The sequence below is a fragment of the Drosophila obscura genome, unplaced genomic scaffold (genome assembly GCF_018151105.1).
Source record: "Drosophila obscura isolate BZ-5 IFL unplaced genomic scaffold, ASM1815110v1 contig_179, whole genome shotgun sequence".
Lineage (NCBI taxonomy): Eukaryota > Metazoa > Arthropoda > Insecta > Diptera > Drosophilidae > Drosophila > Drosophila obscura.
Genome location: NW_024542766.1, coordinates 4,795,632 through 4,866,959, shown reverse-complemented (window position 1 = coordinate 4,866,959; position 71,328 = coordinate 4,795,632). Strand labels below are relative to the sequence as shown.

The 71,328-nt window shown below is 41.4% G+C and overlaps 7 protein-coding genes across 7 annotated transcripts; 4 read left to right on the top strand and 3 right to left on the bottom strand.

Moving 5' to 3' along the window:
- Positions 1-848: 848 nt before the first annotated feature.
- On the bottom strand, positions 849-1,532 carry LOC111064672. The gene is made up of 3 exons (XM_022352422.2): positions 1,385-1,532; positions 1,102-1,330; positions 849-1,035 (listed from the first exon to the last, which is right to left on the bottom strand). Exons 1-3 carry the CDS (start codon positions 1,520-1,522, stop codon positions 899-901), a joined length of 504 nt encoding a protein of 167 aa, XP_022208114.2. The 5' UTR covers positions 1,523-1,532; the 3' UTR covers positions 849-898.
- Positions 1,533-25,889: 24,357 nt separating this feature from the next.
- Positions 25,890-28,505, bottom strand: LOC111064665. Its single transcript, XM_022352415.2, has one exon. It carries the CDS (start codon positions 28,434-28,436, stop codon positions 25,968-25,970), a length of 2,469 nt encoding a protein of 822 aa, XP_022208107.2. The 5' UTR covers positions 28,437-28,505; the 3' UTR covers positions 25,890-25,967.
- Positions 28,506-30,908: 2,403 nt separating this feature from the next.
- LOC111064671 lies at positions 30,909-31,898 on the top strand. Its single transcript, XM_022352421.2, has one exon. The coding sequence runs from the start codon at positions 31,019-31,021 to the stop codon at positions 31,802-31,804; it is 786 nt and encodes a 261-aa protein (XP_022208113.2). The 5' UTR covers positions 30,909-31,018; the 3' UTR covers positions 31,805-31,898.
- Positions 31,899-34,473: 2,575 nt separating this feature from the next.
- Positions 34,474-36,474, top strand: LOC111064668. Its single transcript, XM_022352417.2, has one exon. The coding sequence runs from the start codon at positions 34,554-34,556 to the stop codon at positions 36,435-36,437; it is 1,884 nt and encodes a 627-aa protein (XP_022208109.2). The 5' UTR covers positions 34,474-34,553; the 3' UTR covers positions 36,438-36,474.
- A 4,768-nt stretch (positions 36,475-41,242) lies between these two features.
- Positions 41,243-42,158, bottom strand: LOC111064698. The gene is made up of 4 exons (XM_022352453.2): positions 42,052-42,158; positions 41,796-41,990; positions 41,587-41,745; positions 41,243-41,521 (listed from the first exon to the last, which is right to left on the bottom strand). The coding sequence occupies exons 1-4, from the start codon at positions 42,094-42,096 to the stop codon at positions 41,243-41,245; spliced, it is 678 nt and encodes a 225-aa protein (XP_022208145.2). The 5' UTR covers positions 42,097-42,158.
- Positions 42,159-43,472: 1,314 nt separating this feature from the next.
- LOC111064669 lies at positions 43,473-44,607 on the top strand. The gene has a single exon (XM_022352418.2). It carries the CDS (start codon positions 43,481-43,483, stop codon positions 44,537-44,539), a length of 1,059 nt encoding a protein of 352 aa, XP_022208110.2. The 5' UTR covers positions 43,473-43,480; the 3' UTR covers positions 44,540-44,607.
- A 25,271-nt stretch (positions 44,608-69,878) lies between these two features.
- On the top strand, positions 69,879-71,104 carry LOC111064670 (mitochondrial import inner membrane translocase subunit TIM50-A). Its single transcript, XM_022352420.2, has one exon. The coding sequence runs from the start codon at positions 69,935-69,937 to the stop codon at positions 70,976-70,978; it is 1,044 nt and encodes a 347-aa protein (XP_022208112.2). The 5' UTR covers positions 69,879-69,934; the 3' UTR covers positions 70,979-71,104.
- The last annotated feature ends 224 nt before the right edge of the window (positions 71,105-71,328 follow it).

Here is a 71,328-nt window from a genome sequence, read left to right as displayed (position 1 = left end):
TTGCCTAATTTTGTGACTTGAGTGATGGGCACACTGGAAATGTGCTTCGAGGGTTGATGCCACTGCCGCTGCCACTCCGGCTACTGCTACGGCTCCTGTGGCAGCAGTTCCTTCCTTCAAATCGTTGTTGTCGTTCAGCTTGATAAACGCTCGCTTGCCGCCGTTTGGCATTTTAAAATTGTCGCCAAAAAACATCCACCCAAAAGACCCATCCACCCGCGCTCTCTCTCTCTCACTCCCTCCCTCTAGGGCTGCCAGCAAGTGGCTTCATTTGCTGGCTGTGGCAAATATTTTACCGTCCTTGCGCAACATCCACCCCACCCACCCCACCCGTGTGGCATTGTCACCATCAACAGTGCTGCCGCTCGCGGCAAATTATGGGACAATATTTTAGGCTAATGTTAATGTTTTCCCAAAAATTTTCTCATTGTAGAGAGGTCCTGCTTCTTGCCTCTGGGCCACCCCGGTCGCAGTCCTGGCCCCCTCCACCCAACCCAAATCCGTTAAATTATTGAGCTCTGAAGGTACTTTTCAATGCGGTTCGCTGGCTCCTGGCTCCTGGCTCATGGGTCTGCTCCGCGCTACTACAGTGAGCTACAGCTACAGAGTTTCGGGTTAAATGAGCAGCGCAACACTTTTATTTTTTACTCGCTCAGGTTCTGTTGTTAAATGTTTCGGAAACGGCAGCCAAGGAAACCCCCCAGAAACGGAAAGAAAAGCCTTCTCGCGGAATGAATTAGCTCCCCCCACCCCAAGGCAAAAGGGCAGGCAGTTCCTCTTCTGTTAAGAAAGATCCTGGTAAATTATTGTGATGCATAATGAATTATTTCATAGGATAAATGTCCACAAAAAGTACACTCCAAGAAGTGTTTTATATTTGGATATAAAATTGGTTTTGCTAGCACTTAAAAAACTGAATTTTAGTTAAATTTTGATAAAACTTAAATTGTGGAAATTTCTGTAGACACTTTTTGCTTTTATTGATAATCGAATCCATTGGATTTTTCTCCACCGTCAAGATTATGGATTGATTATCTAAAAAAGGCAATAAATAATAAATAAATTAAGTATTACTTTTTATTTTATTTTAAAATCACTTACAAAACACTTGAAAATCCTGTTCGTTTTTCTGCACATAACAAAACACCAAAACCGCATAATGATTATAGTCCGAACAGAGTAAGAATGGCACTGGCAGCAGTGGAAAATAATTCAACGGAGTATGGACTAGATTTTCCAGCGACAAATACACATAACTATCCTTGGCAGGACACACGGCATTCATGTAGATCGGTGGATAGGTATACTGACGATGCCAGTGTTTGGGCAGCTATTTATAGGGTTTTCAATTTGGTTTTATTTCTATGAATTTTTCTATGCTTACGCGCCATATATCTGGATTTTTGTTGGGCAAAGGTTCCAAACAGCCATCGTACATGGCCTGGCGCCAGTTCTTGGCAGTTCGGCCTTGCGTGTGGCATAATATTGTGAGAATTTCAAAGCAAATTAAAGACTTTCTCATGATCTACTTGGTTTTTATTGGAGTGTCTCTGGGCTACTGAATGTTTAAGCTGGACATTTGCAGCTTTGGTCATAGTTTTATCGGCGATAAAAAACATATGTTTTGTTGCTGGGAAAAAAATGCACCAAGAACAGATGTAGGTTTAGTTTCGCATTTGTAATAATTTTAATGGTACGCGTCATGCAGCAGTGCCACTCTGTCTCAGCTCTGCCAGCTGGCCCATCGAATCCCCATCAAAGTCTGGCTTTCATAAGCAGCCGCAGCCACACAAAATTTGTATCTCAAACTGCAGCTAGAAATCGCAGTCCGCGCCCACACCCACACACATCAGTCTTCAGGTCTGCTGTCTGTAAGAGATAAAGAAAACCACAAAGAAAAGCACCCGAAAAAAAAGCGAAAGAAAGTAGGAGAAATGCCAAAGGAAAACCTCTAAATCTTACGTTACCTCTACCTCAATTGGGTGGCCAGGGGCAGGGCCCCCTGTTGCCATTTATTTCTACCCAGACCCAGCCCTTTGCTAGTACGTTCGCTCGTTCGGTGCGCCTTGTCTCTAGAACCATAAAACACTTTAATAGTTCTCTTATGCCAACCCTCAAGACGACCTCATACCCCAAAAATATATACGAATACGAGTACTTGTACAATAAATCCCCTGCACTACCACACACACAAAAAAACCGAAGGATACTCCAGTGAATGACGTTTACCAATAATTATGGTCGTTCTTTTAGTGTCACTTCTTCTGCGTTATTTTGGCTTCTCTGCTATGCAATCTTTCTTTCGCCATTGACTCTTTCTACATTTTTTCTCTTCTTTTCTCATGAACAATTACTGATGTTTAGCAATACTGTCCTTGTTAACACTGACAGACGTTTACCAATACTTAATTTCTCATTTCAAAATTCTTCTTCGCGATGTTCTTTTTCTTTTCGTACCAAGCATTTTATGATTTCTTTCCAACACTGAATGACGCTTACCAACACTGCTTTTATTTTTTGGCTCTTCTTTTTGCTCTCTGAAATCTCTTTTTCTTTATATTAATTATTTTTCTTCTATCGTATTTTTTCTACAACTTAAATTTCTCTTATCAGAACGTTTACCAACACTTTCTTTCTGTCTCCCTCTCTTCTTCACTATGTCTTCCCTTCAATCGCCTACGAGTCACCCAATATAAAATGATGGCCACGCTATCACTCGTAAATGGCGCCCAATGTGGCGCCCCCCTCAAACTCCAGGCCATCCAGCCACTTGCCACCCGACTGCTGCCCCACGTGCAGCAGCCTCTGGCTTTTCGACTCAATTGTTTCCTTCGCTTTCTCTTTCGCTCACTCGCCCCCTCCTCTCTTTCATTCTTTCTTTGGCTTGTCCTTAATTTAAGGCCAGACAACTCGTTGAACTTTTTTAATGATTTCTGTTTTTTGGGCCTTGGGGACTAATTCTTTGGATTCCCAAGCAATGGGAGTGGTGGAGGGTGCGGCGGCGCCATATGCCTGCGAGACGCAACAAATTAACCCCATTTCACCTGCAGGAGCAGAGCAACCCTTAACCCTTTACAGCATCTTAACCGCTTCAACACTTTGATTTGATTTTGTTTCTTCTTTCTTTTTTTTTTTTGTATATTTTTTTTTGGAGGGGAGGCGGCACACGATTCGCGTTAATCAATTGCCACAGGAAAGCCCTGCCCTGCCCCCTACCCCTTCCCTTTGCGCGCGGATCTGCGCGCAAATTTGTGCGCGTGGCATGCCCCAGCATCACCCACTACCCCTCGACCTTGTCACGTGACACCTGCAACCTTTTGCGCGTCGATTTCCGTTTCCGTTTCGCCGCCGCCGACGTAAAAGTTTTTGGTTTTTGGCTGTTTCGTCGTGGGTGCCGTGCCGGCGTGGGTGGATTCCTTCCACTTCTCTGCCTCTTGGCACATAACAATTTTTGATGCCTTTTGATCTTGGCCCATGGACTTGGCGGGTTTTTAATTTAAATCCTGCTCCTGTCAGCGGTAATACGACAAAAAATATCATCCACCATGCCAGCTACCAGCACGCCAGCCACCCGCCACCAGCCACCCGCCATCGCCATTGCCATGTTTGATGTTTAATTTTATTAAAAGGATTTTTCTTTTTGTTGATTTTTGTTGTTTTGGTTTCGGTGTTTTGTCAGAATCCAATTAAAATTAACCGCCGGCAATTGTTTGTCAAAAATATTTAAGACACGCGCAAAAACAAAAAGCCAAACAAACAAACAAATAAACAAATAAACAGACAGGAAAAACATCCACGAAACAGCAGCAGCAGCAGATATCCAACAACAGGTGCAAGGTGTGTGTTTGCTCCGCATGAAAAATGCAAGGGAAAATCATGGATTTGGCTGGTGGAAAACTATTTATCATGCAATGCTGTTTGATTGGAACAATTGGAACAGTTTATGGAAACATTAATGGCTGCAGTAGGGCAGTGTGGAAAATTATGCCGAACTCATTTAAAAATTTGCTTTAATTTTTTGGGGTATCTATTTCCGATCTATTCCGATATATTCAGAACTGTGTTAAGGTTTAGTCAGCTGTTGGCAAAGACAAGGCCGAGTAATTTCCTAGTTTTTTCCGCAGTTATTTTACTAATTCTTATCCACAAACTCTGATGAAACTTTACCTAACAAAATGCCTCAAGCAAAAGCCATTCCAATGACCTTCCAAAAACAAACGCCACAATAGAAATTTCCTTTAAATTAGTCAAGGCCTTAGAGCAAGGGTCACATCAACATCACTTTCACTTCGGTAGCGGCACAGGAAAACTCTGCACAAAGATTGTGCTGTCCATTGTCTTGACGGGAAAGTGTCAAGGCGGCGGCCGACTTAGCGTTTGAGTGATTTACGAGGGAAAGCGTAAAGGCAGGCCTAGACAAACGGATCACAAAAGGAAAGAACTCTAAACAGTAGGGCCCCGGTTGCCTTTTTTGATGGGCGACAGGCAGAGCAGGCAGAGGCCCAGCGGGTCAATGCTGGGCACTGCAATGAAAGTGAAATTCTGCAGCTCATAAATCAGTTGGTTCGTTCGTTCTCGTTTGACTCGGTGGATCTGTTTTGTTCTGTCCATCGGATACGTCATGCAAATGTGCAACTGTTGTGCCAACACACGTTTCACAGCGTGGCAGCATCAGGAGTGAGAGAGGGAGAGAGGGAGAGAGGGAAATATTTTGACATTGATGCAGTTGCCGGGAAAAATCAGCAGCCAACATTACGTCTCTAGGCCGCTTTTTGTGCACTTTGGTAGTGGAGGAAATGCATCTCTGTGTAGCTGATGGATTAGTGCGGATTAACGCGAGCCGAGAGTCGAGTCTGCCTCCTGCCTGCTGCCTCCTGCCTGCTGCCTGGTGAAAGTTGTGGCAGGTAGTTTGCTGACTTTTTCTGCAGCGAGAATTAATTTGGAATTCCTTGGGTAATGCTTCCTGAAGGAGGCGTTTTGTTTACACCGATTTTAGGGCAACTTAAAATGTTCTTAAGTGAAGGTTAAGTATGGGCATTATTTTTGTTAAAGGAAGGTCAAACTTTGTGGGTGGAACAGGGGCAATTATGGCAATTAGTAGCGTGCAAATTTGTGACTTTATTTTTAGGACAGATTAGAAAAAGAAATAGTGAAAAATATAATTCTGACAGAAAGTGCTGCAAACATTTTTGGTGCTAAAGAAAATTGTTATTAAACCTTAGATATAATTTTTGTCGGCATAATCCTCAGTATTTCCGTGCCAAAATATTGCCCCAAAATTCGCTGCTGCATGTCTTACAGTTGCATATCTTCAGCTGCAACCCACAAGCCCCCAACAACACACACCCCGATTTACCATAGAACTATGCAAATCAAAGACTGCCCCCCCCAACACAAAAGAATGGAACACTCAATCAATGGATGGAAAATCGCTGTGGAAAATCCTTTATGGAGTGCAAAATGTATGCATAAAAAAGTAGTTTGATTTTGCACAGCCATATAATTTTCCGCTCAGCTTTTTCCACAATAATTTACTTTATGGGCCGATTTAAGATTTGAAATTCAAGCGGCAGTCAGGCAGGCAATCGCTTGACCAATGGCTGCCAATGCCATAAACAAAACGTTGACTGAGTTTTTTGCCTGCTGGCCACAAGCAAAAACAACAAAAAAAAAAAAGAAAACAGAGTGGCAGAAGTGGCAGGCAACAGCAAGAGGCAGCAACAGCAACAGCAGCAAACATTCTCAACATGAGCAGCTGATATTTCACATAAACGACATAAACACTGCGAGGGCAAAGCGCGAGAAGCGCGAGAAGAAGGCGATGATCGCCAGAGACTTTTTACTGTGTGTTGTGTGGAGGTGTGTAGCCAGGCAATTGCAACTGCAACGTGCAACCAGCAGCAGCAGCAGCAGCAGCAGCAATATCCCCTCCAATCTCCCCCCACCACCCCCAGCGGATGGACAACAAAGCAAAACTGGAGACGACGACGACGACGCCATCGCCATTGCCACCACATGCTGCAAGAGCAGAGAGCGGAGCGCGCTGCTGCTGTGTGCCTCTCCCTCTTGCGAGGAGCTGCAAATATATCAAATGCGATCGATCGCCAATGTCTCGGACGTAGCTACGTCCCCCCACACAGCCCGTCCATGGCACCATGGCAGCAATGTAAATCCAATTTGATCTGTGCCGAACGTAAAGCTGCGCTCTGTGGCAGTGTCTTGGCCTGGCTGTTGCACTGCCTCGCCTGATGCCTGATGGCCTCGAATAAGTGTAGGCAAAACATTCAGACGGCAGCAGCAGCAACAAAACTTTTGCCAGCCAAGAGATCACAGATCTCTGTTACGGGGGCCTGATTTCTTTTTGTTTTTTTTTTGCCTGGCGATTTGCGTTTCGTTCTTGTGTGTTTGCTGCTACCTTAACGCGCCACAAAGATTGTGGCATTGTGGCAGTGCCAGTGGCAGTGGCAGGCAGCGGGCAGCGGGCAGCAAGGCCCTTCAAAAACTTTGAACTGTGGCGCAGACGACTGCAGACTTGTGCCGGCTTTCAGTTTGTTTTGGTCATCAAAGGACGGACAACAGAGGACTGCATGCAGCATGCCACATGCAGCATGCAGCAGGCAGCATACACACATATGTGTATAGGCATTCGTGTTGTGGATCATGGGGCCAAGACTTTTACAAGTCCAAAATGGATGGCGACACTTTTTCTTGCGCTTTTGTCCATTGTCCCCCAAAGCAAACAGCACAGAAGGAGATGCAGCCCGAACGAAAGCCTCTCGAAGCAGCAGATCTCTGGACAGATATCCCTCGGAGTCGGTTGCCCTAAAAAAGGATTCCTTTTTGGGGTGTTGTCATGGAATTAGCAGGCAGGAGGCAGCACTCAGGCAGCAGGCAGCAGGCTAGGCAGCAAATGTTTCTCAATCAAAGCAAACCCTTTTTGGATACAATTTCTCCCCTTTGACAATAAGCCAAATCCCAAATTCAGTGCCAAATCTTTTCTCGAGCTTTGAAATGTCCAACGAAAAGGGAATTTTCCAACCCACATCCTTCACCAATGGGCGCAGCACCATGGGCACAGCCTCTCCGGGCAGGGAGTTCCTCAAGCAGCTGCTGGGCAAAACCATTCGAGTGGTGCTCAAGGACAAGCTGATCCTGATTGGCATCCTTAGCTGCACGGATCGTGATCGGAATCTAATACTCTCCGATTGTGCCACATTCCAGAAGGAGGATGAGGAGCCCATATCCAGGGGGGATGTGATGGTCCCTGGCGAGAAAATATCCAAAATATCGATTCCAATGCCATTGAATAAGGTGAAAAAAGAAGCGAAGAAAGAAGAGGACACAGAATCGAAGAAAGAAGAGGACACAGAAGAGAAGAAAGGAGAGGACACAGAATCGAAGAAAGAAGAGAACACAGAAGAGAAGAAAGAAGAGGAGAAAAATAAGAATGAAGAGAAACATCCTAAAGATAAAGGGTCTGAGAAGATGGAGTCTGGGGAGAAAGAATTGCAGGCGGAAGAGCAACAGGAAAAGGTGGCAGAGCTACACCTTGTGAAGGAGGAATAGAAGAAAGAGAGACAAAAAAAAGCAGTGCATTACGAGTGCAAGAAAAGGAAGAATGTAAACAAATAAAAGCAGGAAGAGAATACAGTGTTTGAGGCACAAAAAAGACCCTAACAGAAACAGAAAGATATAAAAGCAAAAGAACAGAATAAAGAGACAATGAGAATGGTAAGACGGAGCTTACAGGGGAGGAGAATAAGAAGATAAGACCCCAAAACAGAAGAAGGATTAAAACAAACAGCTCGAACCGAAAACAAAAGTAAATCTTACAGCGAAAATTGTTTAGAAATTTCAATAAACGCTTAACCTTTTCCATTTCAGCTGAATATAGGCAAATATCGATTAAAAATTAAATAAAAAATTGCACAATTTACATTAAATATGGATTAAACAGAAATTAAAATAATCAATAAATCGATTTAAAATCAAATAGATTAAAAAAATTTGTCAACAAATGCGTTTAAAATTTCAATAATTGATTAAAACCCAAGAAATATAAAACATATTATATAAGAAATATCATTCAAAATTAAATCAAAAATTGCAGAATTTAGATTAAATATGGATTAAAACAGAATTAAAATATTAATAAATCGATTTAGATTTAGTAAACATAAAAAAAATTGCCAAAAAATGTTTTAAATTTCAATAATTGATTAAAAACCTGAATAAATTTATTGAATTTGAAATATCGATTTAAAATAAACCACATTAACATAAAATCGATTAAAAATTTAACAAAAAGCTAACAAAAAAAAACCAAATTAATTTTTTTCTAATTCCCCAAAACAAAATTCCTTTCTTTAGCGCCCACTAATCACATTGTCACACACGACTCTCCCTGACAATACTTGACAATACTTTTTTGTGGCCCCTCATTTTCTGGGGGTTTTTGTTTGTTTGTGTGGTTCGCGAAAGGCTGTGAAACAAACTCATTACGCGAGAGAGCAGGCAGTCAGGCAGGCAGGCAGTCAGTCCGTCCACAAAAGACCCTGGAGCCTGGGGGCACCACAAAAAAGTGGCGCGATCTTTATCAGCGTTTTCCACCAAACTCCGAAAGCGACTGATAAAATATTTAAAAAACTTCAACGGGGATGCCTGAGCCGCAGCCAGCGTCTGACAGGACAGCAGCCAGCCACAGAGAGCCACGAAAAAACAAGAAAATAAAATAAAATAAAACTCTAGTCTCTGCCTCGTTGGCTCTGGCGAATGCGTTTTCAGGTTCAGGAATCGATCGGATCAAACAATGGGAGCTCCTGCTCTTCTTCTGGACTGCTGCTGGCTGTTGGCTGCTGGATAAAACCGAAGCTCTCGGGCAGCCATCGAGTGACAGACAGACAGAGAACACAAGCCCAAAATTCCAGAGCAAAGACTCCAATAAATTTCGTTAAATGCGCACGCGTGCGAGTAACAACGACGAACGAGGCTCCAGGGACGACGTTGCCGGCCGGGTTGTCATTGTGGATCTAGAGAGGATCGGGTGCCTCCTCTGGTGGTGGTGGCGGCTCGAACGAGAGGCAGAGGCAGCTACTAACTCAGTTACCACCAGAGGCCCAGCAATTGCGATGGACATCTCTCTCTCTCCCTTTGTCTCTCTGTCTCCGCGCTTGCGCGCTCCGCTCGTTTATTTGGTCTCAATCGATCGAATTACTCTGTTAGAGATGACAGCGTGCAAAGTACAGTCACGGCGGCTGCTAAAAAATAAAAAAAAAAAAAAAAAAAAAAAAAAAAAAAAAAAAAAAAAAAAAAAATTTAAAAAGGAAAAAGGGTAGACAAAAAATAAAAGTAGTAAGTGGAAATCGAGCGAAATTTAAGATATAAATAGCGAAAAGATTGAGCGAAGCATAAAATACAAGAGCGATAACAATTGTTAGATATGGTAAAAAGGTGCAATCGAGCAAAAATCGATCAGTTATCGATTCAAAATTAATCAATTTAAATAGAAGCCACAAATTCGTAAGAAAAATTAGAATATAATATTCAGAACGGTATTTTGAAGATGATAAAGCGAAGTAATCGATTTATAATCGATAACCAACGATAACGATCGATAATAAAAGGATCCTCTGCATCGAAAATCGTATAAATTGGATCGTTAAACGTAAATTTATTCCATTTTCTGCGTGCCATAATCGTTTCCATCGCTTTCCCCAATGTTTTTCGTGTCACGCGTGTTTTTTCTCCTCGCCAAGAAGCGATTCTTGAACCTCTATCACAAGTTGAGGGCATTCTGTAAACCCTAACAAGCTGATGAGACATGAACGCGCGCGCTTAGCAAATACCAAAATGTCATCCAGTGGAAAAATCACATTGTGCGCCATTATTTTTTTTGGAGCCTGAGCCTGGCGATCATGCAAGGAGGAGCAGCAGCATCAAGGAGCATGAGCATGAGCATCTGGAGCAGGTCCCGGCTGGAACCTTAGCTAATGCAATGCAGTGTCGTCGTGTCTCATAAGCCATAAACATAAATAAAGGCACCTACTCTACCCCAGTCAAGGCAGCAAAAGGTAGGAATGGTGGTGGCTCGCCAAAAATGTCAACAACAGCCGCAACAATGCCACGGGTGGAGCATCAGTGGACAGAGAGAGAGCATCAATATTATGGATGGACACAAGCGAAAGGGCTTACCCAAAATGATGGAACAATACGAACAGGGCTATGAGAGATGCTCCAGAAGAGGATCTGGATGCCCATACAATGGCAAGACAAAAGATAAATCTCTGACTTTTTGGGATATGCGAAACATGGCAGAATGGCAGGCAGCCAGTCACCAGAGAGGCTAACAAGGAAAATGTGTTACACTTTTGCAAATAAATCTTGAAGGAGGAAAAAGGAGACTTCTCTTTGTTGGGAAATAGATCTACATTTAAGAGGAGAGAGCTTGAAAATCTACTTCAATTGCCTCAAGACCATTAAGAAGAGCTGCAAAAAAGAGAGAAAAAAAAATCAAAGATGTTGCTTAATGTTTCACAGCCTTCACTTATCTCAAATGGAAATTCTCATTGACTTTGATCTCGTGTAACTCTATACGGTCTTCAGTCAGAGACTGGCACTGGGACTGGGATTGGGACTGCGCCTGACTGACTGTCTGTCCATCATATCATATCGGATGCCGCTAGAATGTCCATTCAATTATCAAATTAATTAGCTAAGCCTATCTTAGAGTCAAGTCCACGAAGTCCAGCGAGCAAACTAATTGCAATGAGGAAACGCTCATTCGATCTTTCGATCTGTGGCTCGTGGTGTGCATAAAATGATTGCAGTGACTGTACGGATCAAAAGTGCAATCGAAGCGACAGGCAACTGGCAAGCGAGGAGAAGGAGAAGGAGAAGAGATCTCTCTTCTCTCACGATTTTATAATCAGCGACAAAACCTGACAACTTGAGCGGCTAATGAATGATTGATGTGTGTGGCGATTGCAACCGGACATCGATCGAGAGCGTCAGAGAGAGAGAGAGAGGGAGAGAGTGGCAGAGAGGCTGAGAGTGAGAGGTAGATTGTGCTGACCTTGCATTTGCATTAATCATCATTGATTGATCACTAGAGTGCGACTAAGTACAGGCCACAGTCTTCGAGGAGCTGAGCACAGCAGCGTAGAGCTTTTTGTGGTAAGAATTTGATATCTGAATGAATGACGGCACTGACGGACTGAATGCCTGAGTGACTAATTAGCGCGACGATCCAGCAGCATCCCATCCAGCTCCATCCAGTTCTTGATTGATGGCACCGCGAAATTTAAGAACCCAAAGCAAGAGGATGAGGCTGAGAGGCGCAGCAGCATCTGCTGTCAAGTCATTGCGAAAAGGATTAGCTCTCCGATGCGATCAAATGGTGCCGACACATCAGCTTCCAGTATAAAAAAGTTGACACTGGCAAAAAGCTGCAGAGCCACAGAGCCACATCATGATGGATCAGTCATTCCATTCAGTGAGAGAGAATCTCCAAAAGAGAGCAAAGAGACGCAGAAACCCAACTCCAAAGCATATTCCATCAGCTGTCACAAAATATGTCACTGTCAGAGTCGTCGTCTGCAGAATTCTCTTCACTTTTTTTTTTTTTTGTGGATTCTCCTCTGCAGTTTCTTCTTAGGGGGTTTTTTTTTTGTTTTTGTTTTGTTTTTGGGGGCTAAAATTTGCCTGTGCTGTTGCTTGGCTGTTTTTGACAAGGGAACGCTCTGCTAATCCAATTTAATTTGAATGTCAGTTCGTCTGGAAGACAAGAGTCAAGAGTTGAGTCAAGACTCGCAAGTCGGGGAATCTCTGTAGCTCTGTAGGACCGGCACCGGAGATGAAGATTCATGGGTATTAAGGAACACTTCTTCATCATCATCATCTGATTTGCCTTTCACTCTTACTACTAATTTTATTGTTTTTCTTGTTGTATTTTTTTGTCTCTCTCTCTGTGGCGGCATTTCAAATTTGGTTTCCCACACCACACACCACCAAATGTTTGGCTTTTGGTTCGGTTCGGGACTTAATTTGGTTCACTGAATTCACCAAAAAAAAAAAAAAAGCCTCGCCTCTCGTGGAATTTTAAGGGCAAGACAGAAGCTTCCAAACAAAATTAAATTTGTATGAAATTCGATATGATATGTTGGATTTTCGAACAGTAGTTTGTTTTGGAAACGATTCGATCGGGCATTCTGGTCGTCGCTGAATCACAAAAAAAATATGAACCAAAAAGTTAATGAACGAGAAAGTTTGGGGAAGAGAAATAACGTTGAAAGATCAGTGAAGAGTGATGGAAAATCAATCACTAGAGAGAAGTAGAAATTTATGCATCAATTTCTCAAACAAAATTAGGGCTTTCAACCTTCCTGTGATTGCTCCTCTATGTGTACGTCTTCTCAAATAATTTGGGGAAAATATATGATAAGTTAAGCAAAATAGATCCGAGATTTTCCTGAGACCTTTGAGGAACTTTTTTGATCAATTGCTCTTCCAAAAGTAGAGTCTCTTTCCATCCTTTACCAACATTTTGATCTATATCTATACCTTCAAAATGGTTGATGTATTTTTGAACATTTTTCGTGGCTTTAAAGTGAGAAAGAAGACCCTAAAGCAAATGTTTCTCAACTGATAATTTTTTTTTATAATTTCCTTATGATATTTCTTGCTTTTAAGCTGAAGGCTTGCAGTGATCCTCTTAATTGTGTACACTTTAACAATATCTTTCTTGATTTCAACAGCTCAAAAATAAAAATCCCACCTATCCTAACATTCAAAGCCCCCAAAATGCCGCTCTTTTTTGATGATGTTTCTTTTTTTTAAATATATAAATTCCACTCATCATAAATCATAGAAATATTATTATCATATATATTTCTAGCACAACGTAATCCCATTTCCACATAATCACAGCGCAAAAGTTTCCCAACTTTTCAACATTTTTCTTGATGAATTCTTAGCAAACAAATGCCGTTTTATACGATTTTTACCATTCGATTTATGAGTTGTTTTAAATTCAAACATAAGCAAAAAAAATAAAAAAAAATTGTGTCGTCGCATTTATTTTTGGGGTATTATTTATGGGATGCCAGCAATCCCATGGCCCAGAGTGGCAATCAGAAAATGACGACAATGATTCGCCAGAATGAAAATCTTTTGCATCCACTCAGACAATCCATCTCTGAAGAAGTATCAGAAGTATCTAGCGCTACAGCCCACATCTACAGATACTTAAACTAATTGCCTTAGTCGTTTGTTTATGGATAGTTCTGGCTGCTAGTTTGTTTCTTTGCTGCTTTCGATAGCCATAATGAAATGTTTTTCGGTCAATTTGATAATGCTCTCTCTCTCTCTCTCTGTGCCTCTTCTATAAAACAAATTTATGACAGAAACGCGGCAATAAATATGTTAAGTTTTAGTTTTATATCGGCCCCAAAGAAAGCAGCCGCAGCAGCAGCCTCAGCAGAAAATTCAATGACGAAACGACACAGCGGCACAGCAGCAAACTGCGGCGACATATCGTCGGGGTCCCCAAAAACAAATAACGATGGAGATGGATATTTTATAAATAGTGGGTGTCTGTCGTCTCTCCATCGAACGATTCGATTGGGTCTTGATTGTGATTTACAGCAATTTGGATATTTATTTAAATTTTTCTCCAAAAACAGATGAGCAATAGGGAAGTTAGGGGCCGCCGTCGCCGCCGTCGATCTGTTTATCTGTTCGTTTTATTATGTAAAATGCCTTTCACGGGCCATCAATGGACACGGGTTGGGGGCACGGCATGAAATGCTCATCAACATTCAAATATGCGGCAATCAAACATCGGACTCATAGCGGCGTGGCGTCTATATACCTCTTTTCCTTGTCTCTTCTTTGCTCTATCTTTTTCTCCAGCCATTCCCTGCGTTCGATGTTCATTCGATGTTGCACTAATAAAGCCATTCCATGCCATTTTCCACAATTGCATGCAAAATTAATAGCAAAGAAAGCAAGAAGGAAAAAAAACGCTTTGCTCCCAAGTGTCAACAGTGGCACAACGCATCGATTTTTTTACTTGATTATTTTATTATTATTATATTATTATTATTTTATTATTTTTATATTTATATTTATATACTTATATTTATATTATATATTTTATATTTATATTTTTATACTATTTTTTCTTAGCTTCGATTTCATTCACTTTTTCAATCTCTCATTTTTTAAGCACTTTTCCTTGGGTTTCACACCACTGTTCGCTGCCAACGATGCGCACAGCTTGTTCCCATTTGTCTTTGGGGCCCGCCTGGCCTCCTGGTCGATTCTTTCGCTTTTGTTTTATGCCTCGCCCTTGCCCAGTGCCATGCCCCCATCTCGGCAACCTCTGTGCAACATTTCTTCCTACTCCTGCACACGCGTGCGACACACAAACACAGAGAGAGAGACAAACGCGGGCATCCGTCAGTTTTTAATATTTTCCATTTGTTTTTCACTTACGTTATTTATTGGCCCACTCGGCGACAGTGGCGCTCGCAGGCGTCCGTCTCCGCTCCTCCCCACCCTCTTGCTGCTTTGCGTCTCTCCCTCATTCCATAGGTTGACAAGAACTTGTCATTGACTGAGGCACAAAATTAGCATATGTTGCATGCCCCCTTCCCCGCCCCAATGGTGCGCTCCTCCGCTCCTCCTGGGGCAACAGTTTATTTGCTGTGAATATTTTGTGTGTGTGTGTGTCGCTTGGTTGCAATTAATAAAAAAAGTTGGCGCTGTTGTTGCATCTGCAACGTTGCTTGTTTGCTGTTTCATGTTGTTAATATTTTGTAAATTAATGTTCGATGCAGGAATGCGGACGTTGCAACATGTTGCACAGCCAGCCGTCTGGCTTCAAGAAGTTTTTATTGAAGTATAACATTAAATTTGGCATACAAAATTTCCCCTCTCTTTGAATGGGTGGCAAAAAGCGCCATTCAGTACATTAAATCATGGGCAATAAAATGCAGGGAGAAATATTGAAATAAAATCAAGGAAAATTCTAAGGCATAACGCAATGAAATAGGGGGGATAAGTTAGCTCAGTATATTTATAATAAATCTTCTAAAAATATTCCTCTCAAAAGTTCCCCGCATTTATTTATAAGTTTCCATAAACTAAACCAATATTTTGCATAGAAAATCCCGCACTTAATTTTCTTGTATTTTCTTATAGCATCCCGCCGGCTAAGAGATAGATCCACAATAGTCAGCTGTCTATCCCAACTAAATCCCGTGTAAACTTTCAACATTCTGACACTTGAACATGCCAAGATTTTGGCCCCAGAATTTCCCACATAACACATGTTACCATTCCATTTGAATTTTCAAGCGAGAACTACCACTAAAATAAATATAATGCCAATTTAAACATAATGATTTATTAGTTTATTTATCTTTCAAATATTTTTACTCATTTCACAAGAGAAATGCCAAAGAGTGAAGGAGGAAGAGGTACAGCAGCCCACGCGTTTGACGGATGGTTTGTCAACGAAGAGGAAAAAGATTCTTCGAACCAAAAAGAAACCAGAACCATTGGATGATGATGATGATGCTGCTGCAGCTGCTGGTTAATGCCACTGACTGTGGCATCGAATTTAATGAAGGCGCCGACAGAGATATTGACGAATCGCGAACTCAAGTGGCGCGAACTCAACAAAATGCGGAAATTCAAAGGCGTGGGCGTGCTGCATTTTCTTTTCGCTTTTCTTCTTCAGAGGGCGAAAGAGTTATGTTAATTGTTGACACGTCAATTTGAATCACGACTTACACTTGTCTCTCTCACTCTCTCTCTCTCTCTGTTGCTGTTGCGTGGCATTTAATTTATTGTTTCTCGGGTGAAAATCGCAATTATCGTTTTTTATTATGATTTAATGGCAGGCCCCGAAAAAAAGGAGAGGGAAAAGCATCAAGCATCAAGAAATGCTTTTTAAAATGTACAATATTTTCTTTTTTATAATTTTTATTAATTTTCACGCATCATCGACCAAATATTTTACGATGATGGAAGCGTTCTTTTCACTCTCGCGAGCCCCGTAATTGCTGGTGTCGCTAAGAACAACAAGTTAATTAATTTGGCTAAATGAATGTATCTTAATGGGGGTACAACATGTTTAATGGCTTTTTCGGCGCTTTTGTCACACAGAAAAAGATATCTCAAGAACCGATTGAATGGACAGTCGCACGGACGTACTAGAGAGCGGCAAAGGGAAGGAAAGACAGGGCAACGCTTGGCAAAAATACTCAATGTAAAAATATTTTACTAAAGTTAAAAAAAATATATTATCGATCATTATCTACTGTTAACGATAATTATAAAGTTTTATCGATCATTATTTAGTGTTATCGATAATAAATTATAAATTATTTTTGATAATTATAATTTCTAATCAATATTTGTGTATTGTCTATGAAAGAATTATATGTTATCGATAAATATCGATTAAAAATTATCTTTTATCTATAATTATCGATTCATTAACTGATCTTTTATCGATAATTATCGATGACTGTAATCTAATTTTCTATGAATATTTCATTCAGATCATTAATTCTTTTTTCCTCAGCTGCTTTTCTGAACAAATTTTTCGTTCATCAAATCAACTTTATGCTTCATTAATGTTGCTTGTCCTTCCCATTTGCAGAGTTAGAGCATTCCCCTTTGTGGCCAATTTAAACGTCTTTTCCCTTTCTAATTTTCGGCTCAGATACTGTCAAAATGACAACTGTCAAATAATTTCAGCTGCGAGCAAATGTTGAAACTCATTAAACAACCAAAAGCCGAAACGAAACGAAACCCCTTCCCGAAAACAAACGCTGACAATGTCCAAAACAAAAAGTTGTCTCTAATTAGAAATAAATCGGAAAATGGTTGTGCCATTCGTATGAATATTTTGATGGCAGCAATGTGCTCTCTACTCAAAATTCAAAAGGCCATTTCCATTTCCGTTTTGGCAATTTTCAAAATATCAAGTGTCAAATTTTTGCTGCAGAATGTAACTCACATTTTCCCCCTGACATGTGGCACTGGGGGGGTAACCATGGGATGGTTTTTTTGGTTGGCTTTAGTGGCGGGTGTGGTGGGTTGTACCACTGCGCTGACAATTCTTTGACACAGCTGAAAAATCTGCAAAAATTTCAACTGTCTTTTTTTTGTTTGTTTGTTTGTACGAGGAGTATGATGATTTTTTGTGGGTTTGTTTCTAAAATAGCAATTCCGTTGTTTGTCACTTCGAGGGCTTTTCATTTAGGTGCCTTTTCATGGTTTGAATTGTCATGTGTGTGTTAGTGTGTGTTTGTGTGTGTGTGTCTGTTTGAGTGGTGGGCGTGGCACGTGTAATTACGGTCGACACTTCATTGTTTAGCCACCCTAGGCACCCCTTTCCATCCCTTGGCCACGGTTCAAGGCTACTTATTGGGGGGAAGGACATGGTATTGTTGTTTTTAATTTGACATTTCATCTGGGCTTAGATTTAAATGGGAAATGCACTCTTAAATAAAGTGTTGACTTATTTGTGTGAAGATGTGGTACATAAATAAAGAGGGGAAATGCTTAAAGAGACAGTTAGATAAAGTAAGTTCAGTTTTTGGGATAACTTAAAGTTTAGATTTATGGTTTTCTGTGTACATTTTTTTCAAGAACGAAATTCAGGAAAAATCTGTGTATGGATTATAATAGATTTAAGTAAAGTTTAGCTTGCCTTTTTATCATCTATGGGGATATTTGCACAACTTATTATATTATAGGGGTTCTATTAAAGGGGTTTCTGGAATAGATATAATTTCTAGAAATATTATATGTTTTCCAAAACTTTGTTTCTGGATGCACCAAAAACAAAAAGGATTATTAGAGGTAATTTTGTCACAAGATTTGTTTCTGGAGCCGCTAAATAAATCTCAAGCTGCACTTTTCGGCACTTTTAATATGGAAGTAGGTCTGCTAGAGGTCTAGCTTTAGTTGCTAGACATACATATATACCTTGCTCAGCCCAACATTTTTCTATACTCATTCAAACGCTGCCTAACCTAACCCAATTTTATATATATTTTCGCTAAAAATTCCAAGATTCCTGTTCCTCAGAATCAACTAGAAGAAGCTTTCCAGCTGCCATTTCCACCCCTGGGTGAGAAAGGGGTTGCACATTCCAGCACACTTGTGCAGGACTTCGGGTCAACCCCGGCAAAGGACTCTGAACATCCTCGAATGCTACTCGGTTGCCGGAGGGTGGTGTAGGGAGGGCAGGCAGCTCGTCGTTGCTCGTCAAGTGTTTGGCCCCGTTGTTTGTTTTGATGGAAACAACCCACCCACCCGATGACCGCCCTTCCCCCCCACCGCTGGAAAAGTTTTTGGTCCTGTGCGCACATCACAACACACACAAACACCCACAAAAGTGTCCCCGATACTTTCTGCCCTCCCTGTGTGCCTCTCTCTCTCTTTCTGTCTCTGTCTGTTTTGCTCTATCTCTCCTTTTCTGTCTCCTCTGGTTGCTGCTTCTGCCTTGTGTCCATTATCCTTGTGGCGCATGTTTGTCTTTCATCATTTTTTTGTTTCTGTTGTTTTTTCTGTGGCGTTTCTTCTTCTTGTTATTTTTTTTTTTATGGAATTTATGTTTTTTATGCTTTGCTTTTCATCTATTTTTCTACATTTTCTGCTGACCGCAGAGCAGGGTGAGCGTGAGAGGGGAAAACTACAACGCAAGAGGACTCCAACACCAATTCCTGGGCCACTTGTGAGGCGACTACTACGATGTCCACAGCTCCCAGTCGTCCCAGTCGTCGTGTCGTCCATGTCCATGTCCTCTCGCACTCCCATTCCTTCGTTTACATTCCTGTCTATCTTCTGGCTCGCTTTGCTGTCTCCTTTCTCACTCTCTCTCGCTCTCTGTCCGTCTATCGTATGGCGGACATTTTTCTTATTTGCAATAAATTTGGTTATGAATGTTCTCTCGCTCTCCCTCTCTCTCTCACTCTGCCCCCTCGTGGCTGCTGTTGCTGCCGCTTTCTGTTACTGGGAAATTGTACATAATTTTCACAATTTTGATGTTAACTTGAAAATTTACGATACGTTATTTTGAAATGATGGTTTTTTCTTGTGTCCGGTGGTCCATTCCACTCTGGAAACACTTTTACATTCTACAGCTCCCGCTACTGCGAGTAGCTACCTATCTGTAGCTTTAGGTGTATCCCAGGGACTAGAAATAATTTTTTATAATTCGATTTCTCAGAGAAGAAACCCCCTAAATGGGTCTTAAAGCTGTCACCTAATTCGAAGTGTAGGTAAACCACAATGGAGGTATTTATTCTGCTGCTAAATATACATTTTAAAACACATATCAGGGTTGAATATTAGAGCTAGTATCCGAAACTTTCTGTAGAGGTGAATAATATTGAAAGGGGAGATCTAATGGATCTATTAAGTTAAATAGAAGTATTCTACTGTTGGGAAGAATATACAAAAATCGGAAAATAATTTTCTAAGCAATCTTTTCAATAACTTACATTTTTCCTAAGAATTGTTTCAAAATAAAAAAAAATTTTTTTGTAGAGATGTCACTGTAAAAAAGAGTAGAATGAAGTTTACTTAAGTTTAAATTATAAAATATGTTTTTAAAATGCGATTATAGTACACTTAACTGAGTTTAAGGCTTAAAGCTAAGATTAGAAGCGGCTTTAGAAGTTTTGGTAACGTTAAATAGGTAAAAACTTATTTGGAGTACATTTTAAAAGCATTATAATAAAAAATAAATCATAAGTATATGAAAAATCAACAGAAATGGAGAAGAAAAATCATTCAGATAGAATTTGGGAATCCGTTAATAGATATATTCAATATATCCAATATATATCCATAACGAAAAAAAAAATTAATTTTGATTTATTTTTATATAATTTTAGCTTTGAATTTCCAAAGTCTGCGGACATAGATTCCCATTCAAAGCTGTAGACCTTTCACTGTAGTAGCTTCCCCCCCCTCAGAAAATCAACTATGTATATTCATAATCTGCCACACAATTTCTTCAAAAATCGCTGACGTATCCACAAAAAATGTCAAAGCCCACTAAGACACGACACGCTGTCCGAATCCCAATCCCCCAATACCCAAATCTTCTAGACACACACACACACAAACACACATCCATTCCATACATTCCGTCCATTCTGTGTCAATTTATAACCATTCCCTGTTTGCCATAAATATAAATATTTATGGTTTTGCGATACAGAACACAACTTTCCGTTCGTTGCCGTGGCCGTTGCCGTTGCCGTTCGTCCCGTGCCCCGCAAATCGTTGCAAATCGACGCAAAGTGCTCCAATTTACGTCAACTTTTTTAGGAGGGGGTGGCCACAAGACGAAAAGACGAAAAGCGAAACAAGAAACGAGAAAACTGTCGCGCAATTAGGAAAAAGAAATATTGAAGTGTCTGGAAAAACAAAAAAAAAAAAAAACAAAGAGGAGTCCGGCAATGTCCTGCGAGGGATATACCCTCCGATGATGGCTCCACAAGCGAAATAAAATTAATTTATGAAAACTATTTGCGCGCAGGACGCCGCAGGACCATCCCCCCAAAAACTCACTCCACTATATGTAGCGTCCATTGTCCTGCTGCTGCTCGGATGGATAGACACGCGCTCGTCATAATTCCTGTATAATCTATGTACGATTTGAGTAAAAACAAAGGGAAAAGCCCGAGCATAAATTTCACATTTTATGTGCGCTTTTCCTCTTGGCTTGGCTTGCCGTTTTGGCTCCTTCGGTGTCCTTCGGGGTCCTTGTGCGGGCGCTGTGTCATTAGGAGAAATAAAATATGCTACTGCTACTGCGTGGAGTCCTTTTCGCTCCCTCGCTTTGGTCATGTCCTGTGCTGTGCTGTCCGGCGGAATGTCATACCCATCAACTTTATGGGCAAATAACACAAATTAAACAACAAGAAATTGGCCAAGAACTCAAGGATATCGTATGGTCATGTCCATGTCCATGTCCCATGTCTTGTCTTGTTTTGTCAATTTTTTTCTCTGTTTTTGGAGATGCAATTGTTAAGTAAAAGATTTGTTTGGCTGCTTATTTCTTGGCTACAAGACGACAAGAAGTGCTGGAAATGCTTGAAAGTTGAAAGGTTTCTCACTAAATTAAAGCAGAGCGTAAAGAAATGTTTTTTCGACTCACACATACCATTTTGAGCTTATTTCTTTGAGTATAAAGCTTTAGAAATGATTGAAATGTTTCAGGAAAATTAGTTTAAAAAATATCTTTATAATAAACTTTTGCTCTAGAAATTGAAAAAAAAAAAACGTTGCACAAACGCCAATATTTTCTCTAGCTTCTCCTTAATTTATCCAACAATTTCTGCCATGATTTCCATGAAAATTAGTTTACAAATGATCTTTGGTATAAACTTTTGGAGTTCCACAAGAAATTGAAGAAAAAAAAACGCTGCAAAAATGCCCATAATTTTCTCTAGCTTCTCCTTAATTAATCCAACAATTTCTGCCATAATTTCGCAGCTGATTTTGAGCTGCACACTTTCCCTCCAGCTTCCCTGTAGCTTCTTCTGTAGCTTCTGCTTCATTCTGCTGCCCATTTGTGCCAGCAATTCCAACAACTCATATGATATTAAATATGATTCCTAATAGGCGGCAACTGTTGCTGTCATTCCACGCAGTCCTAGCACAGTCTTGACAGTTGGGTTCACCCCACACCTTGACTGTAATTTTGTCGTGTCCACAGAAATATCAACTCAAGACCAATTATGAATAGAACAATTAATCTCTAATTATGCCTGAATATCTGTCAGGCGAATTATTAGCAAGAAATGAAATGAAAATCAACAAGAAGACAGAAGACACGAGAAGACGAGAGGGACAGGGAGAGAGATAGACCACAAAACATCTCGAAGGAGATCGCCACAGATCATATCTTTTGGGTGCCAACAGCCACAACACAGAGTCATCGTCTGCTGATGCTGCTGCTGATGCTGCTGCTGCTCCATGTGGCTGCTCTCGGGGTTGGGGCCATGTTCGCCTGTGCCGCCTGGCTGATCGGATTATGACAGGCAACGACACAACAACAACAACAGCATAAGCAGCAGCAGGCAGGCAGGCAGAAAAGATGCCTACCAACAGATGCAAACGGATGCAAGAGATGCGGTCGGTCACATCTCTGATTTGGATTAAGTGAAAATTCATTAGATAATTTGCAGAGGCCCGTGTGTGTGTGTCTGTGTGTGTGATGGGAAGATGCCATGCATACAGCCTGCTTATGGCCTTATATCCCCCCTCTCTCTCTATGTAGTCGCGGCGGCTAAGTATGCCAATTAGTTTATATTAGCAGCGATTAAAATCGAATGGCAGGATTAATGTCACGGAAGTCGCGTATGATGTGTTGATGGAATATAAGCTCATTAAATGTCAGCATTGCACTGCAAGTTTGTTGCCAATATTTCCGTTTGCCTCTGCACATCAATGCACTTTCCCACAATCGTTTTTTTTTCCCCCCAAAGATAAATACGCCTTCGGACACACCAAATAAAGATGCAAATGACTCTCACTCTCTCTCGCTCCCACTCTCTCTGTGTGTGAGACATAAAGAACAGCCCAAGTCCAGCACTCTGTAGTCCTGGAATGACAGACAGACTCAACTGCCAAACACGTAGACAAACAATGCAGCAGCCAGCCAGCAGCTAGCCAGCAGCCAGCCCGCAGAAGGATGTGCTGTGTAGCAGCTCCTGCAGGCATTGGGGGCCAGTGATCAAAGCAGACAAGTGGGGAGTCCATTAAAACACTAACGTCACGTCAAGCGGCCAATGATGAATGTTGGGCCCAAGGAGCGAACGAACGATGGACGAATGCTGGCCGCAAGGCTGCTGGGATATGGATGGATGGACGTGGCTGCTGCACAAGCAATCTGGACAAAAACGACTCGCAAAAGTGCAGGCGAAAATCGGCCAAAAAGGCGGGCAAAAAGGCAGCTCCCCAATCGTTGCAGAGAAGAAACAATTGCCAAGTGCCTGGACGGACCGGACGTTCCAGGATGTGATGGCAATTTAAGTCCGACAGTCACTCAAAATGGTGGATGGATGGGGGGGGCAGGTCACTGTGTCTATATACGAGTGGGCGTGGCATGCAACATCTCCATGTGTCTGTCTGTCTGTCTGTCTGTGTATGTCTAAGCGGAAGTGCCGGGAAGTGCGCCCCTTTTGCAGCGCCATCATGAAGTCATTCACTCAATTTATCGTTTGATGAATGTCCTGCCAGATAGTCCTCGTCCTCGTTCTCGTCCTGCCTGCTGCTGCTGCTGCTGTTGTTGCTGCTGTTTGCTGTGTGCTGTCCTGCGTTCTGGTGGCATCCCCCTACCGCTCTGGGGGGCGTTGATGTTGCAACACACACGTTTAATGGCCTTTTGAGCAGTTGATAAACGTTTCGCTCGTTTGGCGTTGATGAAATGTTGTCGTTGTCCTCCATGTCCTGGTCCTTGTTGTGTCCTGTCTCTCTCTCTCTTTCTCTTTCGTTGGCTGTTGCATGCATCATCGTTTATTTATGCCTGGCATATGGGGCATATATCCTTCTGTTTGGATCTCTGCGTTTAGTTTTTGGCCCCAAAAATTTTCTAATTGTTTTTGTTGGTGCTCGTCATGCGAGTGCCGCCCTTTTTGATTTATGAGCCCTGCTTTTGGTGCTGCGTTTTTCTTTTTCTCTTTGTTTTTGTTGGTGGCAGTTGAGTGCTGCGTTCGTTGCACAGTCCTTTCTGGCTGATGACAATGACACTATTATGATGTCAGTGGCTGACAGGCGACATACTCGTTCACATTTGACGCCGCAGAGCACGGAGGAGTGCCATAGGGTTCACTTTTGACAGCAAAAAGGATAAGCAGAGTCGCTAGAGCTTTACTGCTGACTTTTAAAAGGATGAAGGAGTAGCAAACGTTTCACATTTGACAGCAAAAATAGATAGAAGGAACCGCTATACACATTGGAGAGTAGGGTGGAGTCACTGGGGAGTCTCTACTGACTTTTCAAAGCATAAAAGAGTCGGCGGTAGTGGCTGCTTTGCTGGTGTTTTATGATCTTGTTTACGTCTAACTGCTGACATTGTTTATTCGTTGTCGCATTTCTAGAGTTTAGCTTCGAAAGATACATAGATGGAATAGATACAGATAGATAGATACATAGTTCAAATAGATATGGGACTTTAGGGATTTTATTTGGCACTCAAATGTTTACTTAAAAATAAGAAAAATTAGATATAAAAATTATATACTTGTCTAAAGATCTTCCGCTCTCTCCCAGCGTGGCTTATTCTTTCTAAATTCTGTTTTTGTGCCCTCCTATACATCTTTTCTGTGTCTCCCAGCTTTGGGAAATCCCCCTTAAATGCCACCGCAACTGTGCTTTTAAATCATTTTGATAATGATACGACGAGTCGCCTCCCCTTTTATTTTTTCGGGAAGTCATCATCGGTGTTTATTTATTTTTAGCACAAACCACAGAGCAGCGCCCCGAGCACCGAGCCCCGCGTTTCTTGTCTGTGTGTATATTTTTGTGATTTGATTTTTATGACGCGTAGTAATTTGTTGGCTCGTTAAGTTTCTTTAATAGGAGGCCTCCCTCTGCCCTGCGGTGCAACCCGTTCGCTGCTGCTGCTGCATGATCTTTTGGTGGCTGCATTGCTGGTCAATAAAATCTTTACGAAAAAATCTTTTACGACCCGCAGCCGCTGCAGCAGCAGCAGCAGCATCCAAAAGTCAGGGAAATCCTCAACCGAAAAATGTTTTTTATTGCACCAGAAACACTCAATAAAAGCGAATTATTAGTGTTGGATTGCCTTTTGTTTTTTTCCCTCCCCAGTTCTATTCTATATTTTTGTCCGCTTTTCCATGCGCTTTTTCCACTAGCTTTTGTTTTCGTCGTTTTTTTTTGCGCCCTATTGTTTTTTTCTTTTTAGGTGTAAATGCATTTTTATTACAAATTTAAAGCCCAACAGCAGTTTATGGTCTGGTTGTTTTTTTTTCGCTCGATTTGTGTTTCGAATGTAAGCCCTTGGGTTTTTTTCACACTTTTTGGAATATTCTTTTAAAAATTGTGTGATCTGTTGTTTATGGAAATACGTATTTATTGCGGGGCTTTTCCATTTCGTGAATTATGAGATTTGATTAATTGGTTTAATGGAAACATGAGAGATAGAACCAGAGAAAACGATGTGGATGCATTTGTTGCACTCAAAATATTTGTCGGAAAGGCTTTTATAGATACAAAATAAAGCTAAAGGTGTACGAAATTTAGGAAAACAAATGGATCGAAAGTATTTTTTGTATGGAAATTTAAAAATCTAAAAGTTTACATTGCATATTTTAGAACTAGGAAGTGTATTAAAAATATATACAAAATAGATATTCAAAGTATAAGGACGTATCTCAGAGATACAAAATTATCTTAGATAAAAAAGGTATTACACAAAAAGATATACAGTGAAGTTCATACAAACATAGTATGCATTTAATCAAATAAAAATAAAAGATCTAAGAAACAATAATTAAAACTTAAAACAGTTTTTATAATTAAATTAATTTTTTTTTTTAATTCTACATAAATCATAAGCTAAAAAAAGTATATACTGAATGAGTATAAAACGGGTATAAAAGTAGAGTCGCGACCCCAGAAGCGACTCACACGTTCCTTCTCGTTTAATTATAAAATATTATTAGGATATTTATAATAGGACGACCATTAATAAAGAACGATTCCGCATTGGCTGTATTCTCATGTCTTCCAAATTGTGTTTCTACGATTCATGCCCATGAATACTCCCTCGAAAAACCCTCAAAAAGGGGAGCACAACTTTATTTAAATTTAAATTTTATTTTATAATTTTTAAATATTTCACTAAAAGACTTACAAAATGGTCAACAATCGTTTCAAAAATATATGTCAATATTCTGGGCACAAGTTTAACGCAAAGTTCGATTTAACTGCGTGTGACGTGCTCTTGTTTTATGCCTGGAAACCACAGACGATCTCTTGCTTCTCTTGGCGACAATCTCCCCGAACATGGGCATCTCCGCCCTGAACGCACTATCACTGACATTCGAGTAAACAGAATGCACGGAGTTACGGGTCTTGGCGGCGACCATTTGCCTCTCCACGGACGAGCGTCGATAGCGGCGTATGGTGCCCGCTTTGGCGAGTTCGCCACCGGGACCAATTCGGTTCTGCTGTGGGTGGCGTCTCAGCCATGTCCAGGATTTTTTTTCATCAAAGGGTTCGTGTACGAGAACTGGTATCGGTGCGCCGTAGTAGTAGTGCGCTTTTCCTGATTTCCTTTTAGGCTTTGCGTTGTGTTCATGAAACTTTGTGGCCCCTTTCAGGTAGGTGGGGGATTCTTCTGTTTTTCCTTTTTTTCCAATACCTTTTTGGGTATCATCTTCCAATACCCTACCAATACCTTTCTTTCCAATACCTTTTTGGGTATCATCTTCCAGGGTTCTGTGCGTGGGCCATGGGGTCTTCCGTTTGTAGTCCAGTGGATTCTTTTGATTGCCAAAGGATGTGCCTCTAGATGGTTGATCTGCATAATGTGGTTTCGTTTGCACTGTAACGCGGTTTTTGCGTTTGTCCGAATCCATTTGAGTGGAGTATTTCCCTTCACCGTACTGCCCTTTGGATCCCTTGCCATCGGCTGTACCTTTTCCATCTATCGAGTTGCCATCGGCTGAGCCTCTTCCATCTTTCGCGCTGCCATCGGCTGCACCTTCTCCGTCTTGCTGATCGCCTTCGGTTGTACCTTTTCCGTTCTTCGAGTAGCCATCGGATTTTCCAAGCTTCTGCTGGCTATTGCCATCGCCTTTGAGCCCTTTCCGATTGCGCTTTGCTTTTCCCTTTCCTTTCTTTGCGCTCTCCGAGGAGCCCTCTGGGGCCACGTTCAATGGATTCGTAATTGCGTTATACTCATCCGATATGCGTCGCTGCAGGAACTTGTTTTTGGTAATATCTTTACTTTGTGGCGAGTCCAGGTCGAGGTCATTCACGGCCTCTATCAGCGTTTCCAAATTGTTTGAAACACGTGTTTTTTTATTCACATCATCAATCAGAGATCTAAGCTCTGTGCCGCGAGTGGAAGTCCCTAGTTTTGGCTTCTTCCTCTGGCCACCGCCACCACCACCCTCCTGATCTGCTGGCAATACCTTGCCATTCTGTGTCTCTTGTCCCTTGAGCAGTTTTCCCTTGAAGGAGCTATTCAAAGTGTCGGATAATCGTCTGTCAGAGCCAGAGAGTCCTCCATCGCTGCCTTCTTTGCCCCGGTGAGCGCCATTTGGTTTAAAGTGATCCGCGTTTTGGCCACTGGGACCTGCCTGTGGGCGCTTTAACTTCCCAGCACTCGGCCCAAGGACTTCGCTGCCTTCTTTGCCCCAGTGAGCGTCTTTTTGCTTAAAGTGATCCGCGCTTTGGCCACTGGGACCTGCAAGTGGGCGCTTTAACTTCCCAGCACTCGGCCCAAGGACTTCGCTGCCTTCTTTGCCCCGGTGAGCGCCTTTTTGTTCAAAGTGATCCGCGTTTTGGCCATTGGGACCTGCCTTTGGGCGCTTTAACTTGCCAGCACTCGGACCAAGGGCTTTTGTTGGGGTACCAATAGGCAAGGCAAAGCAATGTCTATAGTCCGGCAGTCCTGGCTCTCCTCCATCGTTGAACCACTTGGCAGGTTCGGCGATTCTGTTGAGTCTTTGGGCCAACTCCAGAGCTCTTTGATTCGATGCCTGTACTCTCACCTGGCTCCTCCTACGGGCAGCACTTCCCGGACCGATGCCAGCGCGTTTTGCTCTGCTTCTACGAGGTCGTCTTCTTTTTATGCGAGTGATAATCAGTGCCCCAAAGAGCGACCCATGTGGCCCATTATCCGCATCCGGACGTTCTCTCAATATGGATTGCAGTATTTGGATGAGAATTCTCAGCGAATCGTGATGTTTGGGGTCCCTTAGGTTGCCCTGGCTATCGAAAATGCCATTGTAGTAATCGCACGTGTCATAGTTCGACAGAGGCACCTGACACGCACTCCAGGGATGCCCCAGCGGATTGAGTACCTTGCCAAAGTTCTGCAACGTCAGGGCGTACAGAAACTCAAAGACCACATCCGCAGGACGTTCCAGGAGCTTGGCCAAAGCGTAGATAATATTTTGATTGATCAGAAACCAATGCTGCTTCTCCGTCTGATAATTGGCATTCAATTTTCCATTAATTTGCGTATCCAAGTTCCCTGCATAATTGAGAACCGCTTGGTTGTTCGTTGGAGGCACTTGCAACGCGGTTACACGACGACGACAGGCGGCGCTGGCACAGGACGCCGCCGTGGGCATGTAACGTTTGAGGCAAGTGCCCAAATCGAACATTTCGTGGGCTCTAATCAACTTGTTCGTGGTAACCATTTTGTAATTCTGTCAGTAAAGGGAATCGAAACGAATTTTCAAGGCAGCTGTCATCTCAAAATGACAGAAGTCTTCCTGGACAGGAATCTCCAAGTTCTTTTCAGCTGGATTCCAAACATGGCAATTAAAGGCAGATTTTACGTTTTATAATATTTATTTTCTATATTTTTTATTGTCTTTAATTCTGACATAGAAATTTTTAATATAATTAAAAGGGGTTTAATTGTTGACAACAAAATATTTTGCCATTGTGCGAGGGCCAAGAGAGAGAGATATTCTTTAAGAGAGGTTCCATGATATTTTTGATTTGATCCATTAACCCTAATAACAGACCCGAAATGGCACCTGAAACTGCCACCTGGCACTCCATCAGTGATTAATGCCCAGTGGCAAAACGAAGTTAAAAAATAAGCGAAAAAAAACATGTAAAAGATATGAAAAAGAAAAATTCGAGAAAAATAAAAGAATGCAAAAAAAAAAATAAAATGAAAACCAGAATAAATAAAAATATAATAACAATAAAACCTCTGCCGCTGTTTTCCACTGCATTTGTTGTATGCAACAACAATTAACACACACAAACACAAAGGCAGCGTAAAGTAAAACAAAACAAAACAAAAAAAATAAAACAAACCACTTCGATTGGGTGCACAAGTGAGATAGCACTAGCCTATATTAGTGCGAAAGAGAGAGAGTGAGCGAGGGAGAGCGAGAGAATTTTTCTTGAGCAGCAGAGAGCATCAATGAGACGCTGTATAAGGGGAAATAACGGGGCAATATGCGGAACATGGGAAATGGAACAGGCTGTCTCTGCAAAAAGGGGAAATTGTACAGCGAGAGAGAGAGAGAGAGAGAGAGAGGCACACAACAGCGGCTCTTTTGTTATGCTCTCTCCCACGCTCTCGCGATGCATGCAACTTTTGCCGGCAAATTAGCGGCAGAGACGCCAGCGCCAGCGTCGACGTCAGCGCACGACCTCCAACCTTCTCCTCCCACTCAATCAAACCACCTCTCCGCACCCCCTCAACCAGTCTGCCCCGCGTGCACTGAAAGAGTCACGGAATGGGGGGATATTTATACGGAAGTGGGCGATGAAATTACTTGATTCAATTATTTTAAATAAAATGTAGAATTTTTAATAATTTTATGATAATTTTTACCATGGAGTTCCATTTCCATGTAAAAGTTAAAACTCTTTAAAAAAATAATTTCTTCCCTTCCTTATGAAACTTTGAATCTCTTCAATTCCTCAGGAAATACCAAATATCAATATATGATTTAGGTTACCCCTAAATCCACACCACACCACAATCTACACCACTCAAACAAAAGAACCACAAAAGCGTTGCAACAACAACATCAAACGGCGGTACAACAATACACACAGGCACACACGAGATTTTGCTTTATTTACGCATAATTTCAGACAATTTATGAGCATATCGCAGCCAGCAGCAGCAGCAAGCAGCAGGCAGCAGCATCTGTGGAAAGGTATTTCGGATTGTACATAAATTTCAGAGGTTCCAGAACCCCCCCCAAAAAAGAAAAAAGATTTACCATACCAATCGAAGTTCAAAGGCCCAGAAGTCAATAAAATATTAAAAATTAGCTATGATATAAATACAAGTAATACTTGACTTGAAGGCGCCGGCCAATGCGGTGCCTGTTGCTGCTGTAGCTGCTGGCTATTTGCCACCCACAACGTGCCACAAAGGAGGCCGACACGGAAGTGTCTTTCAGTTGCAACGATTTTGGGTGCCCATAAAACCGATCGAAGATTAAAGGCGGCTGCTTCCGTGGATGGACTTCAAACGGAGACGAACCTCTGTACCCTGTACTTTCTTGTTGGTTCTCATCATAATTTTAACAATCGAATGAGTTTCTAATTTGTTTATTTGTTTGCTGTGGCGGCTACCCTTTGAACCATCCACCCCCCACCCAACACACACACCACTCTGTTGTGGCTCTATTGAACTCAGGTGTGAACTGATGGATTGTGGATCCATCCCGACAAAACGGGATATCCATCGGGTGTTAATCATCCGCGAATTATAGAAATATTTCCAGATCAAAGATGGTATCTCATTTCGTGACCTGATAAAAATCAATGATCTGTGATCTATCTATGGGGAAATTGGGAAAATGGGGAAAACCTAATGCTGGAATTTACATGCATCGTTTATACGTTCTTTGTCAGGTTGTTTTCTGGTGTGAATTTATCAAAGTAAAATCAACGAAAAATCATAAGTAATAATTATTTTACATGATGTGGCAACACTTTTAGAGTTGTGAAAATTCCTCAAGAAAACTCTGGAATTGGGTGAGAAATTAGCTTTAAATCTTTCGTATTTTTTGGATAGCTAAACCATGGAAATTCTCTTCCAAATTTACCTTAAACTTATTTTTTCTTTAAGAAAATAATTTTGCCCATCACTATACCTTTGCTTAAACGTAAATTTAATATTCCAACTAAATAAAAATCAGCACACCATTCGATATATTCTACTGGCAGCGCAACAGACTTTGAAATTTGAAAAACAATTTTAATTTTTCATTCTTAAAACTAAATAAAATCTTCAAAAATGAATCCCACAAAGGAGACAGTCAAGAAAAGTGCATCGCATGATTCATTTTTGACCGCCATCCACAAGACGGAGCAGCTGGAGGAGGTGCTGGGCGAGGTGCTCAAGGAGCCAGAAGGAGCACCCGCTGAAGCTGTCACCCCAAAGGAGGAGGAGGCGCAAGACCCCTACCAGAAGGTGGACCCCGAGCAGCAGCTAAACAAATTCTGGATTGCCATCAGCGGTTACCAATTGGATCGTGCCTTTTTGGTGTATCGCTTCTTCAATGACATCGGCAAGATCCAGTCCAAGGGCTTCACCCAAACGAATGTCATGTATCTGAAGTATCTCAGCACTGTGGACTGTCAGATTGCCTTGAGCTACGATGGCCAGAAAATTGGCTATGGCGGGGACATACGCGTCAGTGTTAAGCCTGAGAATCCCATGGCCTTGCAGGCCTTTCTGGGTGCCATAGAAGAGATGGACGATGCGGATGTTGTTGACAGTGGACCACTTATGATGTCTGATGCTGTGACTCCAACGGACTTGAAGGCTTCGTGTGTTATAGAAATGGAGGCACCCAAACAGCAGCAGCAGGAGCCGAAGCAGGGCCTCAAGCAAAAGGAAGAGCAGCAGCAAGCTACCGAGCAGCTGGAGCAGCAACAGCTGGAGCAGCCGTCGGAGCCAGAGGAGGTCAAGGTTGAGCCACCAGTGAATGTGGATGTGGGGGATGTGGCTTCTCCGAAGAAGAGCGGCTTCATACAGTGGCTAAAAGAAAAGATATCCGCAATATTTTTCTTCTATTAAATTTGAATAATTTGTTGTTGCTTGATTTCTGATGTTAAAAAATGTTTCTGTGTTATTTCGTTGATTCGTGTAATGAATAAATTGGATAAATATCTCCATGAATATATCGTTTGACTAATTATGCGTATACTTTTGTCCAATCAAATGGGGGAGAGTTACAAATCATCCAATAACAATGCCCTGCTCCACAAATGGAAAATAACTGATAAAATTATATTCAAATAGAAACAGAACAGAACAGAACAGAAAACAGGGCGACGCATTTATAGAATTTTTAATTACAATAAATCAATTGAAATAAAATGTAATTTTTCAATTTTATCAAATTGTCATTATGCGTAATTAATTCCTATGCACAAATGCATTTTAGTGTGGCGCCACCGAACCAGTTTGTGGCAAGTGCACCCAAAAATTGCACTATGTACCTACACACCCCAAAACCTTCAACCATTTTGTTGCCGCTGCTTAATTATTATATTTGTAATTTATTTGCCCCCACAGTTATATCCGAGAATGCTAAAAAGTACAATATATGCAGGGTAGGGTGTGGTGGCCATGTTGCACGGTGCTTTAATGCCACATTAATCCCGTGCCGCAAGCACAAAAACGCACTCGAAAAAGTGCGGGAAATGACAGTAACACAGCAAACAAAACGGCACAACAAAAGCAATTCAAATGCAAGCGAATGCATAGAATGCATAATTAATTTTTATTTTGATGACAACGTCAACGCAGCGTCACACCAGACAACAAACCTGCCTCAACCTCATGCCTCATGCCTCATTCCTCATGCTTCATGTGGCAGGCATACGCTCTCTGGGGCGCCCTTTGGCATGTCCATTGCAATTATTTTGGATTGGATAAATGTATATAAATATCATATACATATATATATACATATCTGTATATCTATATAGAAATCCATGTACACACTCGTATATTGGCTCTGCCATTAGGTTGTAGCTGAAAATGAGCGACACTTTGGAATCGAATGGGCAGAATAATGGGACTTTTTTTTATAGATTTTTTGGTAGAAATTTAGATTAGATAACAAAATTTATATTTTAAAATAAGTCTGTCAAAGAATGAAAATCTTAATTATTTCTGAACATAGAACATAGAAAGATAGAAATTTGTTGTAGATTTATTAAGTCTAATAAAAAACCAACGAGGTGGATAGCTCTCTTATAATAATTGTATAATATTCAAGACCTAAAACATATACCATAAATATTTTATACAAAAAAGGCAAAAATGTATTTTCCATCAAAATAATTAATTTGAAATTATATTAAAATAATTTGTTGCGTAAATATTCTTAAAATAATTTTTTCTGAAAAGTAGATTTAAAATAGAGTTTTGAAACCTGGATGCTCCCAAGAAACCTATCAATTTTTGTACACACCACGGATACCCTTTAATTTTATTGATCTCTAAAACCCCCGCTTCTTCCACTAGTCTTTTTTTTTTTTTTATTATAGACTGCATTATGCCAACCAATTTGTGTAAAATGGCGGCATGTTGACGGCCATCTAACTGCCGTTTGGTTACACTGGCAATGGGGGGACAAAAAGCACAAACTGCGTTTACCCACACTGCAGACCGCAAAAGAGGAGAAGGAGTTGGAGAAGGACCCACTGAAAGGGAGGAAGGACCAGCACACATGTCAGGTTAAACACAAATTAACCTCATTTGACAAAACAAAGCGAAATAGCGCCGCTAAAATGGATAATTTGTTAAATAAATTGCTCGATTTTTATACGAATGGGGGGAATAGAATGGGGGGTAGAAACCATTCAAATATTTGTTGGCTGCTTATTTGCATATACGCCAAGCGATAAATACAAATAAAACTGAAAATTCTTTTGTTATGCTTTTCCATAATCTATTTTTTTTTTTTCTCTTCGTTTAATCCGTTTTTATTTGTATTGTTTTTGTTTAATTTTTATGCCCTTTTAGGCGGCTGTCGCCAATTATCCAACACACATTTAGATCTCCACACCACCCCAGTCCAGCCCAACACCGCACCACACCGCATCGTTGATGGTTTCCGACTGCAAATCCTCTAAAATTATTGCATTCATTAATTTTTAAACAAAGGTGATTAGATTTTATAATTTAAATGGACAACAGGGCGGCGCATTTACATCGCGTCCATGTGCATAACGGTACAACGCTCGCTCGTTATTTATTTAGAATAAACAACAACAAAAAAGTCACAGTTTTTCCTCTTATTTATTTCCTCTACTTTTTCCACCCAATCTTTTTTCGTTTCTGCTTTAATCGTAATGTGGGATCAACAATTGTTCGACTTAATTTATTTATTATTATTTTCTAATCATTTTTGGGGGATTTTTAATTGGTTTTTTGGGTATTATTGGTATATAGTTTTAGGGAGAAATGTAATTTTTTTTTAGGTAGCTTTTCTTATGGAAATTATTAATTCAATAGCAGCATGCATTCGAAATTATGAAAATAATTCATAGGAAACAACAATAAATATATATTACAGAATTCAAATTTTTTGCCCAAAAAAGCTCCCTAAATTGCCATAGCAAAAACAGGACTGAATTTTCTTCAAAAAAAATATCCATTTTTTCTGGTTTTTTCTTCAAGAAATTTCCCAACTTTTCTTTGAATATAGTAGGCCATTATTTAAGATTTTAATTGGATAGTTTTCCTACGAATTTTCTGGCAAATACAAATTCAGTTTGCAATCAAGAGCGAACAAGTAATCAACCCACTAAAAATGTTTCCCGACTCTTTGAAAAAATGCACTCGTCGCCTCGTTTGGCTGTTTATAGGCATCTGTTTTATGGGCTACTTTAATCTGGAATATCTCACGGAACATTTCGGCAAAGAATCAGAATTGATTGTCAATCGTTTCGTAATCAACACAACTGGCTGTAAAGTGCGTTACCTGCCAAAACCAACGAAATACGTGCCATTTGTGGAGCCCATACACGTGCTGGAATGCAAAGGACCGCAGTTGATCTCAGCGCATTATGAAGACGGTAAAAACTATCTTGTAGCCAGCAATGTGGAGGAAAATTTACAGTGCAAATATTGGCTAATGGAACGTCAGGATGATCGCTCAAATAAATACCTACTGGAGAGGGAGTTCAATCTCAGTCCCGATGAAAACAAACCCATTCAGGTGGAGTCCAACCATCAAATGTATCGCATACAGTGCCGAGGTGCTGATAATTTCATCAAATACAATGATGTAATATTCTTTATGCCACCGCCGGTCGAAGAGCGTACGAAACCACCAACGACATACGATCCGACACCCGAACGCTTGTCTGTCATGATTTTGGGCATCGATTCGATGTCTCAGCTGCATTTCGATCGGAATTTTCCGCATTTAACGACCTTTCTGGAGTATGTGCCGCACACGTTTTTCCCGGGCTACAGTCGCGTCGGTATGGATGCCTATGACAATGTGGTGCCTCTACTGAGTGGCCTGCGCCCCGATGAGCTGGAGACAAAATGTCTGTCGGTGAATAAGTCGACATACGATAATTGCGGCCTACTTTGGGATGAATTCAAGACGGCTGGCTATTCCACGAGCTATGGAGAGGACACCGCTGACGGCATTTTCACGGATGGAAAATCGGGTTTCCGCAAAAAGCCTACGGACTTTTATCTGCATCCTGTCATGCTTGAAATGGATAAATACACGCGCTACAGCCTCGATGCGAATGAGCTCGTCCACTGCTCGGGTGGGCGGCAGTTTAACGATGTTCTGAATTATTTCATCGATAAATTATCGTTTTACATGAAAACTGTACCATTTTTCTCACTCTTTTGGCACTCGCAAGGCGTCAAGGACTACTATCATTATGCCTGGCGTTTGGATGTGGACTATGTGAAGCGTTTGAAGCGTCTCCAGGAGATGGATATTCTGGACCATACGGTGGTGCTGCTGATGTCCGATTATGGCCTGCGTTCTGGTAATTATCGCTTGACGTCCAGCGGCATGCGTGAGGAGTCGCGGCCGTTTCTTTTGGCCATTTATCCCGACTGGCTCCAGGCCAAATATCCATTTGCAATGGACAACTTTAAGCGAAATGCTTTCAATCTAGTGACGGCCTTCGATCTGCATGCGACCCTCAAGGATTTGATGGATTTGAATCTCCTGAGGGACTACCATGTGGAGAATCGAACGCATGTATTGCGTAACTATCCCCCCAAGAAGATGCCACGTGGCGTGAGTCTCTTTCTGCCGTTGCCCCTGAAACGGAACTGCGATGCGGCTGGCATACCGTCGCACTACTGCCCCTGCACCGATCTCACGCAAATACCCACCGATGATGGCATTGTGGTGCGCACTGCTCGCTTTCTGATTGCTTCCATCAATGGATTTATCGCTCCGCACGAGAAATGCCAGCAGTTGCGGCTCTCCAAGGTGATGCTTGCCTATTTCGTGGATCTGGGGGAGAGTTCGTTCGTCTATGAGCTACGGCTGAGGGTGCGCACCGTGCCAGGGGATGGCCTCTTTGAGGGACAGGCACGTCTCACGGATAAGTTCCATTTGACGGGTCCCATCACTCGCATAAACGAGTATCGCAGTCAGTCCTTTTGCACCAACGAAACGAGCATCAAAATGTACTGCTATTGTCCAGACTAAAGAACTTTTTCGATCAATAAAAAAAGAGATGAATCGTACGTCTGAAATACTGTAGACTTTATCTGTGTAGATCGCAGCTTGGGGACTCTGGCACAATGGCAGCAATTACAATAAAACATTTTACACGCTTCATGGCGTTTCCCGTAAGCAACAAAATTATCACCAGAACGAGTCCGAGTAGAGAGCCCATCCAAAACATGTTTTCAGATTAGAGATGGAAACGTGCAGTGCTGGTGTCGTGACACGAAGAGTAGTTACATTGGAACTTCTCTTTTTATATTATTTCTTCCCATTTATCTAAGAAATGAGTTCCAAAGGGATATTAAACATTAAACATTCAATTAGCAGTCGAATTTCCATTGACATGAAAGCTGTCAAAGCAGTCGATTTTTCCTACTGCTAACGTATTAGATTAAACATTATATTTTTACCCACATTCATTTTTAATCTATATTCATTTAAGTCCATTCTTTCATGAATAAACAATTTTTTAGTGCGATTCGTTTGTCTAAAAATCTTTGATTCATATTCATTCGACCATCTCTATGTCCCGTTCCCATTCTCTGATTTAGTTTCAGTTTCATTTCACGAATTTGACGAACTGATAAAATGTCAAATGGTTTATGACACTCTCCTCCAGCTCTTCCTTCCCCGCCGTTCCAACGTTCCGTTGCTTCGCTTGCTCCGCTAGTGCTTTGGCCTTTTTAGATCCGAATCTGTAGTCAGATTCCCCGCTCTCCCCCAGTGACCAACCACACAGTTGGCTGTTCGCTTTAGCTTTGGAGTTTATGAGCTTTGATATTTATTGTCATCAAATGGATTTTGTTCATTGAAATTTATGATATTTCATTTTGCGTTTCGTCTCGTCTCCTCTTTTGTTTGGTTTATAATTTTTGGTATTTGGGATCTATAAATATTTGTGTGTGTGTGTGTGTGTGTGTCTGTTCCGTTTGGGACTTTTTTACGATCAAAAGTTGCTTAATGTTTTGTTGGCTTTTCAATGGCACTTCCGTAATATTCCGCCTGGCTTTACATTCCATGAATGAAAATTAAATAAAAGCGAGTGGAAAATCCTTTTTCATTAATCAAATGATTAAGCCTCAAAGTCAGTCTATGGATCCTTTTGGGCTCCTGGCCATGGCCATTGCCCGCAGCGGATAATTTGCGTCAAAATGTCAGTTTATTTGAAGAGTGGCGCCACAGGACAGAGAGAGAGTGAGTGAGGGAGAGGGGAGCGGCGCCACAGAGAGAGTTGCAGATGAGCGACATGCAATTGAATTAAAATTAAAATAAATGCCACAAAGGAACAACCAACACCAAAATACGTAATAATTTGCAATTTATTTAACTGCGGACACAATCCCAAACCCACGGGAATTGGGGCCTCCTGGCTGATCCTTGTTTCAAAAAATTATAAATAAAAAAAAAAAAGAAATAATTAAAAATCATTTGGTTTGCGTGGGGGGCAACTCGCTTTCAATTAATGCAAAAATGTCCTAAATTGGACAGGATTTTCTCACCGAAATTCGTCCAGCCTCGTTGACAGGAACAAATTGAAATGCCCCTCGTGATGCATGCCACCCCCCCGCCCCGAAAAAGTGCGTGACTGTTGCAAAAAATTAAGCCATGAACACGTTGCTGCTGGCAGCAATTGACAAGTGAGTTTTTGCTCAAATGTGAATTTAACATGTTGATTTAAAATAAAAATAACTCAGGGAAAAAAACTGGGTAAATGAATGGGGAAAACTGTGCCGAGTTTTCGGTACATTTCTGTTTATAAATGTGAGACAAACCTCGTGGAGTTTCTTAATTAGAGAACTTCTGGTTATCAATTTCTGCCAGAATCAAATGAAAATAAAAACAATATTTCTTCTATGCTTATCAAGTACTATTCATCGATTAGATTTTGTTCCCTGCTGTTCGGCCGCATAAATCTCAAATTGTTCAAACAGGTAATCACTCAAATTGCTCTGATTTCGTATTGGAATTGGTCAGGCCTCATAAATAAGTCAAAAAACGAGTGGGACAGAGAGAGAGAGGGAGAGAGATCTTATCGCTAATTGATGTGTACGTTCGCAGAGTGGAGGGACAAATGACACACATATCAAAAGGGTTATATTTCTTAGGGGGGCAAAACCTATACTAAATAAAAGATTACATGGACAAGTCCATTATTGGATAGTAAATTAAAGAGAACTATCTCATTTAACCCACTTTTCCAGCGTTCAAACTTGCTCCAATCATTCACTTAATTGATCTGTTATCCCACCCACGTCTTGCTGCTATCCCCAACTAAGATACACACACACAACTTGTGTGATATATCCACAGTCATTGAAGTCAATCAAATGCTCATCTGTCAAATGACAAATGATTTTTAAAATCACTTCAACCAAAGGCTGCTTCCTCGTCAAAGCTCTACTCCGCTTTGCTCCTTGCTGGATGCAGAAAAAAAAAATATTCATAGAACACGAAGAAAAGCGGAAACAGACACTTTAAATGCTTGCGATATTGTCAATCAAAATTCAATCGAAGCCATGAATCATGACACACAGATGGAGAGACGAGAGACGACTCCTCCGACTCCTCCTCCTCCTCCCTCCACTGGTTATGGTTGATGATGGGGCTTCACCTCTCGCTCTGAATCACTCAATTGATGGATAGACGGTTGGATGAATGCAGAAAGAGTCCTGCAAAAGCAAAGGCAACAACAACATGAAAAAAAAAACCAGCATAAAATGGGAATCACTCAACATGAGGATGCGTGTTGAATGATGGCAATGCTGTTGATGCTGCTGCTGATGCTGCTTGCTGCTGCTGCTGATGCTGCTTGCTGCTGCTGCTGATGCTGGAATATGTGACATTGTGGAAAGGAGAGGACCGACAGAAAGCATTTAACATTGGCATCCTGCCTGCCCCACACACACACACACACAAGGATGGAAAGGAACCTCCTGCTATTGAGAACGAACCCAAGTGGATGGAATGGAATGTGTGTGTAGGGCGGGGGGCGGGCGGGCGCACACTGTCATCAGTCAATGTCAGTGTGCGATAGTTTTGACATTTTTATGAGCAAATGATAAGTCCCTCCACACATTTGATGCCTGCCTGTCGTCCAATGTTTGACACTTGCCAGCCACACACACACACATCACAAAAATATTCTACAACTTATACGAAATTCTTTTCGCGTGATATATTTATGGCCGCTCTTACTTATCGCCCACGATGCGGTGTAGAAGTATTTTTAAATTTAAAGAGTGACACGAGTTAACAGTCTTCAAATCGCGGTGCCATCGGGCAATCAATCAAAGCGAATGGCACACATCGTCTTGGAGTCGTTAAAGTCGTCGCTTTTGGCCCCGGATCGTTCACGTGTTTAATGACTGCCTTTTTGACGTTGTATCCCCCATAAAAATGATAGCGAGAGTGGCCACAGGAATTTGTCAATGTTGAAAAGAAAACAAGGTTTTCGATAGGGGATTAGAGTGGCAGAAAATAATATAATATATAATAATAATATAATAAATAATAATAAATAAAATAATAATTTAATAACAGTAATAATATCAATGAAAAGTATTGGTATGAAAATTAAGAAGATGTCGGAACGAGGATTGCTGTTGCATGACGCGTGATAAGTGTAAAGGAGACCCTAGCAGATATTTTGAGATCTGTTGTAGCTCAAGGAGTCTTTATAAATATTTTATCCATTATATAATGAGAACTGGGGTAAGATATGATAAAAATACCTAGAAAATATTACCAGGACATTTAAGTACTTAAAAAAATATCAGAGCATATTAGAAAAATCACAAAATAAATACCATTATGTAATTCTTAATTTTTTACAGTTCCTGAAAACCCAAGATCCATAGATCCCCCCATACACCCCCTTTAAATACCATCTACCACTCTCTCAAAGTCTACAATCCACCCACGTGAGCACATTTTTATTTTCAGCAATTGTTATAGCACCTAATCACAAAGCAATTTCCATTTATCTACCTTCAAAAACCACACACCGGCAATGCCAATGCCTTTGGGTCATAAATTCTACACCAAAATTGATTTCCTGATATCATCTATATAAATATAAAATACCTAAAAACAAAACAAAAATCCGTTTCGGGGGATCGACCATTAATAATTGCGAATGCAATTGTCAAAAATTGTTCGCGTACGTACGTTTTTGTGGAAATTTGTGGCAATTCCAATGCACATTTTCTGCCTACTAATATTGACTTCCGTTTCCGCTGCAAAGAGTACGAACCCAAAGTATGTTTCCGCTTCTGCTCTTCTTTCGAAACAATTTTTCACATAGCAAAAATTTTTGTTATCGTGTGTCGCCCCATTACAACCCGCGAGAGAAAAATAAAATCAATTTTTGCAATGAAATGCCACAGCAGAGACACACAGAAAAAAATACATAGGAAAATTTACAAATCAGACAAATAAATAAATAAATGGCGGGTATGGGGCGACGATATTTGACATTTATTAATTAAAAATGTGCGAAAATTTATATTAATTTTATTCAGCAACAAAAGAGGAAGCTAATTTCAATTTATTTTATTTGTCATCTGCATGTTTTATGCTCCACCCGTAAGCTCCGAGGGATAGATAAAAATTCGAATTCTAAAAACATAAATCTCATAAATATCGAAAAATATTATGGAGAATGGCAGAAGGTATGGGAAGGACTGATGAGAGCTGCTGCATGACAAGCGACATAGATAAATATATTTATAGTATAGATTATCTTCCCCAAAAAATAACCAACCTTTTATCTTCTATAATTATTCCTAAATTTTTATTTTCCTTATGAATTTAATTTTTTTGTTTTCAAACGCAATCGAGAATCTCTTTTTAAACAAAAAAACCAAATAAAATACCAGCATAGAATACTCCAGGAGGAGTGCACTTATGTACAACAGATAAGCGATGGTATGCAGCGAATCAAGTTTGTCGTGGAGTACACTTTGACATCCTTTGGTTACAAGATGGGGATTATAGCACGACTGGGGTACCCTGCGCAGGTAATGCATATACCAACGGGGTCCATCAAGGCCACAACAGTGAAGCTACAGTGGAAAAGGACACACACATTAGCAGAAAAAGATCTCATTAGTGCTAGTCCTTAACCCACCTTCAATTCAAGTTGCGTCCAGTAGCTGTCATTTGTATTGATATATTTCACCCATTTCTCAGCCAGATCTTCCATTTCTTCCTTAGGCCAGAGTTTTCTCAGTCGACCTAAAAATGTACCGTATGTCCAGTACATGGACCACGATGACAGCGGTATATACTACGCGGCATTAACAGAGGAACACAATCTGTAATCGCATTCCCACCTACCCACAAAGAAATCCAATCCGACGTCAAATCTAACAGCAGAAAACTAACTAAAAATAGTATGATGATAATCCCATTAAGACTCGTTATAGCCAAATAAAAATCGATTGCAGTTGCGGTATAGTTCTGCAGATAGATTATGCCATCCAAGCGAAGTATCCAAGGCAGAGTTATACGAAATGTCACGGCCAAAAGCAACTGAAAAGTGGAAGCTGCTCTTAGGGTTTATTTTTGGGATATATTTCTATGAAAGACTCACCGAAAATGCTATTATTAGTAGGGAAGGAACCGACTTGAAATACATTCTTGCAATATCTTTGAAATTTATTTAAATTCAAAAAATATTCTAAGCTGACAGAAAATTCAAAGCAATTCTTCGAACAAATAAGAGATGCAGGACCGTGAGGCGCTGCTGCATGACGCGTGGACTATCCAAAGAGTGCTGAAAAACGTCTTCAAGCCTTTTTTTCCCCCATAAAATAAGACTATCGCATATATGTCCCCAAAGTCATTAGATTTTTGATGAAGATTTACCTTAAAATTGCTGACAATAGTTGGGTTTTGACCCGAAACATCGATGATTTGTGCCTTCATTTGTATCGACTATACAGATATACGTTTTAAACATAACACAAAATTTATTTGTCTTCAATTATTCATACAAATTTCAGGCTTGGCCTCGTGTGTGTGTTTTTTTTTTTTTTGTATTTGTTTTGCCATTCCAGTGTCTCTTTTTTATTTTGTGTGTGCAAATTTTCATTGTTGATTTATGGGATTTGCTAGATTTTGACAGTCGTTGTTGCAACACACGGAATACGGGTGGTGGGTGGTTGTTGGTGTTGCAGCAGCAGCAGGAGGATGATATGTATTTGTATAAACAGGATTTTATAATCGGCTTTCTATATTAATTTTAATTTTATTTTCGGCATTTTATTATAATTACTCTTGATATATGTAAATGGCAGAATCGTTAGCAGAATTTTTGTATTCGTATTGTTTGCTGGTGGTGCTGCGACTGCACTTGATGTCCCATGGTCCATGGATGTCCCTCAAACTCGTTTAGGGGCAGATATGCCCCCTAAAAAAGGATATATCTTTTGTGGTTTTAAATGTTTTTAATTGTCGTTGTAATTTACATGCGTTGTTTGTTGTTTCATAATCGCATGCTCTTTGTTCCCATGTATGGGGGTAATATTTTGCCAAAATATTTATAATATTTTAATGCTAATTTTTCGTACAAATCCACAAATGCAGTTGACCTCCCCTCCCCCCTCCACACACCACCCGAACCCAATGGACTTTGTGTGTGGGTTTTGTGTATTTTTGGTCAATTTTTGTATCTGTTTGTGATATTTTAATTTTACTGTCACATTTGATCATAAATTTAGCGATTAACAAATAATAACCACCACCCGAAAATCCCACCGAAAAAGAAAAGCTCTATTGAAAGGTATTTCTAAAGACCACAAGGCTGCGATTAGTTATATTTAATTGCATCAGATAGAGCCCATATAATTTTGCTTAGGATTTTTGAATAGAGAAAGTTTTATATTCCCATAATCTTAAATAAATAAATAAATAAACAATATAAAAAATTAAACAACAATAACAACCTTATCAGCGAAGCTCGAGCCAAGCAGCTATTAGTTTTTAATTTTTCCCCAGTCTCGTGTGCTTTGAATTATTCTATGTTTACATTTTATAGAATCACATTCGATTATTTCCTTTATTTATTCATTGAATATTTCTTTTACTTTCTCTATTCCAAAACCATGTCGGATCAAATAAATTATTTTGCCCAATCAATCGATTCCTTTGCAGACGCATCCCTCAAATCGGAGAACACAGATCCCGATGGTCTAATAAAAATTACATATGACATGGTCTTCAATCTGAAGAGCGATGAGGCCGTGGAAAGTGGAGCCCATGCTCACGAGATGGATGATGATTATGTGGTGGAGTCCTCCAGATGGAACAAGCGCTCAACAATAACCGAAAAGCAAAAATTCCAAAAGGAGGAGCAAGAAAAGTTGGGACACTCTCCCCACTTGATGATCATCTTTGAGGATGGTGACATGAATAGTGCCCTGCATTTTTTCATCGAATCAATGAAGAATCCATTCAAACCGAATGCCGTGGCCACGGTCTTTGTGGCGGCGAATATTCGTGCGGAAATCCTGGAACGTATTCGCCCCGAGTTGAATCCTTTGAAAAAAGAAGCACACACTGCCGGGCGTCGCAGTTATTTGAATACGCTGAAGGTCGTAAATGAGATACAGGTGGAGGTCGTTTCCAAAATGGATATGTCTGCTCCATCGAGGGCTTCGCCCATTTTGCTCACCGACTGTGCTGCCGATGAGTATGGCGTCCATTCCGATGGTGTCATCATGATGCATACCTTCAAAAAGGCCATGGAAATAATAAATATATGCGACAGGGACACGACGCCATTTGGTGCTGTTTCCATATGGAATGAGGGAATGGATCTGTGCTTCGATATTGTGGCTGCCATCAATTCTTCGCATTTCTTTATCAACTGCAATGATGTGGACTTGTCGCCCATCGACAAGTACTTCCAGGCCGAAGAGAACTATACGCTGATCGATAAGGGTTTCCACTATGAGGCCCTGAAGATCTATGAAAAATTCAAAACGATTGTCTTCCCTTTGGTGCATCATATAGCACCGAAACCAGAGGCTAATATCGATGTGGAGGAGCCATTACCCATCTCCTTTTTGGAGAGCTAAAAGGCTTCCTCATTCTCGATCGATTTTTGTTGCCCAAAATATGCATTCCAATAAAAATTTTCAAGTTATTTTTGGTTTTATTTTCATGTTAATCGAATATGATCGGCACCTGTCATCGGTAATAATCATATTTCTCGCATTTCGGTTTTGTTTTTGGGTCGTCTTAATGAATCCGTATACCGTGTTGTAAAAAAACCTGTTGCCGAGTCAATGGAATGCATGACTAATGCTGCAGAAAGCGATAAATGAAGATTACTCTGATTATAATTGCTTTTGGTCAGTACTGTAGTTTTATTTTTGATGGGTAATTATTAATTGATGTTCGCATGTATTGAAAATACTATAGGGTATATTTTATTGACGGTACTGTACTTTAGACAACACCTTTTTGGGCGGTACTGTACTTCCTTTTTGTGTATTCGGTTTCCTTGGCAGTTTTCAAAGGCTTTAAAAGATTTCTTTTGTGCACTACTGTACATGGATAACCCTTTTTAAGCACAGTTCAGCAGAAATAAAATTTTTAAAGCGCTAAAATATTCACATATCATACGATTCTCCCTACCATTATGCTTTAAATCAATTTTCTGATCATCAAATCTACATAAAAGCAACTCAAAGTCCATCAATTCATACACCAACTCCATTTCCAGAGATTCGCAAGACAATACAAGATCCATGAAGGGATTATTTATGATCGCACAACCTTTAACAGTCACCATATCATCGTGAGCCGGACGCAATGTGTGGTGCTGTCTGGACCATAAAACCATCACTTTATTGTCGAATGATGTGTGTGTGAGTGACGCTGTCGTCTCTCTGGCGGCTGGCTGCTGGCACTTAAGGCCCGAAACCGAATCCAAAAATAAAGCAAGGCTCATCAATGTGATTATCAGTTTTTGCCGGAGTTTATATCGCATAAATCTCGCTGCAAATGTCATCCAAATATGGGGGCTGCTGATATCAGGTGCAGGCAGCAGTCCTCTAACTGCAAATGCCACACCCTTCTCTCTGGCTCTGGTTCTGGGTCCGGCTTTGGATCTGTCTCTGGCCTGGCTGTGTGGAAAATTCATTATAAAATGCGGTTTGAATTATTTGTCACAAAATGTCTGGTCCTGTGTCCAGGGACGGGGTGTGACATTGATGTTGACATTGACAGACAGACAGAGCTGTCTCGTTCTCGTTCTCTCTCATTCGATTGCGACAAATGAAATGAAATTGTTAATGGCCAAGTGAGTCATCATCATCATCATTCGTACATATGTATGTAGTACATATGTACATACATCCGTAATGTCGTTTCGTATTAAATTTATTTTTATTATTGGTATTATTCATCAGAATTATACTCTCTGTTTAATTTTGTTAGAAGTGCAATATATTTAGCGATCGTTTCGGTCTGCATTCCTCTACGAGTATATTTTGTATGTAAATTCGCATTTTATTCAATGCCGAGTCACTCGTTTTGCCAAAGTCTCGAGTTAACTGTCAGTTTCAATCGTGTCTGCAGAACTTGTCACTCATTCAATAGTTTTGAAAATTGCAAATGTCACTTACAACCCAACAACAAGAGTGCAAGAGCTTCCCAGAGTTTTCCAGGCATCCGAACTCACATCACATCTCATCTCTCGCACACACACACACACACACACACACATGTGAGTGTCGTCTCTGAGTGAGTGAGTGAGCAGCATTCTAGCATCCAAGGATACGACATTCTGAGACAATGTTGCCGCCGGAGACGGAGACGACTAGTAGCAGGGCCACAACCCAGTCCAGGACGTAGACGAAGACAAAGTCTCGGGTAAGAAGAATACCAGGCAGAGGATGACGCTGCAAGAGCAGACGCTGTGAATTAAAACAAGAATGGAAGTGTACAATTTTGGCAAGCCGAAGATTTACATGCACTTCAAGACACAGGCTTCATGTAGAGAATTCTAGACAAAATACCAGAAAATACCATAGAAAATAATAGAAAAATACTAGATGAATACCAAAAAATGTAAGATGAATTTTAGAAAAAAAAAATATGAATTTAAAAAAAAATACCAAAAAAATATCGAAAAATACTAGAAGACTATAAAACAGAAATTAGACAAAAATTATATAAACACACAAAAAAATCAGATTAAGAAAAAAGATTCTAGAAAAAATTCAGAAGAAAACTTTAAATAGTTACCAAAAAATACTGGAAAATGTCAGAAAAGATCATAGAATATTATAAAAATACCAGAAAAATATTTGATAATGAATCTGTGAGATAGTCACATTTGCAGATTCGTCTGCAAACAGAAAGCACACAAAATCGAAGTAACTTCTAGCTCTCCCTTCCAAACCTCTTTCGAAAGTCGTAATACCCTCCTTCAAAGAGCAGAACAAGGCCAGGGAATAAAATAATAAAAGGACACAAAGACAAAAGCATAAGAAAACTTGAGCTCTCTCTACCCGTTCTACTACTCTGCCCCAATATCTCTCTCCCTCTCTCTCTCTCTTTGTGTTTGTGTGAGGTTGACCCATAACGGAGATGGGTAGGGAACGGGTTCCTGCCTCTGTTTCTGCCGGTTGCAAGTGCAATATGTATTTCCTGGGGCTCCACTCCACTCCGCTCCGCTCCGCCTCCGTTGCCAGCACTGAGAGCGGGACAAACATGTACGCATCAAAATCAGACTTGTAATCCAAGTGCAAGTTGCGAATCCAAAAATCCATCCATCGCTTGCAGAGCATCCTTCACTCTCCGGGCCCCGAGACCTCCTCCTTCGATGCCAACGTACTCTCGGGCTAAGTAAAACTTGAGCAAGACGGCAGATCCGTAAGCAAGGAGCCCAGGATTCACAGAAGGATTCAGTAGGAGGAAGAGCCGTTCGCTCGCTCGCTCGCTCGCCTGATGTCACGTAGAATAGACATACAGACATGCAAGTGACAGACAGATGGAGAGACACTGTGACACGACACATTGACTGACAGCTGCAGGGACGACGCCGACGACTACAGTGGGCGTTGGTTGTATGGTGGAGGGGGGGCTATGGGGGCGAGGCATCTGCCAGAATGGGAGGACCTGGGAGGTTGCAAGGATTTTGTGCAAGAAATGGCGTGTGCAAACAAAACCGAAAGACAAAAGCAAATGATGGACATGCACGGGAGAGAGACTGCAGCAGATTGACAGAGGAGCAAAATGTCCAGGACACGGAGCTATGGAACTCTGTTGGTCAATGGAACAGCACTAGCAGCGCAGCAGCAGCAGTTTCCTTAGTCAGCATCTCTGTCGTGGGTTGGGCATTTAATTTCAAAAGGATTGTGCAATCAACATAAACGGTGGGCAGTGGCGGGGGAAAGGAGACAACAGAAAATTAAAGGATCTGTGTATAAAATTATCTTGTATAGTTTCCACTTGGGAAAGAAAGGATTCTAGTGGCTTGAAAGTATGCCAAGAAAATGCCAAGCTTTTAGGGCTGCTTCGATATATATCGTTCCACTTAACTTTATTTGTATGTTCCAATCCCATTTTATCCCACAAATTATTTAATTTCCACGTTCAATTTATGTTCTATTTTCGATGTTTACTCAATTTCTCATTTAAATTCCATTCCATTTAATTCCATTCAACCTTTATTTGTGTTCTATTACCATTGTGCCCATTAATTTAGTTCTACTTAACCTCGCATGTTTATAGGAAAACAAAAATTAATTGCCGCAAGAATTATTATTAGATTTACCCAAAAAATAAAAATCACAGCCGACACTCCATCCCCAAAAGTACTCGACTTTCACAGCGGTGGGGGCGCTTAACGGTCAAGTGCACTGTTGTCCTCGCGAGTCCTTCCGCTTTTGACGAAACATTAGACTGAAAAGTGTGGCAGGGAAGGTATGGGAAGGGAAGGGAAGGGACGACAGAACACTCTCTTTATGCAAAAAGTGTTTTTAATTTCATTTTTTGTGTTGTTCACATTTAATTTTTGCGCTCACATTTTTTGGATCAAGCTCTGAAAATCATAAGCGCGGACGGGGCCGGCACCACGGTGACGACGACGATGGAGCAGTGAAAATAAATAAGAGTAATTAAATTTCGTAACAAACATGACGAGATAATGGACCGAAGCCATTAACACAGACCCGAGATGCGCCACTGACGGACGGGCTGGACGGTCCTGGCCCCGAAAGATGACGAGAAGGAAGCTCCACGGCTCCACGAAGGAGGAAGGACAACACAACAGAGAGTCTGACGACGGGCAGCTGACGCCTAGAACCAATCCCCCCCAGCCCATCCTTGGACTGACCAGCCGTCATACATCACGAAGCAGAAGCTGAAGCAGCAGCAGCAGCATACCGAGCATTTTTCAAAAAACAAAACGTATGCGCCATCGCATCCTTTTCTTTTTGCTCAACAAACTAAATTCCCAAAGGCAAATTTTTCTTGATTTTTCTTCTTGGCTCCGTGTCTGAAGGTTACAAAAAATTATTGCATCATTTATGGGGAGCCATCAGCGCGGGTCGCGGGTCGTGGGTCAGGCGGCGGTACGTGAGTGGCGCTCCGAAAGGAGGAATCTTGATGAATGTTGAGACATTCATAAAATGTTTCCCTTGTCGACCATCGACAGCAAGGCACAGGCATCAGGCATCAGGATGGGTGGAGAAAGGGTTACCAGAGGTACAGTTTTTTTTTTATTAAAGGTAAGGCTTTTGATGGGACTGTACTTGGATTTTTCTTATTTTCTTAAGGAAACAATTTTATTTCTAAGATTTTTAGTATTTATTTTACATAATATATCTGCAAGTATTCCATATAGAAATCCCAACGCTTTCCATCCATATACCTTTGTCTGACTGTACTTCTTCTTTTGCCACATTGGTCACACTTTAAACATCGAAATCAACTCTGTTTTAAATTGGAAACCCATGCTTCTATCTTCGCCACAAGCACAAATGAGATTCATCTCTTTGTTGAAGCCTCTTTCATCAAGCCTCTCAACGAAGCATCAAACGAAATGGTCAACAATTTTTTCTCAAAAGGAAAAGCACACACAGGAAAAGCAAAGAGCAAAGTGGACACAGCAGACAGCAGACGTTGTACAGCCAACAGATACACAGCAGAGAAGTATAAGTTTCCAATGCAAGATGACAGCCTCATTCGTCAAATCATACAAAGAAAAATGTGAACTCATCATCAGGTTTTTTTTTTGTTTCTTCTGTTTTTCGGGGTCTCGTCCTTCGCCATATATCCTTTGTCTCTATGTGTGCGCCATTTGGCCGTTGGGCAAGAGTTTGATGTTGACGTTTCAATATTGATGCAATGTGCTTCGGACCAAAGTTTGGTCCCCTACTTCTCTGCGCCATCTCTCTCTCTCTCTCTCGAGACATATCTATCTATAGTCGATAGCATATTTCGACGGCCATGTCCGTTGCCAATTCTTTGACTGACATGAAAAATAACAAAACAGCAAATCCAAAAAAATAAGAAAGGATAACGCGAGGGGCGGCGGATGTCCAAGTTGATGACGATGACGCTCGCATCGTTGCGCTTCTTTGCGCTCTTTCTCTGCACCGAAGCACGGAAGCATCCTCTAATCCATCGTCCAACGTCTTGGCATGTCCTTGGACTCACTCACACCCGGCTCGCCTTCTCGCAAGGCAATCTACTGCAGCTGTCGTCCTGCTCAACGATGGATGGATGTGTGTGTGATGGCTTGAGGGCGCCACATCCTACTGCCTCAACGAGGAGGCGCCACAGACTGTGCTGTGCTGTGCTGTGCTCTCAATAATGTTCGATTTTGATGAAGTAGGCAGGTCCTTTCATGGCAGGAAACAGTCGAGAGGGAGCTAGATAGCTGGCCAGGCCAGCGAGATAGATAGATGGATGCTTTAAAGCAAACTAAAGATGTTTCCCTTCAGAAATCAGGCATCATCTTCTGACGCTGCGTCCCTAGAGAATTTGGTATTCTCCTTTTCTTATAAATAAACCTTTTATTTCTACTACTCTCTATCTATGGATGGATATCTGTCTCTCTATCTTTTTAGTTTTGCCCAAAAGCCTAACCAAGTGCATCAACAGCCCAAACCACATCCATCCACATCTACAGCCACATTCAGGCAACGCCAACGCCAACGCCATGCATCGAAGCGTGGCCGGGGCCATCACTTGGCTCGTTTGCTCATCGTCAAGACAAATGGAAAATAAATAAATTACTTTGGCCCCCAATACCCCCCCAAAAAGCCCCACGAAAGTCCGGCCCCTGTGTGTTCGTTCGGCCTCTTTGCAATTCCAAAACGTCACTGCATATACGAATATTCCACTGGTCTCTGGTCAGGCGGCAGGCAGGCAGGCAGGCAGGCAGGCTGGCTGGCAGGCGGCTGTAGGGGCCAACAGTTGGTCGATGTCCAGTTTGATAGAGTCTTGTTGCTGCCCGCCTGCCTGCAGTCTCCACTCTCCACTGCAGTGTGTGCTGCTTTTTGTAGCATGTAGCTGTAGCTGTGTGTTGCAAGAACGCCTCCTGTTCAGCTGGTTCAGCTGCTTCGCTCCTAAACTTTTAAAACGTCAATCAATTGTCCAAAGTTGTCCGAGTTGTCTGACATGTTTTAAATTAACTGACGAACGACGAACCAATGTAAACGATTTATGGGCCCCACATATCCCCCCCCCACCGTATTTATATTCAAAGATGGCGTTTGGCCAGTCTCTCCTCAATGGCCACTATATTCAGCTAAATGGAGCATCAATTTGTATGGTAGCTGCTGTGGATGCAAATGTGTAACGAAAGAAATCGTCTACCTTGCCTGATTGTAGAGTTATAATTCTACTATATAAATAGTATATATATATATATGTATATCTGCTTTATCTGGCATTTATTTCGCTGCCTATGCATCCTCTTTTGTGGTGTATTTTGTCCTGCTACAGCAAAATTATAATATAATAATAATTACTGTCCAAACAATAGAGAAATTAATTGCGAAACAATCAACGTTTCATTAAAACAAAATGGATTTGACATAATTCAAATGCAGTTCTGCATTTGAGAGGCGCCACAACCTCCCCCCACCCAGTCTATCCCCACACTATTCGGATGATCTGATGATTCTGTGGGCCCCCCCTGCACCCCCCTATCCGGTTCGGTGGGTAACCATCGACCTGCCCTCTAGGGGCGGGTATTCTGCTGCTGCTGCTGCTGCTGTAACGCTGCTGAATCATTCATTTGGAAAATATTTAATTAATTTTTGCCAATAATGGTGGACAGCGCGAAAAAAAAACAGAAGAGAGAGCCCAGAGCCCACACACACGCACACCGCAATTGCAGCGCGTGCTGGGTGTGTGGGGGGGGCTGTGAGGGGAACGACTTTTGGTCATGTGATATATTAATGCCGCGGTAATGATGCCGCCAGTCCGAAAGTTGTCGCTCATTTAACGACCAAACGACCGTCCGTACTAATAACCAAATGTCCTACATGTTTCGATGAGGCTTTAACTCTCGAGCGGGTGCGGGCACAAATTATGGGAGTCTGTGGGGAGTGGCTTATAGAGATACACACACACACACTCGCGCACACACACAATCGCAATTTTAATCGCATTAAGTGTTGGAGCTTTGTTATCCCCAGCAGAGTTTAAAATTGGAAACAAGATTATGGGCACGGGACGTCATTGTTTTTACAGATCTACCGCATGGTAGGCCTGTAAATTATAATATTAAAGAAATAAAGAAATAATTCTCATTTGTAGCAGGATTATACATCTAGGTAATAACAAAGGCTTTGATAATGATGCTTAGACCAGATTATAATTGGAATATAATCGGTCTCAGCCGAAGACACTTTTAACATTCCATTTGAACCATTTTAACGGCCTTTGAGTGTCTTCAAAGGCTGTGTATTTTGTTTTTAGATTCTTCGCACCAAAATGTAAGTATTTTCTGCGCCCGACTCAGCTATAGTCTTTTATATTAAATATCCAAGTAGCAGTCCCCTAAAATAATTATTAAGAGATAGACGTGGCCTAAGTAACCGAGGTGAGCTGCTGCATGACGCTTGATACTTCTAGTCTTCGTATTCTATATTTCTGCGAGATATTTCTTAAGTCCAAATTTTTTTTTTATATATTATGTATCTATGTATCCACCCTTTGGATAACTCTTGCAAACTCCCATCCATTTGTTTTCATTCCTTTAGCAATCAACTGTCTATCCACTCACCCATCAATCTGTCCCTCGAACGGAAAGAGAGTATCTTTCCATCAATCCCCTGCTGCTGCCGCATGCAGTGGCACTCAAGTGTCCAGCTGTCTATTCAAACTTTCCCATCTAATTGCTGCTGCAGTCTGCAGTCAACCGAATGACCAACGTCCTTCTGTTCTAACGTCTCTACATCAACGAAAAATCTCAGCCATCTAGCCAAAAATATACTTCAATTCGTTGTCGTTGTCGTTGTAGTTGTCTTCGTAGTCTTTAGTCTGTGATTATTTTAAGATGGGGTGGGAGTGTGTGGATAACTTTACTCCTTTTCTAATGTCAAGTCCATCCGTCAGTAGAAGTTTTCTTCTTCCATTTTCCCCCATTGGAAAATCAATGACTGCGGGTCCCACAAAAAAGATAACAAGACCCCAAGAACCTATGTGACCCACAATTAAATGTATTTGTAGGCCTGTCATTTTCACCACTTGACAGGGAAGAGGGAGCTGGAGATGGAGAGGGCAAGGAAACCTTGAGCCAGAGACAATGACAGCCTCAAATGTTGAAAAATGTCAAATATTTATTTTATTTTGTCCAAGAGTACAAGAGTTTTAAAGGATTTTATCTGGATTTTATTCTGTCTCTCCTCTATGTTTCTCTGGTCACTTGAGAATCACAAATGAAATAAAATATTTTACTGCAGTCTTTTTGCTCATTTCATACCACACTTTCGGAACACATTGATGGAGCACATCTTTCGCATGCTAGCATGTACATGATATGAACTTCCTTTTAACATCTAGTAGAGGGAGTACTCTTCCTGCCGCTTGCTGCTGGGGTTACTCCTTCTGCAGCGGGTCAAATTCAGTTTGAAGAGTGCTTTCCAAATGAATATCCCTACAAGTATTTGCCATATATTGTATGTTGCTTGTCTCTGGGCAACCCCTGCTCACACTTCCTGCCATTCCATCATTTGTCCCAAAAATGTGCATCCGCCAAGAGCATTTATTGGCAGTTTTTGTGTGTTGCTTTGCGAAAATCTAAAAATACTTTTTGACATATCAACGTGTTTGGTTGGACCTGCAGCTTCGAATGCAGTTCCCGGAGAGTGTGTGTGGTGTGTGTGGGTTTTGCCATTTGCCATCTTAACATTTGAAAAACTGAAAACTGAACATTGTGTTGGCTGTCTTGCCGACTGTCACTCAATCGACAAACAGTTTTTCGGCAAAATGTTCATTTGTACAAGTGTCTGCGTGTCTGTCTCCCACCGACTCGTTCCACGTCTTGTGTCAAATGTCCATGCAGTGCTCAAACATATGTGGAACTAGTTCAAAAGCCACTTGATCTGGAGTATATTCAAAATAGAAAGTTAAGTGGATGTGTGAGTTGATTTTACAGGTAGAGAATCTCAATTTGGGTTTGATAGGGAAGTTTTTTGCATTAAATTCGATGAATAATTTGTACATTACGAACTAGTTCCAAGCGAAATGATGGCAAATGTTTATGATAATATTTTTACAGAAATAATTGTGTTAAAGATTTGCAATGTAAGAAAATTAAAATTATATTCACATCTAAATAAATAAATAATAATTTTAATTATTTCATTGTTTTATGAACCAGTTCCTAACAGTCTAACCTGATTTTTATCTCCGATTTTATGGCAAAAAAAAACTAGTTCTCTTCGACAATTAAAATGCATTTTATTTATTTGTTTTCTGCTATCAATTTCCCTACTCGAAGTTTTCGTTTTCGATTTTTACACTCAGCCGTTTACAAATTTACCTAAATAAATAATGAAAAAATGTTTTAATTTCAATTAAGGGTGTTTCACCCATTTGTGTGGGCGAAATCCTGAAGCCTCCACAAATGCCGCAACGGAATGAACTACCGAGCAGAGGCCCCCAAGCTCCAACAAAATTTTTCGGACACAATTTGCTGCTGTCCTCAGGACTCGCCAGGACTCTCGAGTCGACTCGACAGCTTTCAGCCAGCATGACATATCAAAAGTATAAAATATTTTTAAAAGAAATGTTTTTTCTAGGAGGAAACAAAAAAGCAAGCGACGAAGGACGACGGCAGAGGAAAAAGTTTTCAATTACAACATTATAAAGATCGACAAGCTGTCTGTGGCAAATATGGCCCAGGACCTCAGGACCAACACATACACACATCCTCCTGTTGGCTGGTGGCTCCCCTCGTGTGGGTCCTTCCTATGGCTAGCAAAAATTATTATTTATATTCCAGTGCAAACGAAATTCGTGTTCGACACATGTCTCCAAGGATTAAACACGAGTGACCGCAAAATCATCATCAAGGAGTTGAGGCGCAAAAACTTTCTGGCAGGGGTATAAGCGGGAATGGAACGAGCACTAAGCGAGACGAGACTGTACCTGCGAGAGAGAGAGAGAGAGAGAGAGAGAGTGCTGCTCCCAAAGATCTCCACAGGAAGAAAAATATAAAACGTCAAATGTCAGGAACTTTTTTTTCACTCCCGTTTACAGTATGTCAAAAAAAAAATGGAGGAAAACAGGGAACCGAAGAAGTATGTCCGAAAGCTGTCAAAAGCCACTATAAACTTGTGACGTGTCAAGCGTCACAATACTCCCCAATGTCCCCTCCACACCCCGGCAACTACTACTCTTCCCCCCAGGCCATTCTCTTTCCAATGGTCAGGGGGGTGACTCCGCTCCGCTTCACTCCACCTCCACCTTTTGTGACTCCCATGCATGTAGAAACTTTTGAATTTATTTTTCTACTTTTTCTTGATTTTTGTTTTGGTCTTCTCTCTCTCTCCTTCGCTCAAGTATGTAATTTTTTAATAACGGTAAACGGTCATTCATGACTGACAGTTGAGGGGCAACCCTCAAACCAGCCAAATCGAAGGTGTGGCACGATATGTGAGGGCTCTCTGCTCTCCGTTCGGGAGGACTACATAAATGTCAGCTTAAGTGAAAAATGTCGTACAGACGGACAACGCTTCCCAGCTCCTAGACAAGTATTTCGAAGGGGGAAGGTCTGCTTTAAACTTTTGCCCATCGAAATCACACGACATGTCAGAGCATAGACCATTGGAATTTTCAGTCTGCGTTCGGGTGGTGGAAGGCCTCTCCTGGGTTTTATTTTTCTCTTTTGCTAATGAATTCCTATCGAAAGCTTATAAAAAGTCAAGGAAATTTATGTAAAATAAAGATAACTTTTATAGAAGCTCAGCAGAAAAAATTCATCAATTTATATAGAAAATTTAATTTAATTTTAGTAAATGAATCGAAGCCCTATAGATTTTTCCTATTTATAAACATTTTCCTTTATAACGTAACATTTTTGTCGTGGCACAAACGTGCCTGCCTGATGAACAGACAGTATAAAAATAATATAAAATATATAAAATTTAGACGGTTTGCTGTCAGAGTTGAAGTCCAGGGGTTTCCTTCAGTGCCTTTGGTCCCTTGGTCAAGCAGACGCGTCGCCGTTCGTCATTGCCCTCCCCTGTCCCTTGCGGTTTATCGCCTCTTCTTTGTGCTAAATAATGATGGAAAGTAAACGCTGCAACTAAATAAAAAAAAAGAAGCAGAGAGAATGAGAAGCGAAACGAAACGAAAAAACGTACGAAAACTCTGAGCAAAACTTTAAGCGAATGTCCTGCATTTTATTTTTTGATGTCCTCTGAGAATATGTGAAAGTTGAAATGTTTCAAGAGTTAAGCTTCAGAATACAAGAAAGCTGTAGAAAAATAAAACAAAAACCTGTCTAGAAATAGACAAAAACTTTAAATAGTTCCCTAAACTATTTTTCTTTCTCCCTTTTTTTTTTTTTTGTTGACGTTTAGATTCGTTGAAGCAGTCAATTTGCTGCCTCTCCAGAGCTGCCACCCCATAAGAGTGTCTTTGTTGTGGGGGAAAACACGCCTCGAACACAAAATAAAAATATACAAACAAAATTGTTACATGACGGAAAAAGTGTATAGGTTCTGCTTAATTTTCATACAAATATATTATAGTTCTCAAAGGGTTGAAGTACTGTTATCCTCTTGCAATCTCTTAAATTTGACGAATTGGAAACAAAAGCGTTTTAGTTCTACACGAAACTGTACCTTACAGCACTCTACAGCATTAGATGGAATTAATCGATTATTATCGATTATTATAAACAAATCGAAAAGTATCAATAACTATCGAAAAGTTCAGTTTTTAATAAGAAATGAATAGGAATACTTTCTTCTTTAAGTATAACTAATCGTATAATTAATAATAAAGATTATACAAAAATCGAAAAATATCGATAACACTGGATGATACATTTTCAATTAATTTTTCTACACACTCTCTTGCAGAGTTTTTATTTTAAAAAACCTTATCTAATCACTGCACATATTCGATACACTCGATCACAGAACGACTGCCGGACACTGTTCTGTGCGCTTGGCCCCCATTTCAACCGCATTGTCCATTGGCCCCATCTGTCCAACGTTCACGTCTATGTCCACCTCTATGTCTACTTCTACTACGTCTATGTCCATGTGCCACAGCTCCTACTGATGTCGACGATGTCTTCTCCTCCTCCTGCTGCTGCTGCTGCTGCTTGGTTCGCTTGTCCAGTGTCCTTATTAAAGTCCTCACGGTTCCTGCATCAACTTTGGCTGTTGGTTCTAGTTGTTGTTGCTGTTGCATGTCACTCTGCTTCTGTTGCTGCTGCTGCTGTTGATGCTGCTGTTGTTGTTGTTGCTGTAGCCCCACTTATCATCCCTGGTGACACTTTATAATTTCTTTACTTTTAGTGATGTCACTATTTATTTCATTTTTCCATCAAAACTTTTAAGTTTTACAATAAATTTTCAGAGGAAATACAAATAGAGTGTCCAGCAGAGGACGAAACACACACACACACACACACACATACACTCTCCTCTATATCTCTGTCTCTGTCTCTCCCGATGTGGTTGCACTTATACATGTATCCCTAGGATGCAGCGCATGAGATGGAGTGGAGTGGAGCGGTGGGGAGCGTGAAGATCCGAGAGGTGGAGGTGGACGACTTCCATTTTGTAAGTGATGTCCATGTCACTGTCAGAAGTGTTGCCTTCGTTCTCATGGCTTTTTCTTTTATATATATTGTATGTACTTGTTGTTCCTGTTTTTCCCCCCGCCTTTCATTTTTTTCCTTGAGGTTTTTCACCATTTGTTGTTGTTGTTATTGTTGTTGTCACTATGTGTTTCACTCAGCTTCCCACGGGTCTGACATTTCTCTGGCATTGACTTGAAATCAGGGGGTAATACCTTTTCCTTATTACATTTTTACTTTCTTTTAGAGGTAAATGTAAGTACATAATTATGGGAAAGTGGGTTAGATTTTGGCCTAACGGTCAGCATTTCTGGATTTTATTCGTCTTTCAATTGTTCGTTTTTATCAATACACACATCCAATATAAATACTGATATTTTTTATTTATTTTTATATATATTTATTTCTGTTAAATGCAAAGCTATTGAAAATTTACTTCAATTCATTGAATATTCATACCAGAAAAAGCTCAAAAGTCACCGGAAGAGATGAATTTGTTACATTTCTTATACCTTAAAATTTAAGGCTTAAATCCTTGCCTTAAGCCAAAAATCAACTAGCAAAATCCCTTAACATTTCGAAAACACATTCCAATCAAAAACTAAAACCGATTTCAATGCTGACAAAAGCATAATGCCTTTGTCCCACTATTCATGAGTGTCATGGCTGTGTGAAATGTTTACTAATTGTAATTCATCCTCAACTTTTAACTTTTGATGTGTACATTGCATTACAAAAGCTCGGCAAAAACTCAACAATTTTTTTAATTCGCCGTAAAAAAAAAAAATACACAAAGAACAGAGCGTGCAAATATTTGAAATAAAAAGCGGATTTATGCAAAAGAAAGAAAGAGTAGAATGGCAAAAAAAAAAAAATAGCAAAGGATTAACCTAAATAAATACAAAACAATTGTGAAAATTGTGCCAGGAGGCAAAAAATATAAAAAGAAAAAAAAAGTCCCCCCTAAGAGCGAATGTCATATTGAATAAGAAATCCTGAGGCAAAAGGCGAAGAAAATGTGAAGGAACTGCCGGGCGACTCGACTCTTGAGTACTTGAGACCCCGGTCCCGTCGCTGGCTGGAGGCTGAGAAGTTCAGCCGACCGCAATGATCTATTGCCGCCAAGTCTGAGGAATGAAAGAATGAAAATGAAGCCAACAGATGTACACAGTTCCCGAGTGTTGCAACAAGAAGAGGCAAAGTGAAATAATAAAAGTCAGCAAAGAGTGCGAAAGAAAAAAAAAAAAAAAGACAAAAATGAGACGAGGGAAAACGCCGTATAGAAAGGCAAACCGAAAAGTAACCGACAGTTATGATACACTTTCAGATGGTTATTCTTTAGATGGAGAAATTATTTATGATTATAATAATAATTAAATATGAGTATTAATTTTTTTATTTTTAGTTCGTATTTTTGTTTGATATTTTAAAGTACTATTTTTGTAGCTATTTATTTTTTTATTTTCTCAGATTCAAGGCAGGCGGCACTCTTCTAATTTCGTTCCTTTTCTCTCTCCCACTGTGGCTTGGCGGGTGCAAACACCTACTCAAAAGCATAATGCCCCTTCTTTTCTAGGGTATGGCAATCCGCGTAAAGGGATATTGTGGCTAAATGCAGTGGATGACGATGATGATGGCAATGCTGGGATGCTACGCGATGGAGGCGATGGGTATGGAATGGCTGGCGGAATGGAGTTTTGGTAGATCTCGGATGGCGGCGGCCACTTCATTATGTCGGCGAATGCATGAAGTGTTGAAAAATGATTCCCTCAGCCACCGCTCCAGCAGAAACAGCAACACAGCAACTCTCTGCATCATTGGCGGAGGCATGCGGCTCAGGCGGCAAGTGCATTTGACTTTTATGCTTTTTGCGAGAGACGGACCCCCAAGGGACGTTTCAGTGGAAGATACGGGATAGCTAGCCAGCCAGCCAGAGAGAGAGGCGTTGAAACGAATCCGACTTTTTACACAAAGCGCCGCAGGATTTTCTCCAAATACCACATAGTTTCCACCAACAACACAGGGCGAGGGACAGAGAGAGATAGAGGCAGCGCGCGTGGAAAGTGTTTTGGGTGCTAAGTGCGATGGACACTCTCCGGACGCACAACAGCTGCTGCTCCGTTTGTCCGTCCGTCCGTCCTTCCGTTGGAGTTGTCTTCATCATCAGAGTGGAGCAGGAGCAACAGCAGCAGCAGGAGCATCATTCCCTCTGGCAACGTCATCATCAGCGTTGTCGTAAATTGTTTACTTGATGCCCTGGCCCCTGGAAAACTTACTTCAAACAAAGTCATGTGGACACTGAGAAGCAGAGAGCAGCAGGAGCATCAGCAGCTTCAGCAGCATCAGCGAATGTTTTTGGGTTCGAGGTATCTACTATCCATAATGTGAGTTCTTTAAAAGTTTCCCTGCTATATGCCAGGCACATGGCCTCGAGTGTAAAACACCTCGGGATGGAAGCTTCCCAGCCATTTAAGATGCATTTTGTGGGTGTAAAAGGTGGTAGAATATCAAAGAAAGGGTACACTATTTCATATTTATTTTTATATTATTTCAGTATCCGTATCAGTAACAAGACTTGTTGATCAATTTTTTTGCATTTATATATCATTGTTTATATTTTTATACCTAAGGTATATTAGTTTGAGTGGATGGTGTACGGGGGTTCGCCATAATATTTTTTTGGCTGCCATGTCTCTTTTCCGTCCGTCCGTCTTTTTTGATCAGATCTTTAAGAGTTGGGTAACCAAATTTGGTTTCGACTCATGTGATATTACACTCTACAATTGTTAAAAATTTTTATAACTTTTAAGTTTTGCACGCTCACATGTTCCTTCTCGTTTAATATTTATTTGTATGATTTTTTTAACTATTTTTATTTACTATGCAAAAAGCTTTTTTTTAATATTTTATCATATATTTTAATTTTGTAGCTCATATTTTTAAAAAAATATTTTATCATATTTTTTATTTTTGTATTTAATATTTTAATTATTAATTTTTTGAATTTTTTACATAACGCGTGGCACATGAAACCCATAACGCATATTCTCTTCACATAATTCTATAAAAATTTCCCACCTCGAAATGAACTTCTTCCACCCAATTCTTGTGAATCATTCACCCACACAGTTAACCTTGAATAAAACGCGGCAAAAACCAAGCAAAACCGAATCAAATGAAATCTGTTTTCATCTTAAATTTAGCTAATTTTCCATTACAAAGACGAATTTATGATACGTATATGGACAAAGGAACCGCCGCAGATCTCTGACGCCTTGAAATGCATTTCGTGGACCCATAATTTTATCAGTGAAAAATTCTTTGAGTGAAAATGGGCAGAGGCGCATACGGCAGATGGCAGATGGCAGGGGTGCCATGTAATCAGTCGAAATAAACACTTGCGCCTCTGAAATAGATAAAAATATCTACACTTCAATAAACATGAAAATCATCAGCAGGCAAGCGGAAGGAGAGGGCAGCGGCAGCGGCAAAAACTCGCGCGAAAATGTGTTGAAAATTGCATTGGCAATGCGATCATAAAGCATTCGCCATTAATGACACCAACCCGACAGATACATCCCATTGTCAATAACTTTTACGCCGCCGCGCAGATTGCCCAACGTCCTCTCTGCCTCTCTCTCCCTCTCTCTTAGTCACTGTTCTCTGCTCTACTCTTTTCTTCCTTTCTGTTCCCTGTTCTGTGCCTGCGCCACCACCCATTACAAAATCAAATTCAAATTTCCCAAACGAGCAGCAACCGCTGCTGTTGCTGTTGCTGCAGAATGCAACAGAGAGCTCTGATGACGATGTCGATGCCCCAATAGGCGGCGGTAAAGGGGCATCACGATGCACAGTGTAGCATCAAGTGCAAAAAGGGTAAGAAAATGTATGTTAAATGTAAACAAAAAAAAAAAAATAATAATAATAATAAAATAAAAATTTCCCCTTTATTTAATGAGTACAAAGTAAAAAAAAAAACCTAATAACTGGCAGTTCCATCTTCTTATTTTTCTACCCTGTAATTATCATGTTTTGCCCCACTGTGCTGGCACGGCGCCTGGCAATCGCGCGAGTGATGGCATCCGCCAAGAGTGCGACGCACAAGACACTCGCACATCCGCAAATTTATCGACAAACATTTGGTTGGGCGGGGGGAGGGGCTATGCGACGTTTGTAGGTGCCTGCCCCTGTCCCTGCCCACCATGGCAGTGGAGCGCTGCGGCATGGACCGGATCACTGCTTCCTTTTCAATTATTAAGTGCGCGAATGGGCGATAAAAAAGCGATGCGATGCGATGCAATGCGAGAGGCGCATGTGTGCAGGCGCGCCCCCTGCAGGCGGGTTGGGGGAAAACTCATAATTCGCCACATGATATCGGGTTTTCTTCGGGCTCGGATTCGAGTTCGAGTTCGGGGTTCGGGGTGTCTTCAATCTTGTAGAACGCGCATCTGTGACTGCATTCGTGTTTAGCTATTTATCTGAAAATTTATTTATTTATCGCTCAGGTAACTCCACAAATGGTTTTTCTTTTAATTTTCTCGGTTGGCGCCCGCTTGTGTGTGTTTTGTAACTCGAACAGCATTCCATGGGGGGGCATGAAGATTGAGCTGCTTTAATGATTGAACAAAAAAACGTTAACCAGACACTGAATATGTGATGAGAAACGAACCCCTGGCCGCAGTTTTAGCTCTCCCTAATGGTATATATATTCCATAGAAGTATGCATAAAAGTCACATGACTACTCATTACCTCATATTTACCTTTGCGAATGGCTCAAAAGTCGAAGGGACGTTCGTTCCCATTATACTTATGCGGTGGCTTCTCCATCCCTTTCCCATTATACGTATACGGTGGCTTCTCCAACCCTGTATTCCTTTACGGTTTCTGCATATTGTCAGACATTTATTTACCGTCATTTATCCCCACACCAATGTCTAATTAAATTTACCGGCGATTAACCAAACTTGGCTCAAAACAGACGACCCCTCAACGCACCGCACTCCCACCACTCCCACTCTGTGCCACATCCCAAATCCAAGTCCAAGTTGCACATGAGCCAAGTAGAATGGGGGCCATGGAGGGCCACGGAGACGACAGTAATTCGTTTATAATGCGTAGGACATGTTGACAATGCCACAGGACATTCGTAATGAGGAGGCCCGAGAAGGCAGAGGCTGCCGTCGGTGGAGTGGCGAGGCATGAGGCAATAACCCTATGGGCGCAACTCTGATGCGTGGCATCAAAAGAGAAGATGCCTTTACCGGGCGGGCACGGCATTTGCCCCCGTAAGTTGAAAGCACTTTCCACGCGCAGCGACTTTGATAGACAAGATGGGTGGTGGCACATGGAAAGTACTCGCTTCGCTCTGCTCCGCTCTCTGTCTTTCTGTCTTTGTCTCTTCTGGTCAGACAGGGGTTGGCGTTGACGTTGACGTTGGCGTTGGCCCATCGTTGACATCGTTTGGTGTCCTGACTGCCCTTGGTTGATGCTTCAAAGGTTCGCTGCCTGCCTGCTCTGACACATGTAAATGTGGTCGAAGTAATGACGAAATGGGCACTAGACGTGGTGTACCCATCGCATGCCCATGCCCATCGCTCACCACCCACCCACAAGCCTTTGACGTCGCCGGAGTTGTCTGTTGTTGATGTTTGCCCTCATTATTGTTGTTGTTGCTGTTGTTGCGGTTGACATCGTTTTGTTTGCCTACAGGACATGACGAAGAGATCACTGAGAGAATTGCTGTGACTACTTAACAAAATCGCGAATTTTATATATATTTTGTTGTGTATTTTATTTCAGTATAATCCAAAGGAATTATTTACTGGCATAAAATATTTTACAGCCCTAAAATTTTAAGGCACACATTTCTTTCTACTTTTTTTCTTGCAGTGTATGCGCATATTATTGTGGGTGGCAGGGCAGGTGCGGCGCGGTGCTCCGCTTCTCGAACGACGGAACGACGACGACTACTGTCCAAAGTGTGCGCTCCGCTCCTGTGCCTCTGCCTCCTGAGCGAAGTATTTGTCAACCGCGCATAAACCCTTAAATCCGGCTTCCGGGGCTGCTCCTTCACCATCCTCTTTGCATCGCGTTAATCCCCTGATGTGTCTGTGACATTCGCACTGACAGTGACAACACTTTGATGGGTGCGACAGCCAAGCCCAAGCCCAAGCCCGAGCCAAAGTCACAGCCAGAAGTCTACCCGCGGCAGCAAATGACAATGGGACTATGATGCAAAATGCTTCCATCGTCCTTCCTTTAGCCCTAGGGTTGTTCGCTGTTGTCCTTCTGGTTCTCTGGTACTGCTGCTGCTGCTGCTGCTGCTGTGGTTGTCCTCTGCCCTCGAGGACTGCTGGTCTGCTGCTCCGCTTATTAGAAGCTTTTTAAGTGGTCTTTTTCTCCAGCCCCCCCAAAAACGATTCCAATCATTCGAGTTAATTGACTCGCACAGCAAACACAGTCAAACAGTGTGAAAGTTGATTAAAAAGTTGTTCTTGCGGGTTCGATACGGTATGTATGGTATGTTTGATGTTTATTAGAAACTCATTTGGTTAACAGAACTTCCTATACACCTTCACCTTTTTTTCTATTCGATTTCTGTTGCCAGTTGGACTTCTAATAAAGTGATATATCACCCACACTCCGTTGTTTGTCTTTTCGCTTACCAAAACATGACAGCCCCCCAAATTTGTTAACAAAAACAACAGGCAAAAAAAAAAGGAAGAAAAAAGAACAAGCTACGAATTGGCTGCTGCTGTGGCGACTCCACTTGTAACAGTGGCAGGAACCGGTGGCTTTGCAACGCCTACATTGCAACATGTTCGCCCGAACGAACAGCGGAACGAAGAAAAAAAAAAAATTACGAATGCGGGTGACAAAAGTTTTGTTTGTACAAAGTGCTGGAGGAACCGAAAACCTTGTGGTAGGTACAAAAGTGGAGAGAGAGACAGGCAGTGGCACACTGGAACAATCCTCTTGCCTCTCAATGGGATACGATTGTCCCGATAATAACCCACTGGAGTGTGGCTGCTGTTCCACTCCCAAAAGCGTGGGAGTTGGTTTTTTGGAGAAGAAAAATATACTCTTACTCCTATGAGAGATCTATCAATGAATTGTTAATCGACACAACAATTTGCTGCGCTGATTTCACAATTTAATGAGCCAAAATGTTGATAGTACGAATTGGTGACCCCGACACGTTGGCTTGTTTGTTTTAATTAAATTTTAGTGACTCCCAACCATTTGTATATATGGATACAAATATAGGTATTACTCTTCGCGACTTATGTTAACAAAAACTAAACAATTGGGGTGAAAAGAACAGCACCTGGTGACCCCGATAAATGTTTGGTGACCCAATAAACACTTAAAATATAATTATATTATAATTTATTAATTAAAATATAAGAAAATTTCACGATAATTTCACTATCGATTTAATTATAATTATTTTATTAAAACATTCCACTTTTAAAAATTCTTTGTTTTATTTTCAAAGTTCTTAACATTCATAGGCACTACAAGACACAGAGTTCACTATCCCTATAGCATCTTTCCATATCTTTGTCTCCCTAATTTCATCTCCTTCTCTTTCATCGATGCCCCGCTTGACAGGCAGGCCAATAAAATTCAAATGTGTGGCGCGGACTGCCCCATGCCCTCACGAATTGTCAAAGCTAGCTAAATGGATGGGCAAAAAGCGATAGAACAAAAAAAAAAGGAGAGACAAGAAAACGCCAAACAATATAAGAGACAAAAAGTGAGGACGGACCGACAGTCCGCGCTGTCAAAGCGACAGAGAGAGAAGTGCCACAGAAAACATGCAAAAATCAAGCGAACCAAACGCGATGGGGGGTCCCCCCACGAATCCAAGGGTTGGACCAAAAGAGAGTCCACATATCGTTTCGTCTTCAACTCGGACTCTGCCTTGGATTTCTTTCTTGGTTCTTTTAGCTGTAGTTTTTTTTTTTTTCTTTTTTTTTGCTTTCGTTTGTTAGCTGTGACATCTTGGCCACATATTTTGCTTGTCGCCGAGGACACAATACTGTCAACCGATGGAATTTCCCGCACATTCATTTCCCCCACCCCCTTCCATCCACTATCCATTGTCAGAGTTACGATTGACCGAAATAGAGAAGAAATTCTACACATCCCGAGGCACATCATTTATCAGCGTTGGCAGTGTTATTGGCCAGCCAACTCGTTGAGATTTTTGCATACCACGCGACAAACAGTCGAAATGTGTCATTGCTTCTTGTTTCTGAATTAGAAATCTCTTCGGCTCCTCCGGCTGCAATTTGTTATCCATCAATAAGGGTTTTTGTTGCCTCGATTCTGATGCTCCAATTGCATGGAAATAGATTACATTTAAAACGTGGAAAAGGAGGGGAAATGTAGTGAAGAAAAACTAAGAATGAAAGTTAAAAACGTCTATAGATACTTCCAGTATTTACCCCTGCTAAAAACAAACCAAAACCAGACACACAAACTGCCACAAGCTGCCTATAAAACGCAAAAGTCTCCCCATTTAGGGTTTACATTACGATTTAGGACCCCATGCAGTGCTATTTATGACACGTTTCCGTCAAAATACTCACAATTTGCGAGTCTCGCGTCGCGTCGCCTCACAACATTGACACTTTGGTGCAATCACTCGTGAAAATCCTCCTCAGTGGAGTGTGAGAATCAGAAGGTCCGTAACCGTTGAAGCACTTGAGACTTCAAAGGAAATGCCTATCGCTGTCAGGGACATAAATTGCGCTGACGGGCGAAAAATGTGGAAAAGCCACCAGACATTTGTGCATTTCACAGTTGACGATACGCGGAGTCCTTCAGTGCCATACATCCCCTCTTCCATGCCTCCTCCCCTGCCCACCCCTTTTTGAAGTATTCCTCCACTTTGGCGTTGAAATGTATGCAGCAAAATATTTTTGCAATTGCATAAAGCCGAGACATCAATAAAATAAATAACAATAATTTTGCAAAATGCCCATAAATCCAACGAGCGTTGTCATAACTTTCGTTTTTATGACTCGCAACTAGACAGAGTGACGCGGAAAGCAGAGTAAGTATTGGGGTCCACTCCCAGTCCCACCCAGTCCCATGTCTCGGCTGTGGGGATGCCACCTGCGTGTGCCACAGTCGTGAATTGCGAGTCTGCCCGGTTAGAGGTGACACTGAATAGGAATGAAAATCAAGCTAGATATTAATAAAGACTGAAGTCTGAATGGTAAGTCTGAATGGTGACCCCGATCATTGCAGGAAATGCAATGATTCCGATTAAGAGACAGAGAGAGCCAATCACATATAGTTGTCTTAATATTTATATGTGTAAACGAATAAATTGGTGACCCTGAAAGGTAATGAAAGTTTATTTTTGTGAAAAATATACGAAGTGAAATTTATAAATTTTTCTGTAGTAATAAATTGAATAATTTTTTTTATAAGAAACAAATCGACGAGAGTATTGACAATTCATATCTATCTCTCCGCATATTATTTATCTTCTTTCTCCCTTGTCGGGGTCACCATTCAGCATTTTTTCAGCCAAATACTCTCTTAAAAAAAAGGCTAAAACCTCCACAGCACTGCCAATGGGGCCGTACACGTGAACCAGGGGGCCCACGTCAGTCAGCAATAAATAAATGCAAGCTGGCAGTCATTTGGTCGTCACACGGGCCACCAGCAGACAGGCGGACGTATGGTGGTGGGGGGTCAAAACGTGGCAGTAAAGCTGGAAAGGTCCTGCAGGGTGTCCTGTTGTGGCCCGCGGAAAATTGCAGTTGAAATTATTGCATTTAAACAGGACATTATCACACAGACACGAAAACACAGAGGCACTCAGAGAAGGGACACTGACAGAGGTCCTGGACATGGTTGCAAAAATTGCAGCAGTTGCTTTTTCCCCTCCCCAATCGTTGTTGTCTCATGTCATTGTTGCAGCTTTTGTTGCTGTTGCTGTTGCTGCTGCTGCTGCGACTCATAAATTAAGTCCTCATAACGGTAAAGTTATTGAAGTAATAAAATTTTACATCTGACATTTCGACAATCGATGCGTCGCCATCGGGCCAGCGCCCCATCACCCTTCCGACACCTCCTGCGACTCTTTTTTTCTCTTACTTTTGGGGCATGACGACATGGTGCACAAAAAATCTCTGGGATTAATTGGATTCCATGGTGGGATATTTGTACAAGAGGAAGGAACAAATTGCTTAATATTAGATCATAAAAAAATGTCTCTTTTTCTTAGAAATTTCAACTAGCTAAAATTAGAATTTCATCTTGAAAGTTCGTTCTTAATTCTACACTTAAAAATTATATTGTACTCACCAGAACAAAATTAAATATTATCGCTGAAAATATAAAAGAGAGACAAATCGTTGAATAAAGTTGTTAACAAATTATAGTTAAAGTGGCAGAAAGCTGCATCCCTTTAGAAATCATATTGAAAGTTGTCTAAAGCTCATCTTGGCCCAATGATTCCCCATTAAATCCTCCTCTTCCTTCGGTTTGCCTGCCTGCCCATCGTTTCTGGCTCCTCCTTTGCTTTCCCTGCCACTTGATGATGACGAAATCATGTCAATATCCTACAAATATCCTTCGAAAATACCCGTAAAACGATCTGATCACGCACTCAAGGCGTAAATATTCCAAATCCCGAAAATGCTAATGGCTCGCGCGGCCGCTGGCGCCGCTGAGATTTCATTTTCGAGTTGATTTGAAGGACTCCTCCAACGGTCGGATGATGATGGCCTCCACTGGCCATTAGCACGTGCCCACACTGTAGAGAACGATGGCAACTCTGGCTGGCAGGCAGCAGCAGCAGCAGCAACATCTAAAGGGAAAACGCGCGGCAGCAACACACATAATTTGCACAAATTACCGCCCAACGCTTTGCCATATTTTTCATCGGCAATGATGCCGCCGTTGGGGTCGGTCTCTGACTCTCTCTCCCTCTCTTGAGTTTGCCTCTATTTATGCGAGGGATTGAGAGTGAAGGGTAGGAGGTGGGTAGACAGGTGCGAAACAACTAGGACCAACTTGCGGGGCCAAAGGACGAAACGTTTATCAGAGTGGTCTTCGTCTCCGTCTCCGTCCACTTTCGCCATTTAGGTGCAATGCCAGGCGCACGAACTGCACAAATCATTTCCCCGAATGCTGCACGAAAAGCAAAACTTTGTCTCCTGTTCGTAGGAGGAGCAGCAGGAGCAGCAGCAGCAGTGGATGGCGCATAACTTTGCCTTGTTTATGTTTTAGAGATGTGACACATCCATGATGGGGAGCCAGGGATATATCTCAATTGGCCCCGCATTCAAGGCACTAATTCGTAAAGAACTCAAGATTGCCATGGAATGGGTAATGTTGCATAAATAATCCCGCACGCATCAAAATTCTTTGGATTGTCAATTACCAATTTGGGGGCAGAAGGACAAGAGACTTCAGGATAGATGGAAGTAATCAAATGTCACAGCACAGATGAGTCCTAGACTCCTGGCGAGAGCCACGTTCATGGAGTATGAAACATTCATTTGACGCCTGCGATGCCTGCCTGACATGTGAGGAGGCGGAGAGTGGGAGTCACTCTCTCTCTCTAGACATGGGCTGGATATTATTGTATATTGGTGCGCGTGATGTTGCAGCACGAACGAACGGAGCAGGCAGCCCCGTGTGATGGAAGCGCGTCGAGCATAAAAAGAGGCAAGTGGCAGCGGCGGGGCAAAACTGACGGCTGATGCAGCAGCAGCAGCCAGCCATCGGAATCACATCTTGAGGGGCACACGGCATGGGGATGGGTATGAGGATGATGCTGCTGCTGCTGCTACCGACAACATTTGGCCAGGCAATTCACACGTACCGCACATATATAGTGGCCTGCTCTGAAGGACCTGGGCACGAGGGCGTGGCCTACCCCCAGAAGATTTGGGCATGAGTGTGTGGCAATCCACAATCGAATCAAAGGCAAAACGAAGGCCAAGAGAATGCTTTACCAAAACCCAAAACGATGGAGTTACTTGGCAATAAATGAAAGGAAAGATGTACTTTGTAGATGGGAATATCACTGATTTGTAGATGTTTTACCCCCAACGAAACAACATCGCATGCTTGATATTATCATTCAGTTATATCTTTCAGATATAATTTCGATACAAGTCCCAAAATTTGTACAAAAATTACCTAAACATGGCTGGCTATGGAAGTCTCTGTATGCGAGGCGTACGTTTTTGGATGAGAAAATCCAACAGCTCCCGTGGCTGCATCGCCCCCAAGAAATGTGCAGAGGAAAACCCCCTACGGAAACTCAAATCCACAAGCAGCAGCAGCAAGGCCAGCGAAGATACAAACACTTTCAGGAGAATCAGAAAGATCTCCGTCTACAGTCTGCTGGTGGGAAGCTTCTGCAGTGCCGTGCTTTGGGCCATCTACGAATTGGGCAAGCCAGAGATGGATCAGCATGGTCTGCCCATCGAAGATGAATTCAGTGGCTTGCCTTGGCTCCGGGCGTATCTGGAGAGGATGTGGCACTCGCTGCAGTATTATCAGAAAATGCTGGAGGAACCACTGCCCGTGAAGCTGCTGCCGGACACACTACCGCCGCCCTACATTCAGCCACCGTATACCCTGGTCCTGGAGATCAACGACATTCTGGTGCATCTGGATTGGACCTACCAGACGGGCTGGCGCTTCAAGAAGCGCCCCGGCGTCGACTTCTTTCTGCGCAAGTGCAGCAAACACTTTGAGATCGTGGTTTACACCTCGGAGCAGGGCATGACCGCCTTTCCCCTGCTGGACGCCCTCGATCCCTATGGCTACATCAGCTATCGCGTGGTGCGCGGCGACACGGAGCTGGTGGAGGGGCAGCACGTGAAGAACCTGCTCAATCTCAACCGAAATCTGAACCGTGTGGTGGTCGTGGACTGGGATCGCAATGCCACGCCCCAACATCCGGAAAACGCCTTCATTATGGCCCGCTGGCTGGGCAATGATGACGATGTCCAGCTCTTCGATCTGACGGCGTTCCTGGAACTGCTGGCCGAACACCAAGTGAACGATGTGCGGGAGATCCTCAAATATTACAGCCGCTTTGAGGATCCCATCGAGCAGTTCAGGGAGAATCAGCGGAGGCTTCTTGAGATTGAGCAGCAGACCAAACGGAAAATGGTTCAACCGCAACGGCACTGGACGGCCAGCCTGCTGGGACGATATTCCAAAGGTACTGAGGAGTAGACTAGTCATTGTTCAAAATAAATGAAAGTTCCCAGTCAAAATAATTTGTTGTCGATAATTATCGATATATGAAATTATCGATAAATTATTACAGTTGAAAATCTGGTTCAGTTGATTCTATCTAGAAATTAACGTGATATTTATATGTATGTTTAATTTATCGATTGATTTCGATACTTCTATAAATTATATATTAAAATTAACTAGAAATTATCCCCCCCTGCTTTCACATTTGAATTTTATCGATTGATAATTGAATCTATCGATGACACACAATCGATATTTACGTGCAATTGCTTACGTATTTTTCCCAAGATTTAAAAACATTTTTATAGGGTAAAAAAACATTA

Coding starts and splice junctions, on each gene's coding strand:
- LOC111064672 (XM_022352422.2), bottom strand. CDS start 1,522: ATGAGAAAGTCTTTAATTTGCTTTGAAATTCTCACAATATTATGCCAC. Junction 1,331..1,384: donor AAAATCCAGATATATGGCGC/GTAAGCATAGAA, acceptor CCCTATAAATAG/CTGCCCAAACACTGGCATCG. Junction 1,036..1,101: donor ACAGGATTTTCAAGTGTTTT/GTAAGTGATTTT, acceptor TGCCTTTTTTAG/ATAATCAATCCATAATCTTG.
- LOC111064665 (XM_022352415.2), bottom strand. CDS start 28,436: ATGGTTACCACGAACAAGTTGATTAGAGCCCACGAAATGTTCGATTTG.
- LOC111064671 (XM_022352421.2), top strand. CDS start 31,019: ATGAATCCCACAAAGGAGACAGTCAAGAAAAGTGCATCGCATGATTCA.
- LOC111064668 (XM_022352417.2), top strand. CDS start 34,554: ATGTTTCCCGACTCTTTGAAAAAATGCACTCGTCGCCTCGTTTGGCTG.
- LOC111064698 (XM_022352453.2), bottom strand. CDS start 42,096: ATGTATTTCAAGTCGGTTCCTTCCCTACTAATAATAGCATTTTCG. Junction 41,991..42,051: donor TACTAATAATAGCATTTTCG/GTGAGTCTTTCA, acceptor TCCACTTTTCAG/TTGCTTTTGGCCGTGACATT. Junction 41,522..41,586: donor GGACGCAACTTGAATTGAAG/GTGGGTTAAGGA, acceptor TTTCCACTGTAG/CTTCACTGTTGTGGCCTTGA.
- LOC111064669 (XM_022352418.2), top strand. CDS start 43,481: ATGTTTACATTTTATAGAATCACATTCGATTATTTCCTTTATTTATTC.
- LOC111064670 (XM_022352420.2), top strand. CDS start 69,935: ATGGCTGGCTATGGAAGTCTCTGTATGCGAGGCGTACGTTTTTGGATG.